This window comes from Tursiops truncatus, chromosome 21 (assembly GCF_011762595.2).
Source record: "Tursiops truncatus isolate mTurTru1 chromosome 21, mTurTru1.mat.Y, whole genome shotgun sequence".
Taxonomy (NCBI): domain Eukaryota; kingdom Metazoa; phylum Chordata; class Mammalia; order Artiodactyla; family Delphinidae; genus Tursiops; species Tursiops truncatus.
In genome coordinates, this window is record NC_047054.1 from 25,347,068 (window position 1) to 25,419,156 (window position 72,089).

At 39.4% G+C, this 72,089-nt stretch overlaps 2 pseudogenes; both read left to right on the forward strand.

Moving 5' to 3' along the window:
• Positions 1–40,275: 40,275 nt before the first annotated feature.
• Positions 40,276–40,928, forward strand: LOC117310063 (GTP-binding nuclear protein Ran-like; annotated as a pseudogene).
• Positions 40,929–71,089: 30,161 nt separating this feature from the next.
• LOC101331940 (calpain small subunit 1 pseudogene) overlaps positions 71,090–72,089 on the forward strand; it is an 11,888-nt pseudogene continuing 10,888 nt past the window's right edge.

A 72,089-nucleotide genomic window follows, 5' to 3' on the forward strand; every position in this document is an offset into this window, starting at 1 on the left:
TATTCTCCCTTTCTTTGTGTTCAACTTAGGGTTTTCCGGAGAGGGATGAGGTATAGACACATAAGTGAATAACTATCAGTTAGTAAAAGTCTTCCCATCTATATTTTAGCCCATATAACATAGAATAGATCAGAATATTCTGAGGAGCATAAATTGCCCATGTCCTCATGTCTTCATAATCCATCATCCAACATGATGGTAAACAATTGCTGACAGCAGTTAAGTAGGGTCAGGAGACCTGGTGTTGTATGTAGGTGATCAAACCTTTCTTCTGAGGCTAAGTACCTTTCATATTTTCTTCAAAGACCAAACGACTGTTTCTGAGTCCATAGTTCTAGCAGGGGCACACTCAACGAGTTTAATCACCCCTCTAGAAAGAAGCTGTATTAAAAGAATAAAATGTTTCTGCCAATGTTACAATGTCACAAAATCCCAGAAGTCGTCAAAGTTCAGGAAGGGTCACATTCTGGTCACACAGGATAAATATGAAATTGGCTTCATTTCGTATCATTAAAACCTATGATAAGAAACTCAAAGATGAAATGTATGAAGCATATTTGACAAAAGAAAGTTTTATATTTCCAGTACCTTCAATATTTTTTGTCATTATTGAACTTAACACCATATGTGATATCTGAAATGGGAAATTGAGCCAATTCGGTACTGTCATTTTTATTTTATAATTAGGAATGGCGTATAATATATGGGCATTTGTGCCTTTTTTTTTTTAAAGAGCCTGTAATTTTGAGCCAAACATAACCCCTAATTAGTACAGATTTGAGTTAACTCAGCAGCTTGTGAGTTAAGGAGGAAAAACTCAATGTCAAATGCCATTTCTTAATTTAACAAACGTGAAATGTTTCTCCCCTCCGGTGGTGATCTCTGGGATTTCCTGGTACTTACATTTCACCTCAAAGAATTCCCACACCCCACACAAAAATCAGCATTACCTTTAATATTTCCAATATTATAAACCTTCTCTCGGGGAAATCTAGTTAGCTTTAGAAATCTAAATGTCTTCCAATATATTCATCTTTGAAGTAATGGGGAAAGACTTGTAAATCACTTAGCAACAAACACTATTTTTCATTTGCAATAAGTTTATGAGAGCAAATATTGTAGGCAAACTCTTTAAAATAACTCTTAAAAAAATAAGTTTGCTACCATACATTTTTTAAGTTTAGAAAAGACGATACCGTTCAAAATCCTTTTATTCTCCTTTATGTAGCTACATAGCCTCACTGTATATATTCATCTTAAAGATGCCTTTTGTTCTTTTTCTTTCCTTCCTTCTTAAACGCTTATCCTGGGTAGCAGTGGAGATGCTTTTATTTCCACCTACTCCTCCCACTGAGACACTTACTCTCCTCGTCCTAAGGAAATAAGAGAAATTTCATTCACTGGAGATTGATCTCCAGCAAGGAGGGAGATTAAACTGTGGGTTATCATTCAATAATGGAAGATTCCTTTATAGATCATCAGAAGACAAAATAAAACAATGCTGAGTGAGCCAATCTAAGCTCCACAAACTTAGAAAGTTTTTGTTTTGTTTTGTTTTAAAAAGCCCCAGCCTCTCCAATCTGCTCACCCTCCAAGCATCCCATTCTCACTCTGAAAGCACCTACTGCCCTATGCTCTTTCTTAAGCCTTGATAAAAACCTAAAATTGTATTTTGGGGTGTAAATGATAACAACACAAAGCATTTATTGTCTGAAAGGCCATTGGTATGTAATGGGTGGCGGGGGGAGCGTTACAGAATATCTGAGAATATCTAGTACAGCCACAGGTGGGGTGATTGGCCAGAGAACTGAGCCTTTTCATGCCTCTCTCCTCCAACCATAAAAGCTACCTATGCATGAGGCCAGCCCAGAATTGGATTTCTTTTCACCACAAGAGACAAGGTTCAAGGTCTGATCACTTATTTACTATAATGTATTGATTTCATCTGAGTAGGAGGGAGGGGGAAGTTGAAAAAAATGAGAGATTTGAGCGACAGGGAGAAGATCCCTTGGTACAGCAGCATTCAAAGACCCTTCCAGCCAGTACAATAAAGACACCTAGTTTAGGTGGCGAACTACCATTCTGTGGAGCATCTTCTGAACTCCTGGTGTGTGATCGTGTCACGGTCTGTAAAGCTATCCCAAAGTTAATTTGGGGAGAAAGAGAACAACCTCTCAATCATCTGCTTCTCATATTCTTGTTTCACTTAGAGCTGGAAGCCCGTGAGTGATCGATCAGTCTGGAATATGAGGATTCATATTAACAATTTCATGGGGTTATAGCAACTGTTACTTTCTGTCCTCTTTGCCATGTACAATCTCCTAATGGTTTTAGTGATTGAGGAACTTAATATGCATGGCCAACAAGTGACAAAGAATGGAAACTTGTTGTGTTTTCTAGAAAGGTAGAGCAGGAAAATCCTTTGATTCTTTGATGGTTCCTGAAGGAAATTCTTTTCCCTACCTCAACCAGTTGTCAAGTTCCAAGCAAATGTAAAGATAAGGTCCTTTAGCCCTGTCCTGGTCTCAGCTAACTGGATGTGCTCTGTGGTTGCTGATGTGTAACTGGTCTGAGGTTTAGAGATAGAGCTGTCCCTGAAACCCTGATCACAGAAGCAGATGACCAATATGCTGACCTTTGTGTCTACATGTCAGGAGGAGACCTGTACTCCAGAGGTCAGGCCAAGGATGGTTGGTCACTTGGAGTAAGTAAGTGGAAAGAAGGAATGCTTATCATTTTATCCCTCCTGGAGAGGAAGCCAAGGACACATGCTTTCTATGACTAAGAGAACTAGGTCCAGGAAAAGAGCAGGTTGCTTCGGAGTTGTTAATCTCAGGGAGCAAGAAAATTCTGGAACATTCCAAGAAAAGAAGATGAACGCGGTGCACTGGAGCTTCCTAACAGGACTGAGGTGTCTTTCGATTTCAGAGGCAGTCCTAAAACCCCCCGGCACTACTTCCTAATTTGACCTTTCATGATTTGAGGCCTTAAGGCCACAAAGCTAAACTAAAATCCCTAAATACTTTGGCACAAGAGGATTTTTATCCTAAAGTCCACAGTTTTCTGGTTTTTGTTGGCTTAGCCTTACGCATAAAATATCTGGAACACATTTTTGATCATTTATAATTTACTCTAAAGGTCCAGGGCTAAAGCAACAGCAATTGCTCTTTGGGGGATTATTTTATGCATTGGAGCCTGGAAAATTAAGAACCTCTTTAAATTGAATTTAGTAAAATAAAGTGTCCAAAAGCAGTGGCTTTTAGGATCTTCTATGGTCTTATCATTTATAGGCTGATACAAAATCCAAATTACTATTACATATATAAAGCACAAGCATGAATTTATGAATAAATTTTAGCCCAATTTTTCAAAGAATTATCAGAAGTCCATCTATGTTTTCTTCAAGCTGCAGCTTGGTCATCTAGTCCAGAAAAGTTTATAATTCTTGTCCTCACTGTTTGTTTTCCTCTGTGTACTCCTGCATCACTCACTGGTGTATGAATATTTGGGGCTGGAAATGGGAATCATGCCAGCTATTTTAAGTATTGTAGAAAGGGGTTTAATACAGAGTTTGGGGGTGCTCACAGAACTGTTGTAAGAGTTCGCAGAATGGGCTTTAGGCCGAGGATCTAGGACTCCCTCCAACAAGAATTCCTAACTGGTCCATCAGAGGGAAAATCTACCACCATAACATTCACTGCACGGGACACCAGGGCAATTGCTGGGCTCAATACCTATCTGTAGAGCTGGCATTCAGACCTTTGGAAAGCATTACTAGCACCCCTTCAAATGCCCTGTCCATACCCACAAAGTTGGTGAGCAGACACTGCCACGTGGCTGTAGAAAAACCCATTTTCACAACCTGGCTTGAAGCAAAAGTAAGTGTAGCAGCAATAGGAAGGCTCCTTTCCCACTTCTTCTTTCCAAATCTCATGGAATGCCTCAATCTGGAAAAATCTAACTTACATCCAGAACTCTAGTTTTCGAAGAGGCTGGGAGAAGGTGTTTTTCACCTTCTCCACGTTATAGCACAGAAAAGCACACTAGCAGTAATTTAGAAGACGTGACGAGTGTCCGCTCACCACAGCAACCATAAACACACATGTTACTATTAACTGCTGTTTTGTTTCCTACTCTCACGTTTGTTTAATTTTTCTTTTTTTCTTTTTTTTTTTTTGCGGACAAGAGCATGTATCAAACTCCTAAATGCCTTATAATACATAGAGAAATTCATGCTCAATAAATATGTGTGAACTGATTGCTTCACCAAATAATCTTTTTTCTTTTCTTAAAAACGTGTCTTTGAATGTGTTTGTTAAGAAACTGGAATAACTTTCCCCCCTTAATAAGTAGTATATTTTTAGCACAGTTTATTTGACTTTTTTTCTTGATGCCTGAAGATTTGCAGTAACTTGAAGGCATCGTTCTGAACATTTATAATCATTGTGCAGAAAGAATGACAGAGGACACAGCTGAAGGAAGACGACATCCAGGCTAATGTGCACTGACTTCAAGCCGTGGCTATTTCAAGAAAAGGGCATTGATCCAAATCATCTTGCCATATTTCATCTTTCTACTAAAAGCTGAATGCTGAACAAATCTGGGTATTTTATATAAATGAGTATAATTCCAGCTAATTTAAACTTAAGTTTAACACCCGAGTACCAACATATTAAACTTCTATTCCAGTATCGATTGTCTGTCTAGCAAAAATTTTCCCCAAACCTTGTCTCGCATAAGTGAGTAGGTTGTCTATGGTGGCCACTGGAAGAAGTCCATGAACCAAAAAGTCTGAGCGCTATAAAAAAGAATCACACTATCAAAGATTTTTAAATTGGAAAGGATTCTTGGAGATTATTCTAACATGAATCCCAGAAAGATACTGTGACTTGCCCTGGGTCACACACCTGGTAAGTGAAAAAACCAGATCATAAAGCCATGACTTCCAATTAGCTCAATGCTCTTTCCACCACACAATGGATTACGCATCTGTTCTTTTTTAATAGAATTGAGTTTTCACTCCTGGAAAAAGAAAATGGTTAAAGTCTACATTCATATTACTAACCTTTGGAGGATTCAAGAATTGTCAAACCCATTAACGTATATTTTTTCTTGGGATATTCCACAAAACACACACACACACACACACACACACACACACACACATTCACACTATCATCTGGCTGAAGCGGTGATTTCAATGCAGACATTAATGAAGGTGATAAAGTTGACAGAAGGAAAACTCTCAAACTCCCTCCAGCTATGAGTTTCTATGAATTATAGTCTATTCCTATAATGATACACACAACAAACTAGTTCTCATATTCACATACTGTAGTGGATTTCTAACATTCGCTTTGACTTAAAAATTGGGATCGTTTTGGTGAATTCAGGGCAGCGTACAGTGATATGAGCTCTCTGGAAAGGTTATCAGCTCTGTCCACACTGATGAGGGAATTGGGGAAATGAGCGTCTTGAACATCATGCATTGGTAGTAAATATTATGCTGGCACAGCAAATTGCTTCCAGGAATTGAAATATCATAGACTCAGTTCTTCTGGGAAGAAAGGCCACACAGTAGCCTTGGGGAGGGGGATGGATGAAGAAGCCGAAAAGTCAGTTCATGGGAAAATTCCCACGACGAGCAAAATGAGATCTTCTAGTATCATCTTTCTAGTTTTTGGTGGGGTTTTTAATCTTATTTTCATTGAATTTTGTAATTGTTCATATCTGCAAAGTTAGAGTCCATACTGATCAATGAAACAGAAAACAATAATCAGATGATCCAATGACCTATAGAAAAGCAACTCCTCCCAAACGCCTTCTTTGCTCTCTCTCAGCATAATATCTAAAATAATAAATGTTAGCAGCAAAATAAGGTCCTTCCTTCTCTCTCAGGAGAAAATCTGATAGCAAATATGTATCCTACGGCATTGTGCTTACTAAACAGCATAAGGAAAAGTCACTAAGAAAATGCCAATAACACCATACACAAAAATAAACTCAAAATGGATTTAAGACCTAAATGTAAGGCCAGATACTATAAATCTCTTAGAGGAAAACATAGGCAGAACACTCTTTGACATTAATCACAGCAAGATCCTTTTTGACCCACCTCCTAGAGAAATGGAAATAAAAACAAAAATAAACAAATGGGACCTAATGAAACTTCAAAGCTTTTGCACAGCAAAGGAAACCATGAACAAGACCAAAAGACAACCCTCAGAATGGGAGAAAATATTCGCAAATGAAGCAACTGACAAAGGATTAATCTCCAAAATATACAGGCAGCTCATGCAATCAATATCACAAAAACAAACAACCCAGTCCAAAAATGGGCAGACCTAAATAGACATTTCTCCAAAGAAGACATACAGATGGCCAAGAAGCACATGAAAAGCTGCTCAACTTCACTAATTATTAGAGAAATGCAAATCAAAGCTAAAATGAGGTATCACCTCACACCAGTTAGAATGGCCATCATCAGAAAATCTACAAACAACAAATGCTGGAGAGGGTGTGGAGAAAAGGGAACTCTCTTGCACTGTTGGTGGGAATGTAAATTGATACAGCCACTATGGAGAAAAGTCTGGAGGTTCCTTAAAATACTAAAAATAGAAGTACCATACAACCCAGCAATCCCACTATTGGGCATATACCCTGAGAAACCATAATTCAAAGAGAGTCATGTACCACAATGTTCATTGCAGCTCTATTTACAATAGCCAGGACATGGAAGCAACCTAAGTGTCCATCAACAGATGAATGGATAAAGAAGACGTGGCACATATATACAATGGAATATTACTCAGCCATAAAAAGAAACAAAATTGAGTTATTTGTAGTGAGGTGGATGGACCTACAGACTGTCATACTTAAGTGAAGTCAGAAAGAGAAAGACAAATACCATATGCTAACACATATATATGGAATCTAAGAAAAAAAATGGTTCTGAAGAACCTAGGGGCAGGATAGGAATAAAGATGCAGATGTAGAGAATGGACTTGAGGACACGGGGAGGGGGAAGGGTAAGCTGGGATGAAGTGAGAGAGTGGCATGGACATATATACACTACCAAATGTAAAATAGATAGCTAGTGGGAAGCAGCCGCATAGCACAGGGAGATCAGCTCAGTGCTTTGTGACCACCTGGAGGGGTGGGATAGGGAGGGTGGGAGGGAGGGAGATGCAGGAGGGAGGAGATATGGGAACATATGACACGTATAACTGATTCACTCTGGTATAAAGCAGAAACTAACACACCATTGTAAAGCCATTATACTCCAATAAAGATGTAAAAAAAAAAAAAAAGTTATGATGGTTTCTCTTTCCTCTCAAAGAGTCCATCAACTTTGGCAAGCTAAATTTTCTACTCATACCCAGATATGGCAAACTCAAATCCCCTCCATTGGACACTGGAGAATAGCTGTCAATCTCTGCTCACCAAGGAAGAGCTTTTTCCCTCTGGAACTTAGTTCTTTTGACATGTGTGCATCCACAACCCTCCAAATTATCCAGTTTTTTCTAGTTGTTTTCATGGGAGCAATGTTTTGTCAGAAACTTCTACATTCTAACTGGAAATGGAACTTCTTTTTTCTTTAATATGGGGAGCTTTCAGAAGCATAGTTGAAAAGTCAATGCCAGATAGTTCTGGAGCAGACACTAGGCTTTGAGTATGCTCCTGTCTGCAAATATTGGAAGAAACACATTCAAGACTGATAAACATGGCTGTGCTATCTCTGCTAATGTGTCCTTTAGACCTTGTGACATGTAACTACAGTGGCAGAAAACAAAGTGGTCTATTGTAACAGCTTCTAACAAAGGCTGAATTTTGTTATAATTGAAAAGTAGGTACAGCACAGATCATCCTGCTATCTTCTAATGGTCTGTATGTCCTTATTTAAGTCTGTGTGAACTCAGCTGAAGCAAGTCTCAGGATATTATTATTATTCATTTTTTGGTGTCAATTCTTTTTTCTAAATATTGCACTTGAATAATAAAACCTGCAAGGCTTTGCTTACTAATATTTTATAAATCTCCATGTAAAATGATTCCTAGATATATGTTTCACTCATTCAACTTAAACGTTTTCATTAGGGTAGCGCTTCAAAAGAATGCTGCACGGAATGCTGATTCCCGCTGATGACCTATGGAAAAAGGTTCCTTAGATAAATGTGTCTAAGAAATACTACATAGTGAATCCCCTTTTTTGATATTTTCAATGAACACTTGTATATTAAGGGATCTAAAGAGTTATGCAATAACCCTTTTTACTTTGTTTAATTTGGCATTTCCACACTCTATTACAAAATCTCTTTTTTTCAAGTAATATCTATTAATATTCCTTGAATCTGGTGTTCTGTGGAATACGCTCTGGAAAATGTTTTTCTAAGACAGTAATGAAGTTAATAAAGATTATGTCTACAAATTCTTTAACTTAATTAAGGGACAGGCAGTTCTGTTGTTTTACATATAATACAGACTAGAAATCTCTATGACTTTTGCAGAGAGTTGAGATAAGGTCCACAGAATTTGGACTTTTCTTCTGTAAATATTGTAGTGTTTCTGAATGCTATGAAACTCGTTAACAAGGCATAATTACCAGGCTTTATTAGAATAAGAAGTAAAACAAATATTTAATGTTATGGACTCCGAGCATTTTTTAAATAGATTTCAAATGGCAAAGTGGTCCTTTTAAGAAGCATATCAGTCTGCATATCTTCCCTTACATCTGAAATCATCTGTAGTTATTAATTCTGTATTTCCTGAGATTTTCTGATCCTCTTGGCAAGATCTTTATGTCTGACAATATAATCTTAAATAGAAGCTGGGGCTTTAATTTCTGTGAAATTAGGCGGACAAGTCTTACTAGCTAGAGTTTATTTTTAGCTATTATAAATGTCAAACTTTATCCAGTCAAGAGAATTACTGGAGTGTTTCATTGTGGATTCCATGTACAATGATGATCCAACTCTGTGATGTCATCCAGGAAATTTCCAGTTTTTAGAAACACAGTACAACAATGCTCTCACCTGATGGTTGATTCTGTTGGTGAAACTTGAACCTCTGAGCACTACTGGATGGTGCAGACGTTTCTTCTGCCTGGAACTTTTCCCTTGAATATTCCTCTTGGTTAAACCCTGCTCATCCTTGAGGTTTCCATTTAAATGCTTCTTTTTCAGAAAGAACTTATATGACCTCCCTCCCTTAAGTGATTCAGATCAGAGACTACATCTGCTCTCTCTCACAGCAATCTATTCTTTTATAATTCTATATTTATTTGGGGTTGAAATATCTAATATCCTTCTTTCCCACTAGACTCTACAAGGACTCTATGAGGGCAGAGATTTTGTCTGCTTTTGTTTTTGTTTTTTTCACCACAGTATAAACAACGCTAAGAACAGTTCTGACACATAATACTCAGTAAGTATTTGTTGGTTGAAAGAATGAAGTGTGCATTCAAGCATCCTTCAGTTTCATCATATATTTTAATCCCCACAGAAACACATTTGAACTGCCAGACCTATTCAAGAATATAGCACAGTTCTGTTCAGAGTCATCCTTTGCTTCAAGATAAAATGCAAGCTATTGGATTGACGGTTTGTGATTCCCAACAAGCAAGTTTATTGTCATAAAAACTTTCCACAAAGTAGTCGTTTTAAATACAAAGATTGACCTTCATGTTAAGGTGGTCACATTCAATTGCATACCCCAAAGATTAAGAAATTTGGATTTCTCTTGTGCAAGTTTCTTATAACCAGATCCTTCCTGTGTCATTGAAAAGTATGTTGGTTAACAAGAAAAAGGTCATGGTGAGAGAGACACAATTTGTATTACCTCTGTGCCCTTAATTAGATTGATTGTCACAGGGTGGTCCTTATATATTTAGATAAAACCGTGAGAGCCTTTCCCCATAGGAAAGGATTATGCAGATTTTCAATCAAGGTCATCTTTCCATTTGCCTTCTAAGAGTCTGTAAATGATAGACTGAGTGCTGGTGGCTGTTCAGTGCGGCATGGCTGCAGTGATACCAGATGCTAAAACTTGCCTGGAGTGCTGTAAAAAATAGCATTACTAATCAGAAGAAATGGTAACACAGTTAATTTGTTCCAGCAAGGTAATGGAAAAACAAAGAAAGGGAATGACTGCTGAAGAAACGTTTTCCCTAATGTTTTTCCTCCTACTTCTTTCAGATGTCCAAGGTGGGAAGTCGTTTTTTTCACTGATGCTGAAGATTGGGGAGGTAGGCAGGACAAAGCCAGTATGCCACTGAAGAAATGCTGAAAATAGTGCTAGAAGGTTGGAAAAGAGATTCTCTATTCCTTCCTCCTCCCCTTAATAGAACATACTAGATGGAAATACTCAGGACTGGGAAAAATTCAGCCCAAAGATAAGGGAAGGGGTCTGTTCTTGTCTACAAAAAGGGCTATCATGAAAGAAGAAAAAGTTTGATGTCTGTCACTGCCAGCAGAAGGAAGATGGCGCTAAGTAACGGTGGAAAAGAAGATTCTGAGCCTTCTCTCTTCTGTTTTCTTCCTCTTCCCTCTCTCCACACTTCATAACCACAGTTCATATCGGGGAAGCTATCAACTGTTCTATAAATTTGAAAATTATCTCCAGGATAAGTTATCCTTATTAAATTATTATTATTATTATTTTGTAGTGCAGCAGGTGTAAAGGCAAGATAAAATGCAAAACAAATTTTTTTCTTCGTGGCTTAGGTCCACCAGGCTTGAACTGACATAAGCTGATTCGTGTGAGATAAATTTAAAGGGCAGACCTCTATAATGAATAATTAGCTAATCAGAATTTTTACAGCTGCAGGTTATCTAATCCAATGCCTTCATTTTACAGATGAGGATCAAGTCCTTGGCTCTACTCAAAGAACAGCAATAAAAGTTCTTGGCTGCTTTAAGAGACAACTCAAATGGCCTCTCATTACCTCTTGCATTAAATGCAAGCCAATGTTAGTACTGGATAGAGATTTAATGGAAGCCAGAAGTGTTTCTAAAGTGACTTCTTGGACGCTGGTGTGCTTATCTCAGAGGCCGCAGTTCTTACTTCCTGAGTTGGCATTTTCTAAGGATTATTTTATCTGGTATTTGCATTTGAGATCAAAGGAGGATAGTGATAAAACGCATTTAGAGCATCCTTATAAATACCTTACCCTGTAGCCCCTTTGAGTCCTAAGATAATCCTCATTAATTTTTCTTCATTTTGAATATTTTATTAGGAAGGTTCTTTTTGAAAAGCAGAGGGTAATAGAGAGAAAAAGGAATGCTGAATTGTAAAAAAGGAAATCCATCAACATCTATTTAACACAAATATTCTCTAAAACACTTTAGGGCACCCTTTTGTATGTACTAAGTTAACTCATTTGGTTCTTTCAACAACTCCATGATGTAGGTGATATTCCATTTACAGATGAATTAAACTAAGACTAAGTGATGAAATAATAAGCAGTGACCAAGTGGTTGATAAATTCAGATCTTTTTTCAATTCTCCTTTTACTACATCATCGTTGAAGCTTGGAATATACTGAGTAAAAAAAAAGATGTGAAAATAGGAGATGTTACAGACAGAGACAAAAAGAAACATCCTGAGTAACTGCCTGTGGAAGGGTAAGGACGGAACTTAGAGCAAAATAATAGGACCATGTCGCCTGAATGATGTGCATGTTTCTTTGTTTATATGCTCAGAAAATTCTCCATCCAGTTGGAGAAACAACTGTTTTTTACTGTGTGTGTGGCTAGAGTTTGAGAGTTAACATCCACATTTAAGTAGGAGCTCACTAATTAAACCTATTAACTACTGAAGAGCCCAATTACAGCTCTGGGAGAGGAGCTGATCCTTTGTTAATTAGTCCTCAAATAAAATGTTTCCTCAGTGGCTGAATATTATATAACCTTATAACATCACAAGAAATGCACAATGGACTATTTTCCTCCACCCAGGAAAAATATATCCATCAAATATATTAGTTCTTGAATGGTTATTTAGAACGATAGGCATCCAACTAAAATTTAGCAGGCATGTTTAGTTAGGATTATGTTAGTTAAGTATATTATTAGAATTAAGTATAATGTTAGAATTACGTCAAGAGTAGCCATACAAGAGAGAAATGTATTTCTCTCATTTAAAAAGAACTAAATAAAGTAACAGGGACCAGATTTACCTTCCCATCTGAAACAACTAAACAATTAGACATCATGTATTTGAAACAATAGTTTTCAGACATTGACATCGGGCAACACAGGACAGTAAGCCCTAAGGGAGGGGAAACAAACAAGATGTCTCAGTTTACTGACTGGATCGAGTTTCCAGGCTGCAGTGCAGGAGGGAAAACCAGGTGGAGCCCAGAAGTCTGGCCAAATTAAGAAGACAGAGTTAGGCTAAACCGGTGAGAATTCATAGAGCCAAATATCAGAGAGGAGAGAGGTACACAGAGGAAGAGCTCTGAAGATCTGCAGAGGATCCCCCTCAGACCTTCTGCTGAGCACTGCTCACTGCATGTGTGTGAGGGGGAAGAAAGAACCACCTGAAAAGAGAAGAGGGAACAACCTCTGGAACTTACACAGGGCCAGGAATAGTTTGTGTTCCTTCCAGAAAAAAAGGAAAAGTTGCAAATTCATGGGGCATTGAGTAAAGTACTCAGAAGGGCATTATCTCGGCTAGACTATAGGCTGCTCTGGTCCCACTTCACAAATATTAAAAGCAAGCCTCGTGACTTCCCTGGCAGTCCAGCGGTTAAGACTCCACGCTTCCACTGTAGGGGGCAAGGGTTCGATCCCTGGTTGGGGAACTAAGATGCTGCACACCGTGCAGCATGGCCAAAAAAATAGTAATGATAATAAAAATAAATAAATAAATAAATGTCTCAAAAGGGTCAAACGATTTCCAAGCAACTTACCTACACTTACGGGAAAAAAGCTCAAAAATATTTATAAGAATACAAAAGTATCCAGCACAATGTAAAATTCACAATGTCTGGTATCAAACAAAAAATTACAAGGCATACAAAAAGCAGAACAACATAACCTGTAATAAGGAGAAACAGCAATAGAAACAGATTCATAATTACATAGGTGATAAATCAGCAGATGAGAAGATAAAAATGGATATCGTAACTATATTCTATGTGTCAAGAAAGTAGTGTAATGCTTGAACATATTAAGTAGAGACATGGAAAATATAAAAAAGACCTAAAAAAAACTTCTAGAGGTGAAACATACAATATCTAAAATAAAAAAAAATACTCTGCATGGAATTAACAGTGGATTTCACACTGAAAAAGTGAAGATTAATAGGCAAAAAGACGTGCAATAAAAACCATTAAAAATGATAGAAAAAAGACTGAAAAAATAGACAGCTCTTCAATGACCTGTGTTACAATTTCAAACAGTCTAATATATATGTTACTCTGACTGAGTTTTCTCTGAATTAATTAAATTTTCCACTGCTGGGAAGAATGTGAAAGCTAGACATAAATTAAATTATAGAAAAATAAATAATAGGATATCCCTGGGGAGAAAAATTGTAGGCAGTCATCAGGGCTGATATGCTATTCCTTAGTGACAGGAATTCAGCCTCTTTTTATCTTGTATTTTGGCCATGCATGACTTCCGGTCCCCAAGGTCACCTCAAAGTCCAAGATGCCTGCTGGAACTCTAACAATTACTTCCACATTCCAGAAATTGGGAAAGAGGATACTTCCTGGAACTTGCACAAACTTCTGTTTATAACCAATTGTTAAGAACCAAGCCAAACTTCAGAATGTAGCTACAAGGGATGCTGGGAAATGAAACGTTTATTTTGGTTGGTCACATACATAGTAAATATCAAGGGTTCTGTTACTATGGTTCAAGTGGACAATGGACTTTGGAGGAACAATAAACACTGTCTCCCATACAGTGAAATGGAAAGAAAAATATCAAGCAAAAACTAGCAGGATTGAGATGGAGATGAATGGATAAGAAATATAAGAGGGAGAGTTTAGTAGATAAATATATGGGAATAACACGTACAGCTCATACAGTATAACAACTCATGCATTAGATTCTTCACAAAAGCAAGCAATATTATTTTTACTGTAAATATCAGGAATACTTTATTAGTGTCTAAACGGATTCTAAAAAAGACTGCTATGTGCTGAGGAAAAGTGAAACTATAAATAATTCCTTCCCATATAGAATTTGTAATTTGGTTTTCCTGTAATAGTCAAGGTAATGCCATTCTCTCACAGTTATTTAGTCAATCATTCATGTCAGCATGGACTCATGGATATTTATTTTATACTTTGGATTATAATCCAATATTTTGTACTTTGGATTATAATCCAATTTATCTTGTTCAAATTGTTCCAGCTTTGGCCATTGGGAGCTCTTTCAATTAGTTCCCATGTCCTTTAGACATATTCCCATCATTGTGGCTTGTTTCTTCTTAAACACTTTATTAATTTTCCACACTACAGTCAATTACTTTTTAATACCAGATATAGGTTTTTGCACTTAACGCCTGTTAAATTCTGTTCTCTTGGCATTAGTCTACAATTCTCACATGCTGAAATAATTTGGCTTTTTCTTCTTTCAATTTTCATTTTAATTATCTCTCCACATGTTGGTTCATCAGCAAATTTGATGTCTTTTCTGTGTTCATTTAAACACTCAAGACAAGACTAAGGACAGAACCCTGTGGCCTCCTACTAAAGACTACTCTCTCTCTCTCTCTCTCTCTCTCTCTCTCTCTCTCTCTCTCTATATATATATATATATATATACACACACACACACACATACATATATATATTCTATTTTTTCCCTCCAGCTTTCCCCTGAAGCCTTAATTAGAACTCTTTGGGTGCCTTATTCATTCAGATAAAAATGGACTTTATAATACTATCTTCCACCTCAATTTCATCCTCTTATTTACAAGAACAAATAAAAGAACAGGAAGTCTAAGGGGAGAGTTTCATGTGAAGAATAATAATTATGAGATGGTTCACAGGTCAGAAGGAAAAGGAGAGATTCAGTAGGAGGAGAGACTCTGGAATTTTATCTCTCCTAGGAAGGAAACAGTTATCAAGTTTGGAGGACAAAAAGCAAGGAATGAAAGATAAATTGGAGTCACCTCCACTTCTTCACAGAGACGGTGTGACATCGAACCAGAAGAGAAATGGTATAAAAATGTTTCAAGGTCACATTCGTTTCTATGATGGTAAGGAGTAGAGAAGAAAGGGGTCATGCTAGGAATCAGCAGATAACAAGAAAAGCAACCACAGTAGAGATAAGCATGTATGTGTAGTTTAAAAATAAATGAATATTGCAAGCCTTTAGCATCAAAAAACCTCCAGTTACTTCAATTTCAGCTTCCACTACTATGTTGCTTGCTTTCTGATGCTTCTGAACTAGTTACTGCCTGAAGAGAAAACAGCACTTCTTAAAAGGAAAGCTGTAGTCCTGGATTATAGAATCCAGTGAGAACACTATCAAGGAAAAAAAAAAAGGCAGAGGAGAGGAAGATGGGGGGAAGAGAGAAGTAGGTGGGGGAGATTAAGAGGTACAAAATCTCCACTTACAAAATAAATGAGTCACAGGGATGAAATGTGCATTGCAGGGAATACAGTCGATAGTTATGTAGTATCTTTATATGGTAACTAGTCTTATGGTGGGGATCATTTTGAAACGTACAGAAATACCAAATCACTGTGCTGTGTACCAGGAACTGACAAACACAGTGTTGAAGGTCAATCATACTTCAAAAACAAACCAACTCATAGAAAAAGAGATCGGATTTGTGGTTACCAGGGGGTGGGGAGAGGGGGAACTGGACAAAGGCAATCAAAAGGTACAAACTTCCAGTTATAAGATAAATAAGTACTAGGGATATAATGCACAATGTGATAAATATAATGAACACTGCTGTGTGTTTTACATGAAAGTTAAGTAAATCCAGAGTTCTCATCACAAGGAAAAAATATTTTTTTTAATTTCTTTCATTTGTACCTTTATGACATGATGGAGGTTCACTACACTTACTGTGGTCATCATCTCATGATGTACGTACGTCAAATCACTATGCTGTACACCTTAAACTTATCCAGTGCTGTGTGCCAATTATATTTCCATAAAACTAGAAAAAACTGGGATTGCAAGGACTTCTGAGGTCTTAGAAATGCTTCTCAAAGTGAAGCCAGCAAATCCAATGTAGGACCTGAGACATTCCCCAGAATAAATGTTGAAGTTTAATCACTGTTCAAGTGTGTTCGTTCAATGTGCTTAGGGGGTGATAGGTACCACCCACAGAACGCCTCCTACTACACGCAAACTCTTATGTTTTCTCTAATTCTCGTAACAGCCCTCCAGGAAAGGTGTATTCTTTCCACTGACAGGTTTGGAACTGAGTGTCAGAATGTTTAAGGAGCTTGTGCATGATGGTAAGTGACAGCAGCAAGAACAATACCCAGGTCAATCTGGAAGCAGAGCCCTGTCTGAATCCCCTACATTGCACAGTTTTAATCCCAACCCAGCAACCCTCCAGGGACCTCAAAGATACTGAACGACTGTTAACACAGGACAGGAAACTTTGTGTCAGAAATTGACGTGTTTACCCCTCTGAATGCCATGGGATATAAAAATGAGATTCTGAGCCTTATAGCTCAGTGTCCAAATTCAGATACAGTAGGTTTTGACAACGTGGCTTTTTGCTCTTACTGCTACATGTGAGCTTGACGTCGTCATATGTGTTTATGCAGCTCAGAACTTTTGGAGTCATAGCTGGATAAATATGTATTGAGAATCACAATCTTTTATCTGACCTCTCAAAAAAAAGTTTAGGTCAAAAGAAGTGACTTAAGAGAAGACTGATGCAAAGTCATAGAAGCTGAGACTTAAAATTAACTTTTTGGCCAACAGCAAGGAACATTTATATAATTTTGCAGCAGGTCAGAAAACCTCAAGTTCATTCTCAGGGCGGCAATTTTTTTCCCTTTTTGCCCATGGCTCCTCTGCAAGCTATACTTGTATCTTCAAAGGTCTAGGTGATATTTCAATCTTTCATTGATCCCAAGCTAATTTATCGCTAATAAAAAAATTAAGAGCCAGCATATAACATCAGATCTCACTCCTTCTAAATTTGCTGAAGGGGGATTTTGTGTGTTTCTCTTCCTTGCACCTGCTAGAGAATATTTACCTGACCGGTAAGACTTTGAAATCCTGGCTGATTAACATTCTAGAAGAAACTTGACAGAACTGCTGTTCCTGAAAATTTTCACTAGCACATTCTTCTTAGAAGATAGCATTCTTCAGTCTGCAGTCTGAGTTTTCTCCAGTCTCAGCAGTCTCTTGGCTTGGGGCCACTGTAAACTGGGAGGTCTTTTGTTTTCTCAACCTCAGTTAAAGTTGATGGGTTTAATTGTTATTGTTTCACTCAGAGCACAACTGTCTTTATTACCATTTGATGCAAGCTGTGTATCTTGCCACTCAGGGTTCCAAGGCAGTGATCTCAGGAAATTTCTTTGACTCTGTGCTGGACTGTTCGCTTCATGCTCTTGAATTCTAAGTGATGACATCTCAACTCACCTTGCAAAGCAAGAGTAGGAAGGTATGCAAAGGAGACACTAGGGGGCCTTGGAAATCCCTTGGTTCAAATTAGATTCTCAAAGTATGAGAACAGGTCTCCAGAGCCATTTCAGTTACATGTATGTCCCAGAATCTGAACTCCACTTAGAAATATATAGAGAGAGAAGAGATGCAATCATTGAAGCATCAGACGGAGTCATGCCTGATGTGTAAAGCTGACCTCTTGGAAATTCCTTTCCTTGTCCCTGGGCAGATGAAATCTCTTCTCCCTCACAGGCGGTTCCCTTATGACTCACCCACCCCCATCTTCAGAGGACCAACTGGAGGCAGTGACAGCACCACTGGTGATCACCAGCATCCTTTCTGGATCAGTGAACCCAGCGTTGTTTGGTGCCTGTCCTTTGTCATCATCATATTGCAACGTGGCAGCTCAGCTGTTGGTGTTTCCGTGCCATGCCCTGGCAATCAGATTCAGCGATATGCTATTCAAACTCAAAGAATTCAAAACCAAATTCTAGAATCTGGCAATATCAATCCTGGTTTATTTTTTTCTGTGATTCATAATAGTCCCCCTTTTAAAATTTGCTCCATTGTCCACAGCCCTAGGAGACTGATATCTTCTCTTTGTTAAGGTCTTTATCAGAACTATCTTCTGCTCATCGTTGCTCAAAATTGCACTCTGTGATATCTAACTATTGGGAAGAAATCTAGGATTTTTTCATCCATTTGGAAAAGAATTGGGATTCCTGTCCCATGGTGAAGGGCATGGCTGGATGGGGACCAGTGTGGGGCTTCTGATGGGAGGGGCCCAGGGCAGGGCTCTTCTTGCCCAGATTGCAGGAAGGAAGATTGTATCTTATCTGGAGGTTAGAGAAAACACTAGCCCTCTGCTGTATCCTCATTAACTATGATATATTTAACTGAGATTTATATAAAACTACTTTGGTATCTCTTCCGCAATCCCTGGATCTGTTTGTGTTCCAAGCTGAGTAATTACCATGAACATAAATATTTCTGTCTGCTTTGGTAAGCTCTTACAAGTAGAAAGGAAGGCTTGAGTTCTATTAACCTGTAAGTCTGCAGTTGCACTGGCTAAGAAATATGTTTGAACAGATGCCATGGGGAAGTCTGACCCCCAGTGGCTGTTATCAGCTGCTGCATATCTTCAGAAAGTCAATGTGACAAGAGTTCAAAGCCAACAACAGAATAGTGTCTTGAAGCTGTACAGCAATATATGTTGTTGCTTGGTCTTTTGGAACATGTTTCATTAGGAAAAATTGACATGTAACCATTAGAAGAAAGTGTCAATAGACACAGTGAATCAGGTTTTTTAGCTTCCAGAAACACAAAAATAGATTGTTCATACAAAAGAATCAGTTTACGTTTGGGAATAATTTCTATTTCTATAGCCACCGTCTACCCACATGTTGTCACTCTGGCTTTCTTATCTCCACAAAATAAAGTTGGTCAGCTTTTTCACACAGTGTTTCAAGGGTGGCCCCGTTTTCATGTTATCCTCCATTTTTTCAACTTTTTATTTTAAAAAGGATTAGAGGTTCACAGAAAGTCGCAAAAATATTAGAGAGGTCCCATGTACTTTCCACTCAATTTCTCCCTATGGTAACATCTTCCATGAACTATAGTACAATATCAAAACTAGGAAATTGATATTGTTACAATTCACATACCTTATTCAGATCTCACCAGTTTTACCTGTGTGTGTGTGTGTAGTTCTATGCAATTTTACCACAGTCAAGACAGAGAACTGTCCCATCACTACAAAAGATCTCCCTCGTGTTACCGTTTTAAAATCACAATCACTCTCCTCCACCAAACCCCATCCCTAACCCCTGGCAATCACTGATGTGTTCTCAATCTCTGTAATTCTGTCATTTTGAGAATATTATACAAATGGAATCATACATTATGTGAGCTTTCGAGATTGTGATTTTTTTCACTTAGCACAATTCCCTTGAAATCTAGCGGAGCTGTGGTATATGTTAATTGTTTGTTCCTTTTTATTGCTGAGTAGTGTTCCAAGGTATGGATGTGCCATGGTTTGTTCAAACCACTCACCCATTGAAGGATGTCTGGACTGTACCCGGTTTTTGCCTATTACCAATAAGGCTGCTATGAACATTCGTATGTAGGTCTTTGCGTAGATGTAAGTTTTCATTTCTTTGAGATAAAGACCCAGGAGTGATTGCTAAAATACCCAGGAGTGTGATTGCTAAATCATTGGGTTCGTGTACGTTTAATTTTTTAAGAAACTGCTAAACTACTTTCCCGAGTGGCTTTACAATTTTACACTCCCACCAGGAATATACAGGATCTATTTCCTTTACATCCTTGCCAGCATTTGGTATTGTCACTATGTTTCATTTCATTTTAGCTGCTCTAATAGATGTGTAGTTATCCCCATTTTAAAACAAAATAAGGTATCATTTGGTTCTTGCCATCAAAACAGCTGCCCCAAGAGAAAAGCACAGGTCAATCTATGAACAATACACATTCAGTTGTCTGGATCATGTCCGTGTTTCCTTGTGATTCAACAACTTCGCTAAATCCTATGACGATAAAAGTTTGAGGATGAGATGGACTTTCAAAACACAACAACTTTTGAGTAGACTGGTTGGGTTCCTTTTTAAAACCATTTTTCTCTGGCAAAGTCAGAAAACATGACAATTACTCAATTAATTGTGTTGAGTTAGGCAGTGACTATACTGAAAAATGTTTCTGGCAGCGATCTAGAAATTAAACATGCTATCCTCTTACTTCTGTGTTTGCTTCTTGGGTGTATTAATGTTTCATGAGTCCAACCTATCTTTTTTTCAGTATGTTTGACCACTAAGTATAGAAGGGAGAGTTCTGTCGACTTTCCCCATGGGGACTTAGTTATGCAGACTTCCTATTGGTGCGTATTACCTCATTACTACTCAATGAGTAATTATTACTTGAAGTAATTATTACTTCACTTCCTGGGTCCGGGGCTCAGTGAAGTTTATAAGCCTGGATCCCAACCTCTGTCTTCCCCCAGAATGGAGCTCAGTGGGTCAGCTCCCCTGGTTGTCTAGTGTTGGAGGTGAGAAGCATTATTGCTCTGGGATCTGTTTTTCTGAGAATATGATTTCACATTCTGAGAATATGATCAGCTTTGCATTCTGTGCTCAAAAATTCCCTTCAAATATATGGGGTCCAATGGAAATCCTCTGAGCCACATTTTAGCTTTTATGTATTTCAATTATGAGGAAGAGTGATCTGGGTAACATGAATGCAACCCAATCCAGCCAGTTGGAATAAAGCAGCACCATAAATTTACTAAGACACAGAGAAACAGCCTGCTGGGAAGAGAAAAAGGAATACAGACCTCAATCAATTTAAACTATCACCATTAGAAAGGTCTTCAAATCAAAGAGGACCCTAAATCATAAATGCCTACATTTATAGACTCTCATTTGCAAGAAGGAAGAAAAAAGGCATAGAGTGGAAAAAACAGTTGAAAACAAAACTCCTCCATAATCTCCCTAATTTGTCACATGTTTACTTTCAGGCTACTGAAAAGGCACTATCTTTTGAGGAGGAACATACAGAAATGTGCTTTTTTCCAGAAACTGTTTTGGTGGAAATGTGTTGATGGACACCAATCCTGGGAGATGTTTCCTTCTGCCCTGCCAGCCTGATGGGGATGGTAAACAGGAGTTTTTTTTTTTTTTAATTCTTTGAATCTAAAAAGCTTGCAGTTTATTGATGCCTCTTAGTAGATATTGATGACTAACCACGGAAATATTTTGCCTCCTGGTCAGTTTGAACACTTGTCTTCCTTTTTTTGGCACGGGGCGGGAAGTTTTCCCCAGGACTATCACGAGTCTCAAATCTCAGGTCCACAGTTGTCTGTGGCATGTGTTTTTTGCCCAACTTTTATCAAAGAACAAAGTTCAAAGGACATCGGAATCTACAATTCAAACAGTCTCAGAGGAAGACAAAACAGGGCCAGTTTTAATGAGAGAGAACAATGGGGAAAAAATTCCAATGAACAGTGCTCTGTCTTTTTTCTAAGACTCCTTGTGAAATAATGTGAGCATTCTCAGAACGCGTTTTTTTCTCTTCTCTCGAGTTATGATCGAGACTTCATTTTGTGTTGCTGTAGGATGTGAAGGTCTCTGCTGTTTTCCCCCATCTTATTGTCACTTCATCTGTTAAGAAAGGTTCACAGTTTTTTTCCTAGGCTCTTACAGAAATCTAGAGTAAACAAGTTTTGTCTTGCGGTCTGTTGATGCCTTGTTTATCATTCGTCTCATTCTGGGGCTTCTATTCTTTAAAATCTTATATGCAGATGACTTAAGATCATTCCAATAACTTAATGATAATATAGCCAGGATCCCTAAATTCAATTAACCACATCCTTTCTTTAGAGAAAAGCATTATTCATACCTCTACTTCCAGAGGAGGGATTATCTTAAAATCATACTACTACTACTAATACCCACTAAAATTGAAGATCCCAATTACTTTCTCAGGTGCTAAAAGTTCTTAATTACAAGAAACCTCAGAGTGATACATGAGGAGTAAGAAAAGTCATAACACATTTTTTTTTAATTGAGAATTTTCCCCCACTATCTATGCCTTCTGCTCCTCCATACTTTAAGCACTGCTGTAATTACCAATTCTCTATAAACTCTATTTTCTATTTCTTTTATAGTTTTGGTCTAAAATGTTTTAAAAATCATTTTCAGGGGCATGCTACTGAAGGAGTGGATTTAGGTCATCAGAAAGTTGAAAGGGAATGCTACTTCCTTCATTGCTTCCGGATCAATCAATTACCGTCTTCCTCTTTCTGCATGTGTTCACCACGCCTCGGCTACTCTATTTTCTATCAGTCTTTTTAATCACCTCACGTTCTTCATTTTCTCATTTCAGCCTGGACTCTGTAGGCCAGCCCTTCAACCTTTTTCCATTATCCTTCCTCTGAACCTGCCCAGTAAAACTCCAACTCTAGTCAATTCAACCATCTGCCTTCACTACTTCTACCCAGTTGGTGCAAAATCCCAAAAACAACGGGATCAGAGCAGAACTTTCTGAACTCTGGCTGTACATTACAATCACCTAGGAAGCTTTTGAAAAATACTCTGCCCAAAACAATTAAATCAGCATCTCTTGGGTTGGAAACTGGGAATAAGTATTTTTTAAAGTTCTCCAGGTAATTCTATTAGAAGACAGTTGAGAATATGAAATTACACATCTAGGCGGTTGCCAGTCTTGGCTGGACCTTCTTTTTTTTTTTTTTTTAAATACATTTTTTAAAATAAATTTATTTTATTTATTTATTTTGGCTGCTTTGGTCTTCGTTCCTGCGCTCGGGCTTTTCTCTGGTTGCAGCGAGTGGGGGCTACTCTTCGTTGTGGTGCGCAGGCTTCTCATTGAGGTGGCTTCTCTTGTCGCAGAGCATGGGCTCTAGGTGTGTGGGCTTCAGTAGTTGTCGTACGTGGGCTCAGTAGTTGTGGTGCACGGGCTTAGTTGCTCCGCGGCATGTGGGATCCTCCCGGACCAGGGCTCGAACCCGTGTCCCCTGCATTGGCAGGCGGATTCTTAACCACTGCATCACCACGGAAGACCCTTGGCTGGATCTTCATCTTCATTTTCCTTCTCCTCTGCCCTAGTCCCTTTTATCTTTTGATCTCAACTTTCTCCCTTCACTTCCTTAAAATAACTGATATTAGAAATAGATGCCTTTGATTTTTTACGGAAAAAATCACCTTAAAATTTGTATGGAGACACAAAAGATCCCGAATAGCCAAACAGTCTTGAGGGGAAAAAACGGAGCTGGAGGAATCAGACTCCCTGACCTTAGACTATACTACAAAGCTACAGTAATCAAGACAATATGGTACTGGCACAAAAACAGAAACATAGATCAATGGAACAAGATAGAAAGCCCAGAGAGAAACCCACGCACCTATGGTCAACTAATCTATGACAAAGGAGGCAAAGATACACAATGGAGAAAAGACAGTCTCTTCAATAAGTGGTGCTGGGAAAACTGGACAGCTACATGTAGAAGAATGAAATTAGAACACTCCCTAACACCATACACAAAAATAAACTCAAAATGGATTCGAGACCTAAATGTAAGACTGGACACTATAAAACTCTTAGAGGAAAACATAGAAAGAACACTCTTTGACATAAATCACAGCAAGATCTATTTTGATCCACCTGCTAGAGTAATGGAAATAAAAACAAAATAAACAAATGGAACCTAATGAAACTTCAAAGCTTCTGCACAGCAAAGGAAACCATAAACAAGACCAAAAGACAACCCTCAGAATGGGAGAAAATATTTGCAAACGAATCAACGGACAAAGGATTAATCTCCAAAATATATAAACAGCTTATGCAGCTCAATATTAAAGAAACAAACAACCCAATCCAAAAATGGTCAGAAGACCTAAATAGACATTTCTCCAAAGAAGACATACAGATGGCCAAGAAGCACATGAAAAGCTGCTCAACATCACTAATTATTAGAGAAATGCAAATCAAAACTACAATGAGGTATCACCTCACACCAGTTAGAATGGGCATCATCAGAAAATCTACAAACAACAAATGCTGGAGAGGGTGTGGAGAAAAGGGAACTATCTTGCACTATTACTTTATCTTGCACTATTACTTTAAAATGTATATCTCAGAAATAACTCAATTTCCTTGTCAATTGCATTATTATGAATTTTCATCAAATCTTTAACTGTGGTCATCTTTAAGTCTTTTGTTATTTACAGACAGTTCTGGGTGTACTCTGATGCTTTTGCAAAAATGTTCCTGCAAAAGGGTTTCATCTTCAAGGAATTCATGGTAAAGACTCTGACAAGTACAGGTTTCTGGTAACTGACTATACTGCTGAACTGAATGCATAAGCATTTTCAGAACTCTAATGGAAAACTGATGAATTCATAAAAGTGCTAACAAAAGATCAAGATTAAAAAAAATTAACGCCATGGGACTGAGTGAACTGATGAGGATGATTATAATTTTTGTGACTTTCTGTTTGAATAATAATAAAAAAAATCCCACAAGGACGCAGAGGCAAAAAATATACACATCAATTTTCACTGCAAAGTAAAGGAGCTGTTACAGTGGAGGATTACTGGACTGAATGTCAATATTATGACATAGTATGAGTGTGTTTCGTGTTTGGTAATTGCAATCATTGTTGCTTCTGTTGTGGTCATCCATTTACAATGCTTGGTGTCAGTTTATTTATCTCTTGTAAAAATAAAATACAGTGTGTGTGTGTGTGTGTGTGTGTGTGTGTGTAAAAATAAATTAATTTATTAACTTTAAAAAAGGGGCTCCCCTGGTGGCGCAGTGGTTGAGAGTGCACCTGCCGATGCAGGGGACACGGGTTCGTGCCCTGGTCTGGGAAGATCCCACATGCCGCGGAGCGGCTGGGCCCATGAGCCATAGCCGCTGAGCCTGCGCGTCTGGAGCCTGTGCTCCACAACAGGAGAGGCCACAACAGTGAGAGGCCCGCGTACCGCAAAAAAAAAATAATAATTTTATATATATATATATATATATATATATATATAAAAGATACAGGAAGGGCCACACTCCTTCCAAAGCTCTACAAGAAAATCCTTCTTTGCCTCTTCCAATTTTTGGTAGCTCTTGGAGTTCCCTGGCATGTTGTAGCATAAAAATAACCTCTGCCTCCACCTTCACAATACCTTCTTTTTAATGTGCCTCTTTGTCTTCTTTCATGTCTCTTAAAGGATACTTGTTATTGGAGTTAGGGCCTGATCTAAATCCAGGATCGTGTCATCTTGAGATCTTTTACTTAATTACATTGGCAAAGACCCTATTTCCAAACAAGTTCACATTCACAGGTACTGGGGGTTAGGACTTGGACCTATCTTTTTGGGGCCACTATTCAACACACTACAGATGAATATATAAAATCCTTTGCTATCTTTTTACTTTCTTTTGAGTTTCTTAACTCCATCGTTTCCTGACATGAAGGGGGGCTGTTTAAAAGCTTGATGACAATTTCATTTTCTTTTCTTTGTGAGTTGATCTTTTTGCCTAGATGCCTAAATGATTCGTTTTCCTTTAAAATACAAATATTTTAGTAAAATATATCTCAGTGTTGAATGTTTTGTATCAGTTTCCCCATATATGTAGAATGCCGTTTCAATATGTAGTTTCAAAACTTTAATTAAAGCAGTTTTTCTTGAATTAAAAATTGTATTAATTAAAAAAGAAAAAAGAAAGAAATAGATGCCTTTGGGAGGAAATTCCAGCTATTCCCTGCTCCCAATCCAGACCCTACCAGCCTACTTGCCTACATCTGTTTTCATCCCTAATCCTTACCTTTCAAATCAAAGCAACAGGGAATATTTTTTTTAATTGAAGTATAGTTGATTAACAACATTGTGCCTATCTCTGCCGTATGGCAAAGTGACTCAGTTGTACACCTAAATACATTCTTTTTTTTAATATTCTTTCCCATTATGGTTTATCACAGGATATTGAATATAGTTCCCTGTGCTATATATTAGGACCTTGCTGATCCTAAATGTAATAGTTTGCATCTACCAACCCCAAACTCCCAGTCCATCCCTTTCCCTCCCCCTCTCCCCCTCCCTTGGCAACACAAGTCTGTTCTCTATGTCTGTGAGACTGTTTCTGCTTTGTAGATAGGCTCATTTGTGCCATATTTTAGATTCCACATATAAGTGATACCATATGGTATTTGTCTTTCTCTTTCTGACTTACTTCAGTTAGTATGATAATCTCTAGTTGTACCCATGTTGCTCCAAATGGCATTATTTCATTCTTTTTTATGGCTGAGTAGTATTCCACTGTGTATCTATACCACATCTTCTTTGTCCATTCATCTGTTGATGGACATTTAGGTTGTTTCCATGTTTTTTCTATTGTGAATAGTGCTGCTATGACCATAGGGGTGCATGTATCTTTTTGAATTATAGTTTTGTCTGGGTATATGCACAATAGTGGGATTGCTGGATCATATGGTAGTTCTATTTTTAGTTTTCTTAGGACCCTCCATACTGTCTTCCATAGTGGCTGCACCAACTTACATTCCCACCAACAATGTAGAAGGGTTCAACAGGAAGATCTTTTTCAGTCTCAAATAATCTCACTGCCTGTGCTCTGGCTCCCATCCCCACCTACCTCTCAGCATCCTTACTCCATCTATTTCTTCCATATTATTCTAAATGTTCCATTTCTCCTTATCTTCGAGTTTTTTCCCATCAACATCTAAACATACTCAAATTATCACCTTTAAAATACTGCCTCATCCATGCATTGTCCTCTTCCTGTCCTCTTTTCCTTTTCAGCTGAGCTTACTGAATGACAATTTCTAAGTTTTCTCCATTTTATCATGCTCTATTCACTTCTCAAGCTATTGTAAACTTAGTTTCCAGCCTTAAATATGATTACATATTCTCTCTGAGGCAATAATTAACTCTTCATTGTTAAATCCGAAAGACATTTTCTATCCGTATCTTTCCTGACCTCTCAGCATTGTTTCAGCTCATTACTTAATTTTTTGATGCTTTCTTTGCCCTTGGCTTCTGCACATTTCCTTAATGGCGTCCTGTTTTGGCCTTTGGTTTCTCCTTTTCTCTCTCAACACGTTTTCCTTTTGTAGGTTAATTAAACCCCCTGGCTGCAGTTACTGTTTACATGCCGATGACTCCCAAGTCACCTACGCATCCCACAACTCTCTCCTGAACTCCGGAAAAGCTCTATTTGGAGACCTCAAAAGGGCTTCCAATTCTTAGCGAAAGTAGATTCTCTCCTCTTTACCAAAGTCTACTCTTTCACTGTTACCAATCTTAGTGAACAGATGGCCACTACCCAGCTGCAAAAGCCAGAAACAGTCTTACAATTCCACTTCCTAGAATCTAATCTTAGTGCTTTATGTCCCCGTGCCATCGTGTAGGCTCTTCTCATTTCTTAGATTACAGGAAGACCATCATGGTGGGCTTCCTACTTCTGGGCTGGCTCCTATCTAATTGTTTTTCCATACTCCTCATTTCCTGTTCCTCTTCTTCTGGACGTGAAGATGTTCATTTGGGTTTTACTGGGAAGAAAAAAAAGGGGTGAAAAACTAAAGGACACAGAAAGAGAGAGTTTGAAGTGATGATCCACAGGCCTTATCTAAATTGCAAAAGAAACAGAAACAAAAGGTCATAGACAGATTAGAAGCACAGGAAGGTCATTGTACTAGAGATTCTGAAGTTGAAGAACTAGTGAAAGAGTGAATGAGCTGGTCAGGAGAGGAATTAAATGAAGTGCTTTCTTTTCACTTTTTAGATAGACTTAATTCCTACTTTCACTAAAGCATCCCTAGGTGGAGTCTGAAACATTTCAACACAAACCTGCAAAGGAAGTAGATAATGAAGTCTGTGAAGAATGGTCTTGATAGTAATTGGGTCAACGCTTATGGTATGAGAACCAGGGCCAATGGGAGGAAACTGGATCCTTTCTTACTACTCTATGTCAAGCACAGATTAAACACAAAAAGAACACCACATTGTTTTCCAAAATATAGTCCTCATGTGAATATATTTATAGAGAGACAATCCTTAAACTTCTGGAGAGCATTTGCCTTTCAAAAAATCTTAGGTAGATTAAAAAAAAGTGATTGGAGTCTTTAATCTTTGTAACTGTGAGTGAAGTGGTAAAAACCCATGACCACTTGAGAAAAAGTTGAAAATCCAAGCATATCTGCAAAATTTCTCCAATTTGAGGCTGGCCTACCTTTCCAGCTTCAACTCTCACCCCAGCTCCCTTTACTGCTGACAGCCCAGTGAGACTGAATTACTTTTAATTCCCCAAACACTATATTGTTTTCTCATTCATTTTGGTGCCTTTGACTTTGCTTTAACTTCCTTCCACCTCAACCCTCTGTTGAGCTTGCTGTGCCAGGAAAATGTAAGGAACAGAGGAAACTCTGATTGAATGCTTTGGAAATAAAAGACAAGGACTGGGGTAGAAACACTGCATGTAGGAAGGCACCACTTGTAATCAGTGTTGTGATTTCTTTTGTTTTATCAGAGAACAGATTGAGTTTTAATTAAAATGAAAGAGTGAGACTACCCAGAGGCATTTCCGTAGCCTTGGATTTACAGGTGTTAATCTGTTTCTGGGAGAGTCCAGAGCTATGACTGTGTGGACCCTGGCGTGAGTGGGATGCTGTGCTTCTGTGGTGGTTAGGGCCAGCCTGCCAGGCCACACAGTGCTGGCGTGGGGCCGCAGTTCTCCCTTCATACTACCTACCCTTGGTTCACCCTCCTTGATTCCCAGCTCTGTGCAGGATCCCAGGTTCCATCACAGGTTAATGCCCATCAGTCCCACCATCTAAACAGAGATTGGACTGCTTCTTATATGCTGACCTTGCTATTGAATTTCCCACCTTCCCTGAAAATTGCAGATACACATGGAAAATCCCAGATGTACTGTCCTAGGTAAAGAGATGTGGAATTGCCAGGTCGTTGGTTTTATAGATAAGTCTGAACAGTTTTTTTTCAAGTTGTACCAACTTACATTGCTACCTGCAGCTTCTGGGTTTCAACTACGTCTTCAACACCTGTTACACCTGCCTGAAAAATAACCTTTGGTATTTCCACGAGTGCTCATCTGCTAGTCATGGATTACCTTGTTTTTGTTTGCTAAAAACTATTCTTATTTTCCTTTAAAAATTTTTTATGAAGGTAAACTTACATACAGATTTTAAAATACACAAGTCTTTAGTGAACAGTTTGAGAAGTTTTCACAAGCATGTACACCCATGTAACCAGCACCCCAATTAAGGTCTACAGCATTGACCTCACACTACAAGTGTCTTCAAGCCTCTTTCCAGTCTACCTTCCCCACCTCCATAACCCAAATGAACTACCATTTGGATTTCAATAACCACAGATACCACTGAAAAAAACGGAATAACAGCACACACCCTTCAGCGTCTGGCTTCTCTTGCTCAGCATGCTATTTCTGAGACTTGTCTATAATGTCACGTGTATCCGTAATCTGTTCCTTTTTATCGCTGAATACCAGTCCACTGTGTGAATATACCACAATGTATTTATTCATTCTCCTCTTGATGGACATTTGGCTTACTCCCAATTTTTGCTATTATGAATAAAAATGCAATACATATCTTTGCGCCAGTCTTTGGATGGACACGTGCTTTCACTGCTTTGGGGTAAATCACTAGAAGTGAAACTGCTGCCATAAGATAAATGTATGTTTAATTCTATAAAAGCAAATGCTAATAACTTTCTCAAGTTGTACTGTTTTATATTCCCGCCATACTGTATGAGAGCACCAGTTGCTTTGCGTTCTTTTCAACAATTGAAATTTGTAGTCAATTTAAATTCAGAAATTCTAATCAGTATGTACTGGTAATCACTGTAGTTTTAATTTGCATTTCCATAATGACTAAAGATGTTGAGTATGTTTTACGTGTTCACTGACCATTTGTACGTCCTTTTTTTTTTGAAGGATCTATTTTCATATTTTTCTTACTTTTAATGAGTTGCTTGCTTTTTGTTATTTATTTGTAAAAGTTTTGATTTGTACAATCTCGATATGAGTTCCTTCTGTCATATGTCTATTTTGAATATTTTCTCCCCATCTGTGCCTTGCCTTTTCATTTTCTTAACAATATCTTTTGATGAACAAATGTTTATTAATTTTGATGAAATCCGATCTCTCAAGTGTTTCATTTATTGTTAGTGATGTCTATATTCTAAGCAATCTGTCTACTTCAATGTAGCAAAGATAATCTCCAGGAAGCAAAGAGCTTTATATTTTAAGCTTTTATATTTAGGTCTATAATCCATCTTCAGTTGAGATTTCTGTATACTGTGAAATACAGGTCAAGGTTCACTTTTTTTCTGTAAAGATATCCACTTAAACAATAAGATTGATAATAAGATTTTTCTTTCCACACTAGAGAACAATAGCAACTTTGTCAAAAAATTATGTGTGGATCTATTACTTGACTTTCCATTAGGTTCCTTTGGTCTACTTACCTATCCTTAAACCAGTACCATACTACCTTGATTATAGTACCTTTATATTAAATCACAAAGTAAGGTAATGTGAGTATTCAAACATTGTTTCTGTTTTTCAAGATGCTTTGACTCTCCTAGGACCTTTAAATGTCCATATAAATGGTATTATCAAGAAGTCATATACTGCAGTTAGTTGCATTTATAGTTTCTAAATTTCACATTTAGGTCTATGGTTGCTTTTGAATTAACTTTATGTATGGATCAAAGTTTCTTTTTTCCTTTTGGGTGATTAATTGTTGCTGCACCTTATGTTGAAAAGACTACGGTTTCTCCATTAAATTGCCTTCACATCTTGGTAAAAAATTAATTAATCAAGTGACATTAGCCACGTGATGTACTAGTAAACTACAGGCCCTCCTTCCCCCACAGAGACAAAAAGTTAACAACAATATATGAATCACAATACCTCTCTGAGAACTCTAGAGACCAGTTGAGAAGTTACAGCATCCAGGACACTGTAAACCAAGAATGGATTCCAACACAAGGAGTAGGAAACCTTGTGGCATTTGGCATGGTCATTCGTTCCCCTCTCCCTTATGCAAAATTGCATGAGCAAGTGGGAGGAAACCTTCTGCACCAGGGCTCCTCCTTCAGGATGAGAACAGACGAGTGGATCATCAGTCTAACATTCTGGCTTCTCTGGGGGCTTCCCAAGTGACTAGTTTCTGTCTTGTCCGACTCATAGTGCTGAAGGGACCACTGCTAGAGTTTGGGAGCTGCTGAAAACAGATATGAGCAAGACACTGAAGTTGAGGGAGATGCCAGGGTGAGTACGATAAAGTTTGAGAGGTCCTAGAACCTCCAACTGGGGTGATGGTGAAGATCTTTCCCTGTATGAAACCACTGAGCAAAGACTTGGAGAGGTGATTGTTTTTTCAAATGCCCCAAACCCAGAAAAAACTTAAGAGGCATACAAATAGGGAAACATTGGGTCAGTCAAGGAACATAATAAAATTCCAAAAACTGACTCTAAAGATACACAGATCTGTGAGCTGCCTGACAAAGGTTTAAAATAACTGTAAAGAGGGAAGATGTCACATGCCACAGAGCAACTAAGTCCATGTGCCACAACTACTGGGCCTGCGCTCTAGAGGCCATGAGCCACAACTACTGAGCCCGCATGCCACAACTACTGAAGCCTGCACACCTTGAGCCCATGCTCCGCAGCAAGAGAAGCCACTGCAATGAGAAGCCCATGCACTGCAAGGAAGAGTAGCCCCCACTCACAGCAACTAGAGAAAGCCTGTGCACAGCAACAAAGACCCAATGCAGCCAAAAATAAATAAATAAATAAATTTATTTAAAAAAAGAAATAACTGTAAAGAACATAAAGTTGCTCAATGAAAACTATAAAACATTCCTGAAAGAAATTTAAAAAGACAAATAAATGGAAAGACATTCCATGTTTATGGACTGGAAGATTTAATATTGTTAAAAATGTCCCTACTACCCAAAGCAATCTATAGAGTCAATTCAATTCCTATCAAAATCCCAATGGCATTTTTTACAGAAATAAATTTATGCAAAAACTAATATTAAATCTCAAAGGACTCCAAATAGCCAAAACAATTTTGAAAAAGAAGAACAATGTTGGAGGAGTCACACTTGCTCATTTCAAAACATATGACAAAGCTACAGTAATCAAAACAGTCCGATACTGGCATAAAGATAGACAAATAGACCTGTGAAATAGAATAAAGAGTTCAGAAATATACCCTCATGTATACGGACAAATGATCTTTCATAAGGGTGCCAAGACCACTCAGTGGGGAAAAGACAGTCTCTTCAACAAATGGTGCTGGAAAAACTAGGCATCCACATGCAAAAGTATGAAGATGGACTCTTACATTATACCACATAGAAAAATTAACTCAAATACATTAAAGAACTGAACATAAGATGTAAAACTATAAAACCCATCAAATAAAACATAAGGGAAAAGCATGACATTGGACTTGGCAATGATTTCTTAGATATGACACCAAAAGCACAGGTAAAACAATCAAAAATAGACAAATGAGACTACATCAAACTTTAAAACTTTTATGGAAAGGTCAGAGTTTGTTTTTTGTTGTTTTGTGTGTGGTGTTTGACTATAATAGAGTGGTTTTTTCCTAAAAGTTTTCTCTCTTGTTAGGCTGCCCCTTTTCTGGTCCTTTGGTTTTTACTGTCATTGGTTTCTGTGCTTCCCACTTCCCCCGTGACTGTGGCATTTATTGGTTGCCAGTTTCTTCATCTTCAAGTATGGAGTATATAAGGCAAAAAGAAAAGCAATAAAACTCACTACCATTAATTCCTCATGTTCCAAAATCCTTAGCCAGTGTCTTCTCTCCACCTTTGAGTCATTATATGTTTGTTTCATATATAATGTGCAATTTTAAGCTGTACTTAGTCAGAGGAATAGGAAAAAGTATATCTACTCCGTCTTCACAGAAGTGGAAATACTTATGTTTTGGTCTTACAAAATTTTTTAGTTATTCTTGATCCTTTGAATTTTCATGAAAACTATAGAATCACCTTGTCAACTTCTAGGAAAAAAAAATTCTGGGCTTTGATTGGCTTTACTCTGAATCTATAGATGAATTTGGGGACAACTGCCCTCTTAACAATATTAAGATTTGTTACCCCTGATCACCAATAGAGCTCTCTTCATATTTATGTCATTAGTTTTTCTCACCAATGTTTTGCAGCTTTCAGCATACAAATCTTACAATATTTTGTTAGATTTATACCTAAGTATTCCCTGTTTTATTGATATTTTAAATAGTGCAGTTTTTTTAATTCCAGTTTTTGACTTTGTATATGTCCATTGTATCTTTCAAGTTGCTAAGTTCACTTATTAGTTTTCACATCTTTTATTTTGATTCCTTAGGTGTTCCACATAGATGATCCTGTTGTCTGTGAATCAAGACAGTTTTATTTTTTCTTTTCCAATCAGGATGTCTTTACTTTTTTCTTGCCTAACTGCACTGTTTACAACCTGCAGTACAATGTTGAGTAGAAGATGTAAGAGTGAATATCTATGCCTTGCACCCAACAGTATAGATCAGGCATTCAGTTTTTTACCTTTATGTATGTTATGTAAGATTTTTGTATGTGCTTATCTGTTTGAGGATACTCTCTTCTATTCTTCCCTTGTTGAGGATTTTTATCAACACGTTACACTACAATAGATGCTAAATGAAATTCTTCAGGCTTATGAAGAATTATATTAGTTAGAAATTTGGATCCATAAAAAGAATCAATGGGTTTAGGAAATGGTAAATATTTACATTGGGTTTTTTTTCCTCTTTCTAAATTATTTGAAACAAAAATTGATTCTTAAAGAAAAATAATATTGTGGCATGTATAAATATGTAGTAGGAAAGTACATGACAACAATAGCACAAAGGATTGGAGGGATGAAATAGGAAGAATGCTATCATACATTTCCTACATTAAAATGAGCTGATACAGTATCAATCTATATAACATCAACATATGGCAAGCTGTAATAAACTAATAATAATAAATTAATACACTCTGCTTAATTAATATTAACTCATACACGGCCTTAACTAATAAATAATTTTTTTCCTTTAACTAATTCATTTCCGTAGGCTCAACTTTTTGTCTCTCAAACACACAAACAGCCTTGGTACTTTCTGCCTAGAACATCATTCCTTTCAATCTTGGAGCGTCAGGCTCCTTCTTGTCATTTAGGTCTCAGCAATAAGTTACTCCTCAGTGATGACTTTTTTCACAATTAAGCTACAAAGCTCTCCTTATGTATATTTTATATGTAAGATTATTTTTTTTAATGTTTATTTTCTCCCTGGCACCACATTTGTTTAATACCTCCTCACTACTATTCATTGCTCTTTGCACCTCTGGCTCCTGGCACAATGCTTATACAGTTGTCTCCCCTTATGGGGCATACATTCCAAGACCCCCTGCGGATGCCTGCAACCACTGATAGTATCAAACCCTATATATACTATGTTTTTTTCCTGTACATACATATGTATGATCACGTTTGTTATAAATTAAGCACAGTAAGAGATTAAAACTGATAACAAAATAGAACAATTATAACAATATACTGTAATAAAAGTTATGTGAATGTGATCTCTCTCTCTCAAAATATCTGATTGTACAAACTTGATGCCTTTTACATCTTAACTATGCACTTACCACGCATTGTAACCATAACTTGTGTAGTTTGAGGGGAAACAAAACTAGCACAAATTTCTTTTTCCTTCTTCACAATCTCATGGATAAAAGAATTGTTCTCACTGTAGATCTTGGCAACCTCAGCATACAACTTTTTTCTGTCCTTATTAAACCAAGAACTTTCACCTTTTCACTTAAAAGGAGCACTTTTCAGATTCTCTTTGGCATATCTGAATTGCCAGCCTCACTACTCTTGTGCTTTAGGGCTGTTGAGTAAAACAGGGGTTACCTGAACACAAGCACTGTGATAGCGACAGTCCACAGTCAATCTGATAACTGAGAAGGCTAAAGAGATTGATGCGGTACGCTGGACAAAGGGATGACTCACATCCTGGGGGAATGGATCTGGACGTCAGGAGACTTCATCACACTGCTCAGAATGGCATCCAATTTAAAAGTTACGAATTGTTTATTTCTGGAATTTTTCATTTAACATTGTTGGACCATGGTTGACCACAGGTAAATGAAACCGAGGAAAGGGAAACCATGGATAAGGGGAGACAACTGTTCTTTATAAGCCCCAGAAGTCTTCATTTCATGAAATTGGGCACATGCACCTGGGGCAGAACCAAGCTACAGGCATAGTCTCTAAGGACATCACTGGAATCTAGGCTCACACTGATGGGGAAGCCGCAGTGACTGTTTTCTCCTCGGCAGCCATTACACTCACCTGGCAAATCAAGACTAGTTGACTTTTCATCTCTTCTCCATTAAGTACTTTTGGTGAAAATTAACAAGTAGTCACATGATCAAACTCTGTGCATCTACAAATGCAAAGAGAAGAAGAAAGAACCACATTAATTTATGAAACTTTAAGTAATTTACAGTTGGCTCTAGCTCAAAATTATAGCCTAAGGAAAGATGTTAATTTCTCATAGCTTTTAGCAGAAGAATTTTCTCTTTTGTAAATTTAATTCACACTTTTCGTGTAGAGATGGCCTTTCCTGGACTTCCTACGGCAATCCCAATAGCGGTCATCTCTCCCACTCTCAAGCTATGTGTGCTAATTTATTTTTTCAGATAATATGGCCACCATACCTTTTGGCATTTTTCCATAATATTTCTTATATCTAAATTGCTTCCTGCTACTGTCCACCAAATAAATTACCCCTTCTTTTCACTTTCTTTCAGACTCTGATTACTGTATTTCTAGATAACTTTAACTGAGATTTATTGCGCACTTAATCTGTACCAGGCTTCATATTTAGCTTGTACACACTTCAGGTCATTGAAAAGTTTCATGAACAACTATGAGATCGGTTTGTTCATCTCTTACTTTAACGAATGAAAAACTTGGGTGAAAGGGTCTTAAGTAATATTCCTAAGGCTACATATCTAATGAACGACCAAGCTGGGACCCAAAGTCAGGTCAGTCTGTCTTTAGAATTTGCGATTGTAATCACTAAGTGATGCTATCTCATTCATCTGTACTCAATTTATCTTTTATTTAGCCTTACTCATTTCCCACCCCAAGTCCTATTTGAACTACATTCTCTGTGTCTTTTACTCTAAATATTTCCATTGCACGGAGATTTCATATTTCGTTTTCAAAATTCTTTATAGATTCTCCTCCCTTTTTTATTTCTTATATTGCTTAGCTCTTTTTTAAAAAAGAGACTGTGCCTACACTTTTCTCTTTGCCATGTGCTATTTTAAAATAAGGCTCAGAACTCCAGGAAGTTCTGTGGGAGTTCAGCTGGAAATCAGAGTTTCCACAACACTGCAGATATTCTTTGCAAACCCCAGAATTCTCCAGAATGGTAGCCTTTCTTAGGTGTTCCTCCAGAAAAGATGTCCAGGTTACCTCAGTAAGAAATGAAGCCTTCAGACAAAGCTGTTTGGAATGTGGTAGCAGGCCTTGGTATATCCACAGATTTCTCTAGAATCTTGAGGAAACTTACTCCCCTCACATTCATCTCTTGTTAGCAAAAGATACTCAGTGAATTCGTACTTGAGGACATAAATGGCCTGAGGACAATCTGTTCAAAACTTTTCTGGACTGCTTGTCAACTTGTGTGCAATCCAGTGCAAGAGCCATGTCTACCAAAGGTGAATCATTAAGCCTGGGATGGCCAGCAGGAGATCTGAATTCTTGTCTTGGCTACTGTTAAAAATAGCTGACTATACCACAGGCAATTCCCTTCAGCAGCCTGGGATTCAGAACCCTATTTTCCAAAAGTAGATAAACGCTAGCAATTAAATGTTTTCACATTATAATGCAATCCAAAGTCTAGTAGAGACAAGTATTCTGGTGTGTCTGTGATGGTGACTCTAAACCTGTTATCTTTTTAAAAACGTTTCCATATAATTGGCCCAATAATCTGCTAATCGTGACACCTGTGACTCATGGAGAAGCTGCTATGTAGGCGGGTTTAGGCCACCTACAGTTCGAGCCACAGGGCAGCTTTGATTTGTTTCGCTGCAGACGAATTCCTACAGCCAGCTTTGACATTGGCCAAGGAGGCACAGTCTGCTGCCTGCTGCACACACAAAATTCTTGATTTTTTGATGAGAAAGGGAGTATTCTTTATCTTGTTCTCTCCACTGTAGTACTGACAGGGGTTAGAGGGGACAGACAGACAGCTTGTGGGCTGAGCGCTGCAGATGGCTGTCCTCCAACGCAAACTCCTTCCCTTTCTCTGCCAAGCGGACCTCCGTAGGGACGCTGCTAGGCCATCCAAGGTTTAGCTCTACTGACATGGGACTGGAAACTGGACAAGAAATGGAAATGCACTGTGACTTCCTCTGTCCTCTTCTGCTCCTTGAGCCAAATAGCAAATCAAGCTTTGGTTTCAAGGGGAAAAAATATGAGACTGAAGGAAAGAGAAGGTGTTAGTTTCTTCACCCCATTTCCCCACGCCTGCTCACTTGCGGTCACTACCTTAGTTACATGAAACATCTGTTTCCAGGTAACCTGACAGATCTTGAGAATAGCACCTTGGAATTCTGTCTCTTTTGGGTCCTTCTGAAATGTTCTCACAGAGTAATGTGGTTGCTTTTTTTTTTTTTTCAACAAAATGTTTCTCCTTTCTAATTCAATTCTCTCTTTAGTTTGCTATTGGAACCAGAGACAACAATAATTTCGTTGGAAATTGAATCAATTGAGAAGCACTGGGAATGACTATGGTTTTAACCTCAGGTTGGGTTTCTTGGAATTCTGGGCCAAGTCCCTTTCCCAGTTGCTCAGAGGAAGTTTCAACGGATGTCATTGGAAATTCTATGTGTGTACGTCTGTGTGTAATTTAGGTCACAGTGGGGCCTTAAGGATCCAGAAAAAACTCTTGTTTCTTCTAGCGACTACCTCACTCTTCATGCCCAGCTAATATTTGGATCCATGTGGTGCTGATGAACCAGGAAACCATTCCTATCTTTCTCAGCTTGAGATCACAAAGCTGTTCCCCTTATGGGGGAAATCAGAGAGATTTTTGTTCACACATCAATGTTTTACAGGCATAGACCTTTCCAAAATACTCTTTCACACATTCAGGATGCATATTTAGATAATCAGCTGATATAATTCAGAAGAAAGTATTTATTCACGCTTTATGATTTTTTACTTCAAATTTTAAGGGAAAATGATTGGAGTTACCCTCATCTAAAAGGGCAAAAAACTCTTAGTATACAACACAAACCACACTTTAATCCATTTCCTTTCATTTAACCAAATTCACAATTTATCTTGCTTCATTCCAACTAAACTCTAGTATCTAATGACGGGAGAATAGATGAAGCTCCGTATTTTCCTAACTTCTCCCAAGCCCATTTTATAACCTGTCCTTTTGTCTTCTTTCAACACAACCGTGGTAAATTGTGCAAGTAATATCTTCAAGGATGTGATGAGAAACTAATTTCTCAAGGAGTACAAGTTAATACGTTCTACCTCTATCCTCTACCCTAGTTCTTTTTCTCTTCCTCTTATTTGTCTCTCTTCCTTGGACACATTCAATCTATTTTCTTTTCTTCTAGGCTCTCCTTTGAGTTCTCATACAATGTTGGCAGCTCCCTAATGGCTTTCCTAGTCCCATGTAGACAAGATACAGAATAATTCCAAAGCTGTGGCTCTAGTCTCTTCCTCCTCCTTGAAGTGCAGCATGAAGCACAGGATGGACCTGGTAAATTTAATAACTGCTCTTGTTGGATTAAAAGATCCAACCTGACAGTACTGGGTCCGTAGTTTTCCATAAATCTTCCTCACTCCCAGTGACCCTTTTTAAATTTCTGAAATATTGATTACTATTTATACTCATCCAGCCCCAAAATAAAAGCAAAATTCAAAAATCCTGAGCAACTTCATGGTTCTAAAGCAGCCATAAAACCCATCATTCTGACTCTTCTGTTTCTTTTCAGGCATTATTTGGCTCTTGTTCTAATTTAAAACTCTGGTTTGCATCCAAATCTTAGTGAAAATTAAGCCTTGTTTTTTTGTTTGTTTGTTTGTTTTTGCGGTATGCAGGCCTCTCACTGTTGTGGCCTCTCCCGTTGCAGAGCACAGGCTCCGGACGCGCAGGCTCAGCGGCCATGGCTCACGGGCCCAGCCGCTCCACGGCACGTGGGATCCTCCCAGACCGGGGCACGAACCCGTGTCCCCTGCCTCGGCAGGCGGACTCTCAACCACTGCGCCACCAGGGAAGCCCAAGCCTTGTTTTTTTCTTTCTTCCATGTTAGGTTTTTTTGCAGAGTATATCTTATTCAGTCTGGCAGGTTTTTTTGTTTTGTTTTGTTTTTGAAAAATAATTTCCCTGCTCCTCTGGCCCACAAGCTCCCCTGCTCCCAACACACACAAAATGTAGAATTTGTTCACTGGACCCTGTCTCAGCAGAATCTGTCCTCTGGGTTCCCTGTCTCATTTTAGTAGCTCTTGATGCCTCCTCTGTTGTCTTGTGACTGCTCACTCTAGGTAAGTGGAGGGGAACCCAGAGTGGGAATGTACGGAATATCCAGTGTCTAGTCAAGATTCCTTCTCCAGAAATAGTGACCTTCTAGGTATTACCAACTTCATCTCAGAAGGCAGTGGTTCATCGACTCTGGCTGCTGAAAAAGATACACTCCCTGAATGCAGGAATTCCTACCTGCTTTGTTCACAGCACTTGGAACAGCACCTGGCACACTAGATTTTCAGTAAGTATTCTGTGAATGAATGAACTAGATATCCATGAATGAGGCATCCATTTATGAATTGAATTTTGTTTTTAATTCAAAGGAAAGTTCAGCAATTTTAGGTCAAAAGGCATTTTCATGCTGCAATATTTAACATTTTAAGTGTTCTCATTTTCATCACTAACAGAGATTATATAAGAACCAACCAACAATCAAGTAAAAAATTGATTGGGCTTAGCCAGCTGAGGAACAGAGAGAGACACTTCTGGAAGAACCATCATGATGGCTGCCCCAAAAGAATCCCAAGTTCTATTTAAATATGAATTGGTTGGTGATGACAATACTGGTAAACTATATTTTCAAAGTGTCATTTGACTCATGAGTTTGAGATGTAGTCACTTTGATTGTTGAAGTCTATCGCCCCATGTTTCATACCAACAATAGACTTTTTAAATTCAATGAATTAGACATACATTTGGTAGCCTGAGAAATGGCTATCTGATCCAAGCCCAGCAAGCCATTGTAATGTTTGATGTGACATCAAGAGTTACAAGTGTGCACCTAAGCGGCACAGAGATCTGGTAGGAATATATGAAAACATCCTCGCCTTATTGCATGGCAACATAGTGCGTATTAAGGACTGAGAAATTAAGGAAAAATCCATTGTCTTCTAATGAAAGAAGAATCTCCAGTAATATGAGATTTCTGCCAGAAGTAACTACAACTTTGAGAAGCCTGTCCATTGGCTTGCTAGGAAACTAGCTGGCGATCCTGACTTGGAGTCTGTTGGCACGGGTGCTCTCACCCCACCAATCATAGTCATGGACTCAGTTTTGGAAGTTCAGTATGAGCACGGCTTAGAGGCTGCTCAGACTACTATTCTCCCAGAGAGAATGATACCCTGGGAGAAAAGGAAGCTGAAGTCCGAGGTCTAGTTTTATAGGCAACTGTCTTGTGATGTCCAGTAAGCAGTGTGTTTGTGACTTTATTACACAGCTAACCAGATATATCCTTCATCCTTACGATGCTAAATGAATGGGATTTGAAATGAATGTGGCAGTTTAAAAAAATACCTTTATATTTTACTTCCATACTTGGCTGTTTGGACTCCAGTTGTTTCTTTCCTGAGTTTCAAATATAAGACTGCTGTGGTCACAGCACACACAGAAACACACAAAAAAATCAGTGGGTTTGGACTTTTCTTCTGGAATTGGACCATATATAGGTAAATAAAATATCACTGGGGAAAACCCCTAAATGTCCACTAGGTTAATAAATTAGTAAACCATGTAACAACTGATTTAATATTTTACAGTACTCAAAATAGTGATTATTAAAAATTTTAAACAGCATGAGAAAATGCTTATGCTAAGTTGTTAAGTCAGACACAAATTGAATATACATATAGTCACAACTGTAGTTCAAAAATAAATAAGCCTAATGGGAAATACATTTTAAAAAGTTAACATGATGAGATTATGGTTAGCTGTTTTTCTTTTTCTTTTTCAATATATTTTTAAATTTTGATTAAATTTTGATTTTTAAATTTTAAATTAATATATGTAATTATAATGAAGGAGAAAACCTTTTATTTCAATTGACAAAAAAATAAATCATCAAGTGTGTAAAAATACTTTGAAAATTAAAAAAAAGAACAATGCAAAATAGCACCTCATCATCAGATTGCTGGGAAATATTTGCAAATGTAAAAAGTTGATTATAATTTATCTACATCATGAAAAGCAATTAACAATTAGATGACAAATGCATTGTTTTGTAATGATTCAACAGCAAAACGAATTCAAAATATACTTTTCAGTAATCAAATCAGCACAATTGTGAAAAAGTGTTCATGTCCTTTTTTGGTTTGTTTCCCTCATATAAGCCTATATTCCTGTGCTTTTTGGCCATAGCTGCATAAACTAATTAATATTTCAGTGGGTCTATGTACTACCCTAACCACACACCTCCCCCACCCCCAATAGTTCCCTGGTCTGAATTAAAGTAATTATTCTATTGGAAAAATAGTTCCAATAGCTTAGCTCACTGGCCCTGGCCTGATTATTGTGATTATAAGCTATTAACTGAAATCAATGCTATTGGCCACATGCTGGCTTAGTTACACAGTATCCAAATTTTTTGCCTTCTATTTGCATCTATTTTTGCAAGGGAAAAGAAAAGAATAAATGATCCTAGTCTATATTTTTAAACTAACCAAATGTATTATTTTCCACAAAGTTTCCTTCATTACACAATATTTTAAAAATCTCTATCCTTGTTTCCTGTTCTTTATTGTTCCTTCCATTCACTCATTTACCCTGCAGGCATTTTTTAAAGTAAATTTTTTTGTTTTAGAATAGATTTAGATTTACAGAAAAAAAAAAAAGAAACCTGGGAAGATAATGCAAAGTTCCCACATATATCACAGCCTGTTTTCTTTATTATTTAATACTATTTCTCTATTCTTTAGTATGGTGCATTAGTTACAATTAATGAACTAATACAGATACATTATTATTAACTAGAGTCCATACTTCATTCGCATTTCCTCAGTTTTCACCTAATGCCCTTTCCTGCTCCAGGATCTCATCCAAGATACTACATTACATTTAATTGTAATGTCTCCTTAGATCCCTCTCAGCTATGACAGTTTCTCAGACTTTTCTTGGTTTTGATGACCTTGAGAGTTTTGAGGAGTACTAACTAATCACGTATTTTGTAGAATTTTCCTCAATTGAGATTTGTCTGGTGTTTTTCTTACAATCAGACTGGAGTTATGTGTTTTAGGAGGAAGATCACAGAGGTGAAGGGCTATTCTCATCACATCATATCAAGGGCACATATTAACCCCATGACTTATCACCGCTGATTTTGATCACTGTTGATTTTGATCACTGTTGATCACTGAGGTAGCCTTGTAGGGGCTCTCCTCTGTAAAGTTGCTTTACCCCCCTCCCATTCCATACTGTCCTCTTTGGAAAGAAACCGCTATCCACAGGCCATCCTTAAGGAATGGAGAGTTATGCCCCACTTAGTAGAGGGCAGAGCATCTACATAAATTATTATGAATGCTTTGGCATGGGAGATTTGTTGAGTCTCCCTATTAATTGATTCAATACTTTAGTTATATCAATATGGACTCTTGGATATTTATTTTATACTTTGAGTTACAATCTACTACTACTTAATTTTGTTGTTGAAATTGTTTCAGTTTGGGCCATTGGGAGATCTTTCCATTGGCTCTGGTGTCCCTTTGATATACCCTCATCCTTGTAGAGTTTTGGTTTTTGGGGGGATTGGGGTTTTCTTTTTTTGTTTGTTTTTTGTACTTCCTTACTTTTTGATACTAAAAGATGCCCCAGGTTCTTCATCATAGATATTTTCTGCCCCAGTCTTAGAATTAGCCATTTCTCTAAGGAGCCCTGTTTCTGTCTATTGTAGAGTGGTACTAAAAACCAAATCTGGGTGCTAGGTGTGCTCATTGCTCCTAGGGTGTTGTTGCCCCCAGACCCTCCCAGCTGACAGAGCAAGGAAATATGTGTGTTATACCAACCGGTGTGTGTGTGTGTGTATCACACCTCTATGTATTTCTATTTGCAACTATCTTCATCTATATTAAGCTAAACACGAGTTTATACCTGTGATTTCAATTCTAATCCATTACCATATGAATCATTCTAGCCTCCTCTCCTTGATTAGCTCAAACTCCCACCCCAATAGTAAGAAACCTGGATCTTCCCATCACCATCTGTTTACTTAATTGTTCAATTTCAGCATACATGCACAGTGGTGTCAGAATTGTTACACCATACCCAGGCACTTATTTTTAAGTGGAGTTTTCGGGGTTGCATGAATTTGAGCTGAATATTTTTTAAAATAATCTTCATTACTTAAATTTCATTATATTTACCTCATAACTTAAATGTCCCTATTAGCATAAGCCTATGATCAAGGATGATATTAGCAATGGAAAACATCATAAATAATTTTAGTTCACTCATCCCCCCCCAATTTGACTGAGATATAAAACTGAGTCTGGAGAGATGCATACTCAAGTTCACAAAGATAAGAAACAGTTATAAGTTAGTATTTGGTACAAAGATGTATGTGTTAAAATTGATGCTTGATACACTATCTTTAAATTTCTTTTGAAAGTTCATAAAGATACATGAAAAGGCAAGAAATTGCAACTCTGCTGGAAAGTAATAATAAGAGAAGAAAGAATACTAGTAGAAACTTCAATAATTGTAGCCCCATGGAATTGGACAGAGAAAAATCCTAGAGTTTTCTTTACTTATGCACAGAACAAATGCAGATGGACCAGAAGATGATAGGAAAATATTTTGGTTCATCTTCTCTGATCATTCTAATTCTATAATAAAGGAGCATCAATGTCTGGAAATATGTCTCCTGCACATATCATTCTGATTATTGGAAATTATTTTTTAAGATATTTGTCTGGCAATAAAATCATCAATAAAAATATTGGGAGCAATAAAAAACAAACAAAAGCATAAGTAAGGAGATGCTTTCCTGGATGCAGAGCAAAAGAAGAGGTGATAATTATGAGAAAGAAGTTGTTGACATGGAAACAGAGAATGGATATTTTGCCTATATTGGAAATCAGAAAATCATCTGTTTTTCAAAGTCTGGGCAGTCTAAGTCATAACTGAAGTAAAAATATAATTACTGGGATTATTGTTTACATATAAAATCATTGGCCACCTGGAAATTCAAAATAATCAACTAATAAGCTCCTAGAATTAATAAGAAAGAGCAGTAAGGTGACAGGATACAGAAAAACTACAAAGAAATTATGATCTTTGTTTATTACATAATGAAACATAATGTAAAAGTATCTCAGTGCCAGTGGTGTTAGGGAACTGCTCACATAGTAAAGGGGAAAGCACAAACTTGAAAGCGAAATGGGCAATAAGCAGGCTTCAGGATCAAAAGGTTAGAAGACGCTGCTTTCAACGAGGAACAGATTTTGACCATGTTGCACTGCCTTTTGTTTTCTGTGCTACCTTGAGGAAAGGAGGGACTAACTGTATTAATGGCTAACATTTATATGGTGCTTATGAGACAGATACTGTTATAAATGCTATATACATATTAACACACTTAATCCTACTGTAGACTTAAATCTACAGGGTCAAGAAGCTGGGAGAACTCAGCCATAAAAAAGAATGAAATATTGTCATTTGCAGCAACATGGATGGATCTAGAGATTCTCATACTAAGTGAAGTAAGTCAGAGAAAGACAAATATCATATGATATCCATTATAGTGGCATCTAAAAAATGATACAAATGGACTTATTTACAAAAAAGAAACAGACCCACAGACATAGAAAACAAGTTTATGGTTACCAAGGGGGAAGGGGGTGAGGGATAAATTAGGATTAACAGATACAAACTACTATATATAAAATAGATAAACAACAAGGATTTAAGGATTTACTGTATAGTACAGGGAATGATATTTGACATCTTATATATATATCATATATATATATGAAACTAAATCACTTTTCTATACACCTGAAACTAACAGGTGTACATTGTAAATCAACTATAGTTCAATTATTTTTAAAAGTTGGGAGAACTCCAACAGGATAAACCAAAAAATCCATACCAAGACACATCATAAACAAACTTCTGAAAACTAAAGACAAAAAAAAAAAAAAATCTGGACAACAACCAGAGAAAATGGACACCTTATTTATAGGGGGGAAATTTTTTAGAATGACAGCAGGTTTCTCTTCAGGTAGTACTCATTTCTCTCCATTTTATAGGTAAACAAACAGAGGCGCTGAAACATTCAGGAACTTTCTCCTGGTCTCCGAGCTAGAAAGTGGAGACGCCAGGTTCTGTGTTCTTACCCTGTGCTTAGCCACAACTAGGCTTCCACTATTTTAAAGGTTCACATACATTCAAGCCCAAATCATCAGAACACCAATTTATATGGGGTTGTGGAGTCAAAGCCCCAGTTAGTAATAAAATGTAATTCTATCTGGAATGTTTTTCATACATACATGTGTTTCTTGGGACTCTCCTTGTAGTTTCAGAGAAACTGTGAACTGGTAGAGGGCTCAAGTGTTCTAGATCCCACAGAGACTCAACTTAGAAATAGTAACAATATACATATACGATTTATAAACTTAACAAGACCATGTGGCACCTATAAAATAAAAATAAAACACCAACAAACCAACCAAAAGAAATAAAAGAAGATTTAAGGAATTCCACTTCAGAGAACAGGAAGTAGGTGTACTTCTTCCTGTTCCTCCCTCTAATTACAACTAAAAATCCTAGACATTATGTACAAAGCAAACAGAGGGAGACTCTGAAAGGTAGAAAGAAGATCTCAGAACCTGAGAAATGATAGCGTGGTGAGTTACATTAATGGGCTTTTTGAGTTTGTTTGTTTGTTTGTTGCCTCTTAATCCCACTATGGAGCTAAAGAAGCCAGCAGTCTGGGACTGCCAAGTACACAGACAAAAAAATCCATCCCCAACAAAAGCCTGTTATCTGTAGGTAAAGGAAGAAGATAGAGACAGCCTAGAAAGAGAGAATGTTGAGATCATCTACTCCAGCCAAACACAAAACCAACAGTAAAGTGGCCCTACCCATGTCATTAAAGATTGAGAGCAAAGTCTAGACTTCCATCCCAAGAGTTTGCAACAAGGTTTTCCAACACCCCTGCAGAAGTAGTATCTGAAAAGGGAGCTGTGCCTTTTGTTTCCCAAAGAGAGGTAAAGGGGCCTTACCAGCAGGGCGAGGGAAGACCACAAGAGGAACCTGGACTTCAACACCTGCCCAGCATTAGTGAGTCATCTCTTCTTCTCCTTAACTGGTGGTGTCAGAAGAAGCCTAGTGGAGAGTCAGGACTTTTATTTTAATTGAAATATCATTTACTTACAATATGATATTAGTTTCAGATGTACAACATAGTGATTTGATATTTTTATAGATAATACACCTCATAAAGTTACTATAAAATATGAGCTCTATTCCCTGCACAGTACATTACATCTTTGCATCTTATTTATTTTATACCTATTAATCCCCTATCTTGCCCCTCCCCATAGCCCTCTCCCCACTGGTAACCACTAATTTGCTTTCTGTATTTGTGGGTCTGTTTTGTTATATTCGGTCATTTGTTTTATTTTTCAGATTCCACGTATAAGTGAAAACATACACATTTGTCCTTCTCTGTCTGACTTATTTCACTAAGCATAATACCCTCCAGGTCCATCCATGTTGTTGCAAATGGTCTTATTTTTATTATTTAATCTTATTCTTTTTATGGCTGAGTAATAGTCTACTGTGTATATATATATGTAACCACATCTTCATTATCCATTCGTCTGTTGATGGACACTTAGCTTGCTTCCATATATTGGCTATTGTAAATAATGCCGCCATGAACACCGGGGTGCATATATTTTTTCAAATTACTGGGGGTTTTTTTCTTTGGATATATACCCAGGAGTGGGATTGCTGGATCATATGGTAGTTCTATTTTTAATTTTTTGAGGAACCTCCATACTGTTCTCCATAGTGGCTGTATCAATTTACATCCCCACCAACAGTGCAGGAGGGTTCACTTTTCTCCACATCCTCGCCAAGACTTGTCATTTGTTGTCTTTTTGATAGTAGCCGTTATGATAAGTGTGAGGTAATATCTCATTATGATTTTGATTTGCATTTCCCTGCTGGTTAGTGATGTTGAGCATCTCTTCATGTGCCTTTTGACCAGCTGTACGTCTTCCTCAAAAAAAGTCCTGTTCAGGTCCTCCACCAATTTTTTAATCAGGTTGTTTTTCTGATGTTAAGTTGTATGAGTTCTTTGTATATTTTGGATATTAACCCCTTATTACATATATAGTTTGTAAATATCTTCTATCTTCTCCCATTCAGTAGGTTACATTTTTTTTTACTGATGGTTTCCTTTGCTATGCAAAAGCTTTTAAGTTTGATTAGGTCCCATTTTGTTTATCTTTGCTTCTGTTTCCCTTGCCTGAGAAGACACATTCCCAAAAGACATCGCTAAGACCAATGTCAAAGAGTGTACTGCCTATGCTCTCTTCTAGGAGTTTTATGGTGTCAGACCTAAAGACATTTAGGTCTTTAATCCATTTTATTTTTGTGTATGGTGTTAGGGAGTGCTCTAATTGCATTCTTTTACAAGTAGCTGTCCAGTTTACCCAGCACCACTTTTGGAAGAGCCTGTCTTTTCCCCATTGTATATCCTTGCCTCCTCTGTTGCAGCTTAATTGGAAAGTCAGGATGTTTACTATCACCCTTCAGCAATGAAACCACCCCCACCATGGCGTCAGCGGAGGCGATGTGAAGAGGAGGATCTGAAGCCTGCCCAGCAGTGACAAGAACTCCCCAAGCCCAACTCCGCCCACTCAGGTGCAAACAAAGCTGAATGGAGACCTCCACCTGGTAGTAGCACCTTCTGCTGCCACAGCAGCATTTGACAAAGCAGCTAAAACACAAGGGTCAGATAAAAACCAGTCTCATGATACGAATGTCCAAGATTCAATCAAAAGTTACTTGTCATGCTATGAATGGGGAAGATCTCAAGCTGAATGAAAATAGACAGTCAATAGACTCCAACACCGAGATGACAGAAATGGCACAATTATCTGACAAAGATTTTAAAGTAGACATGGTAAAAATCCTTCAACAAGCAATTACAAGCATGCTTGACACAAATGCAGTAACTGAAATGCAAAGCTCAGTGGATGGGCTCAGCAGCAGAACATAAGAGACAGAGGGAAGAGTCAGAGTACAGGACAACAGAGCAACAGAGATTATCCAGTCTGAACAACAGATGGCAAATAGACTGGAAAAAACGAACTTGCTTCTTACGTATGAGAAGTTTAGTTCTCATACTTGTGGAACTATAACCAAAAATCTAACATTCATGTTGTCAGATAGCAATTATAAATGAGCGTGCAGCAAACAGAAGAGTTGGAAAATATGTGAAGCAAAACTGATAGATCTGGAAGGAGACACAGACAAATCCAAAATCCACTCACTCTAGGTGGAGACTTCATCACCCCTCACTCAGCAAGTGACAGAACAACTGGACAGAAAAACCAGTAAGAATATGGAAGACCTCAACAACAACATGAGATAATAGGATCTGATTGCTATTTACAGAACATTCCACCCAACGGCAGCAGAATACATGTTCTTTTCAAGTACTCACAGAACATATAGCAAAATAGACCCTTGGCTATAAAAACAAACCTCAACAAATTTAAAAGAACTGAAATGCTTCAGAACATATTCTCCAACCACTAAAGAACCAAACTAGAAATCAGTAGAGAAGGCTTATAGGAACATTTCTAAACACTTGGAAACTGAACTATAGGTATTTATATAACCCGTGTGTCAAAGAAGAAGTCTCAAAAGAAATATCAAAAGCACATTAAACTGAGTGAAAGTGAAAACAAAACATATCAAAATTTGAAGGAGACATGTAAAGCAGAAGCAACAGGGAAATTTATAGCACTAAGTGCATACACTAGAAAAGAGGAAGGTCTCATGTTAATAATCTAAACTCCTGCCTCGAGAACCAAAAAGAAGGGGAACTAAAACCAAAGCAAGAAAATAAGTAAAGATAAGAGCAGAAATCAATGAAATTGAAAACAGAAAAATAACAGAGGATGAAACAAAGAATTGGTTCTTTGAAAAAAGTCAATAAATTGATAAACCTCAAACAAGATGTTCAAAGAAAAAAAAGAAAGACACAACTTACCAATACCAGAAATGAAATATCACTACTAATAATGCAGACACCAAAAGGATAATAAGAGAAGAACTCTACACACATGAATCTGACAATTTAGACAATAAAACCCCCACAAATTACTGTATCTCACCCAATATAAATTAAATAATTTGAATAGCCTTATAAGTAATTTTAAAAATTGAATTCATTATTTAAAAATTCTTAAAAAGAAAATCTCCAAACCCAAAGAGTTTTCCTGAGAATTCTACTAAATATGAGAAAATAGGGGAAAAAAACACTTTTCAATTCATTTTATTACCCTGATACCAAAATTTATATTATAAATTGATAAAATGTCAACCTCTAAATATTAAAAAATAAAGAAAAAAGATAGATAAAAAGTACTTAAATAATTGGGATAAATAACAAGCACAAAAAAAGAAAACTAGAGACCAATATCTCTCATGAATATAGACACAAAAATCTTTAGTGACACATTAGCATATAGAATTCAGCAATATATAAGAATTATATACCATATCCAAGTGAGACTTATCTGAGGACCCAAGACTGGTTCAATATTCAAAAATGAATCAAGGTAATCTGCAATTTTAACAGCTAAAGAAGAAATATCCCATGATCACCTTAATCAATGTAGAAAAACGATTTGACTAAATTCAACACTCGCTCATGAGAAAAATGCTCAGAAAAACAGAAATAGAGGCAAACTTCCTCAACTTGATAAAGAACACCTACAAAAAACTTACAGTTAACATTATCCTTAATGGTGAAGGAATGAAGTCTTTCCTCCTGAGCTCAGGGAAAAGGCAAATATCAGCTTTCACCACTTTTATTCAGCATAGCGCTAAAATTTCTATCCAGTGCAATAAGGCAAGAAAGGGCAATAATGACATACAGGTAAGAAAGGAAAACGCATGATTGTCTACCCAGAAAATTGAAAAAGAAAAAACTATTAACACACAGAAGAATTTTAACAAATCTTTAGAAAATTATGCTGCATGAAAAAAGTCAATCCCAAAAGGTACATACTATGTAGTCCCATTGATACAACATTCTTGAAGTGGCAGAATGGTAGAAATGAATAACAGCTTAGTGGCTGTTGTGGATTAGGGAGCAGGTATGACGGATTGTGGCTATGAAAGGGCAACCCGAGGGATCTTTGTGGTGATGAAAACGTTCTGTATTCTGAGTGTATCAATGTTGCTATCTTGTCTGTGATACTGATTATAGTTTTACTAGATATTACCAGTGGCAAAAACTGGGTAAATGGTACACAAGATCTCTCTGTATTATTTGTTACAACTGAATGTGCATCTACAATTATCTCAAAATAAAAATGTTTATTTCAAAAAAAAAAAAAAGAAAGAAAGAAATGTAGCTACATAGCACAAGCCTAAATAAAAGACCAAATTTTGCCTAAGGAACATTTTTGTCCTAATTAATGTGCAGACTTTGTACAAGTCACAATCCCTTATAATTTACATTATAAATTGATAAAATGTAAAACCTTTCTATATTAAAAAATATATAAAATTAAGAAATAAGCAAAAATTATAAAACATGCATTCAAATAAATAAGAAACACCCTAAACACCCCAATATAGCAACAGGCAAGAATATGGACAGTTTACAAAAGGGAAATGCACGTGGTCTATAAATAAACATTATGAGATACTGAATATCCTTAGTTATCAAAGAAACATGAAATAAGACAATATTTCACATACCTTAAGGGTCTAGCAGAGCCCTGACCAAACTGTGAACCTTCCTACTCCACCTGGAATCCAATTTGCTAGATCATTTTTCCTCAGTAATCTACATGAATTCCTAACTACTCTCTGAATACATCCATTAGAATAATTTACAAGACAGTGTACTTCCCTTGACTTCTTGGCCTAGAACTTCCTAATTTGTCTTCCTTAGAATAACACTAGCATATTAGTTGGATATTTTCTAGTTCCCAAGTCACTCCACCTGGGCAGAGCAATGGAGTCTAGGAAAAGGGCTATAACACAAACCTCAGCGAGGTTGCAGGTGTTTAGAAGAAATAATACCTCCATGGGCCACATCCCACACCCCTCCCAGCACTGGGTATGACACTCTCAGGAGCCTTCTGATGGCTGGTACTCTCCAGCTACAGGTCGGTATGTGCAAAGACTGGGTACCTCCAAAGCAGGTACCTCCAAAGCACATCCAAATTTTGAATGTGCTTCATGGTTTTATTTTTTCCTAAGCTGTATCTCCATTTGTCTTGGTCAGTTTAGGCTCCTGTAACAGAGCACCACAGAGCGGGAGGCTTAGACAACAAACATTTATCTCTCACAGTTCTGGAGGCTGGCAAGTACAAGATCAAGGTGCAAGCCAATTCAGTGTCTGGTGAGGGTCCACTTCCTGGTTCGCACCTTCTTGCTGTATCCTCACATTGCTGCTTATAAGGGCAGCAATTCCATTCAGGAGAGCTCCACCCTCATGACCTAACTGCCTTCCAAAGATCCCACCTCTGAATACCACCCCACTGGGAAACAGGAATTCAACAAATATTCAGTCCGTAGCACCATTAGAGGGAGTTGCTACCAGACCACATGGAGTTTCTTCTCTTAGTCCATGACAAATACGGAGAAAATGTTTAAAAAACTATTAGACATTTTTGCCTGAGGCTGGGAACTAAACAGCCTGGCCCTGACATTTGCAGGATGCAGGACAAGAGTACAGATGGAGACACTTATACACCATGAGCTTCTAGGCACTCAATCCAAGCCAAGCAGCCCTGACCCACAAGGAATCCCCTATCTCCCACCTCTACTGCCATCACACTTCCATCACACTTTCTGATCTTCAAGGTTAGAAGATCAGAATCAGATGTAGAATGTTCCCAGATTCCTTAGAATTCTAAGCCAGACTATGGCAGCATTGAGAGGGCCAGTCTCCTTCTGCCCAGGCTCTGGACTGCAGCCTGCATCTCTCCCTCCTCTTCTCATGCTGGTTCCATCCTGTGCTGCAAGGGAACTTATGAACGTGCATGTGGACATGCGAGCCATCCAGCTTTGTACCCATCCCAGAAGTAGTCAATCTTTGGTCATAGTTCTTTGGGTGTAGGGATAGGCATGTCAACTTTGCCATCTGCTCTTTGGAATTAGAATGTGGTAAAGAGCCTGCACGGGCCCAGGAAGTGTTTGGGCAATGAACTGAGGTTCCAGTGCCCAGAGATGTTCTCTGCATGAACAAGTCTTTTTAGCCCCAAGACTCTGCCCTGTCAGGAGGAGTTCGACTAGAAAGCAGAGTGGGGCTCTCAGGGGCACAGGGCCCAGTGCAGGGATGCTTCTTGCCAGATCGAGGGGTAATTTTGTAACTCAGGCTGTTGACTAATGATTCAACAATGTCCAAGCAATCCGATTGGTTTCATTCCCATCCAACCACCCAAAATGCTCTCAATGAATCATTGTGCATATTCAGTCTTTATCTTCTCAGTATCTTCTGCATTCACTGGGGAAAGTGAGAGAGACCTGGAAGGTTTGGTGAGTGCTCCTTTTCTTTCTTTTATGTTTGGAAGGAGGGTGGGGTAGGGGAGGAGATACGGAGGTCAGAGGTTCAAATGTGGAATATGGCCCTGTTTTGCTTTCTGTTGCAACATGATGGAATGTAAAGCACTGCTAAGATAGTAATGAAGGTGTTTCTCGTTCATTTATGCTTCATTGCTATCTTAAAAGTATGAGACTGCATTATGGTTCAATTCATTACAATTCACTTTGCCCTTCTTAGCTTTGGCATCATACAGTCTTTCACACATGGCATTTTCATTTCAGTATGATAGGTGACATTCAAGAGTAACTCTGATTTCTAATACTTGGTTCAATAATAACTTCACATGTTCACTGAATAAATAGATATTGAATACTTTTTATGTATCAGGTACCGTGTTACAGGCTGGGAATAGTGAACAAGATAGATTGATACTGTCCTAATTAAATTTACAGTCTAGTGGGGAAAACAGACCAAGGAAAAAGGGGGAAAATTATCCATTTTAATAAGTAGCCTTGAGGAGGGAAATAACACAAAAGACTGCAACGCAGAATAAATAGTGGGACCTGCTGGATCTACTTCAGGTCTTTGCTCAAACTAAGATCCCTTTTTTAAAGAGGCCTTTTCTGACCTCTCTAGTAAAAACAGCAATCATTCTATTCCAGCACTTCCTATTTCCTTCTCACCCTTTATTTTCTCACACATACATGCACTCACACATGTAATCTGCGTACTTATTTTGTTTCTCTCTCTGCTTATATGTAAGTTCTATGAGGTCAGGGACTGTTGCCTTTCTATTAAAATGGTTGTTTTTATTTTTTCTTCTGGGACTAGAATCGTGCCTGGCACAGAGTAAGTATTCTATAAATACTTGTTATACTTGTTGAATGAATGAGGCAGTCAGGAAACAACTTTCTGAGAAAGAAACATTTAAACTGAGACCTAAACATGGGTCCCGTCATACAGACGGAGGGAGGGGAGACCTTTCCAAAGAGGAGGAGACCTTTCCAAGTACAGGAAAACAGCAGATGCAAAGACCCTGAGGCAGGAATGAGGTTAGCATATCAGGGACTTAAGGAAGCCCATGTGTTGGAAGCATGTGTTATGCAGTGGACAGAGCAGAGGTTGGAGACACGGGCAGGGCAAGGTTGTGCTGTGTTTACAGACAAAGGTAAAGGTTGGGTTTCGTTGTAAATACATTAGGAAGAGACAGAAGCAAGATGTTAACATAATAATCTGATTTGGGTTTAAACATGATGGTAAACACTCTTGGTTCTGTGTAAAACAACTACTGGAGGAAGACAAAAGTGTACCCAGAGAGACAAGCTATGAGGCTATGGCAACGACAGTGATAATACAGGCCAATATTTACTAAGCACTTACTCTTTTCTGGCACGGGTCTAAGGGTTTTACATATTATTACATACTGTATAGGTAAAATTTTAGCTTAATTAATTCATTGGTTCTATTTTTCCAATGATTTTTCTTAAGCTCTGCCTTTCCATATTATAACCTACTTTAGTATAAAATCAGATATAGCAAAATTTTTCATTCTTTTAAGGTTACTACGTTAGCATTTAATGGGGTTCCAAAGAGTACACCATGATTTTAACATATTCTTCACCATAAAAAATTTGAGAAATGTTCCCATAGATATTTAAGAACTACAATTGATTCTTAAACATTTGAAACTGGTGCTTGGAGGAGAATAATCATCTGGCCACATGTGGGAAAATCTGGATTAGGGGATATTCTACAGTGGGTATTCAGCTGGGAAATGAGGAGGGTAATCTAGCTATGAGGATGAGGAAGCCTAGATTATAGCATGACGGCAGTGGGAAATACGCATAAGAAGATAAGGTCAAGAAAAACTGCAAAAAAGAAAAGAATTTGACTGAATATGGGGAAAGTAGGAGAGAGTGAACTTAATTTTTAATTTTATTTATTTTTGGCCGTGTTGGGTCTCCCATGCTGCACTCAGGCGTTCTCTAGCTGTGGCGAGCAGGGGCTGCTCTTCGCTGCAGTGCGCGGGCTTCTCATTGCGGTGGTTTCTGTTGCTGCGGAGCACGGGCTCTAGGTGCACGGACTTCAGTAGTTGCAGCCCGTGGGCTCAGCAGTTGCGCCACGTGGGCTTCAGTAGTTGTGGCTCGCGGGCTCTAGAGCACAGGCTCAGTAGTTGTGGTGCACGGGCTTAGGTGCTCCGCGTCATGGGGGATCTTCCCGGACCAGGGCTCAAACCCGTGTCCCCTGCACTGGCAGGCGGATTCTTAACCACTGCGTCACCAGGGAAATCAAGAGAGAGTGAATTTAAAGATGTCTTCGAAGCTTTGGGAAATACACATTTCATGATATAGAGGGATGTGGTGGACACCGTTAATCCCTGCCCAGATCCCCTTTATGTGCAATTGCATCTATTCCCCAACTGCTGTGGGTGTGACCCTTTAAGGCTCACAGTTTTCCTCTTGTCTGGAGAAACGCCCTCAAGGATTGTCTGCAGCAGAGAGGCTGAAGCTGCCCTGCCCCCAACTCCAGGGATGTTACATCCTCCCTCCCAGGGCAGCTGACAGTAATGACTGACCAATATGGGACCTCAAGGTGGGACAACTCAGAGGAGTCATTCAGGCTTCAGAGCTCCCTGAAGAATCCGGCTGAGGCTGGACGTCAGCTGAAAACACATCTTTGCTTAGCTTCTGCCCCTGCTTTATCTGTTTCCCTCACTTCCTTACAGATTTCTCCTGGGAGCATTTCCTCAATAAATCACTAACACAAGAATCCCCATCTTAGGCTCTGCTTCTATGCTAACTGACCCCTGAGAGAGGAGTGGCGAAATACTGGTGCAATGGACACAAAAGGGAATGTAAGAGCAGAGTGTGAATTTGGACTTGATAGATCCTATCGATCTTTTCCCAGGACAGTCTGTCCTGTTGGAGTACCCTTCACACCAGATGGGCAAAATAACAGCTGGAGGGGAACACTGAGAGATACTGAAGAAGGCAGGTGTGTTTCAAGTACATTTGATCAAAATTGACCTTCTGATATCAATTCTTTAACTAGAGAGCCAGATATCCATTGAACCAGTCCTAAGTGCGTTTTCTTGAGTGACCCAAAATTTAAAATCTAAGGACTTTTCAAACAGAGAATGGAGAGCCCGTGAGCACCTGAGGGATCAGCAAAACCTCCCCAACAATTTTTCAAGTGTTTTATTTTTAGCACAACTGGATTTAAGTCATTTTGCAAGCGCTCTTCCCTTCAGTGCTTAAGCCCTTGGGTATTTCAAAGGAAATTTAATCCATATGTTTCTGATTCATTTACATTTTAAGTCATAAAAATGTTATTTTTATAAGAGCTGTTTGATATCCAAGAAACTTTCTGAGCCTTTTTTTGTTTCAGTCTCTTTAAAGTCTTGTTGGTTGGAGCCAGGGAGCAGACATGGTGTGTGATGCATCACCCGAAAATGTGATCCAGACAGACGCAACCATAAGCTGACCTCAGAGCAACGCCTGCCCCATCAGCCAAAAAATAATGGCAACGGGACGATCAACAAAACTGGTCTGGACACCAGAGAATCCTTGAGAAGCACACGGGAAGCCAATGGCAAATGATAATAAAGATTAAAGTGGAATTCATTAGTGTGTCACTGATGTGTTTGGTCATAAAATGACCAGACTATCAGACATTACAGCAAGCTATCATTCCTGGCAGCTTCCAGGAAGATCTGCAGACTTACTGGACCAAGTCCCATATCACCACCCAAATACTTTCTGCGAAGAAAATCATGCCTTTTCTCAGCATTGCATATAATAACCAAACATCAAAATAACAACATCCAAAGGGCTTTAGGTCATTTATTGCACATTTTTACTACAGAGTACCAGGCAGAGATGAAAAGGAGGACACAAATACACATTTCACGATATAGAACGGTGTTCGTGTTACGTTGTTAAAAAAGAGAAGTATGGCGACAAACCTGTACATGGTCATTAGGACCACATGTTTTATGAAGAAAAGAGAGACATCAAAAATATGTTTATATATACATACATTAAAATATTTGACGGTAATTATGTCTGGTTGGTAGAATTGGGATGTCTTCCTTTTGTTTGCTTGGTTTTTCTTTTAAACTTTTCTACAATTTGCACTGTGTGACTTAAAACAACAACTTTTGTCTGCACTTTAAAAATTGTATGGAATAGTATTCCTATAATATTGTAAGAGCGCAATGCCCTCTTTTTCTCCTCATTTCTGTTCCTTGGGAACAACAGTGCGTGGGATCCAAGCTGGACCAGGTGCTAAGGCAAATCACTGGATGATCGAATCATCTCAGAGTTGATGGAATGCAATTCTTCATCTGGAATGGCTGAATCTACGGTGACCACGCTTTCTGGACCCAAAAGTGGTCACACCGTCTAACGTGTAGGGGGTATATGACAGGATAGATGATTTTAAATCACAACAGTTCTCAAAATCCTAGGACAGATGGTTGTTCTGGCTATAGGGCACGTTGCTTCAGAAAGGAAGAAAAATTCTAAAAGGTAACGTAAGGCACGCTCTGAAGGAAAACATAATGGCTGGTAATTTGTAAAACTGTAGCCGCTGGCCCTCAATGTCCACCAAGAAGGACTCTTTTGATTCTCCCTCATGTAAATGTAGACAGCATTTTAAATCCAAAGGACTATACCTTTCACATCTGTTGGCATCCAGTCAGGTGCTGTTTAAAGCACTCCCTGCACAAAATGTGCATGGCTGCCAATATTAATCATATAAATTCTCCCGAAACCTGTAAAATGAATGCCTTCTCCTGAAAAGCCAGTCTCTCTAATATGATCAGCACCCCATTTTCTCTCTTCTTTACTACCATCCCCACCAACCTCAGGGCTGGTTCGGAATCACAAGTCATTTTCTCTTCTGTTTAGCTGAGCTCATAAGAGCCTCTTTGATCATAAAGACAGGATAAAGCAAAGCAGACCCATCCTTTTCTGAGGCCCTGTTAGTAGAGAAAAGTTAGATAAATAGTCCTTAATGCTTTCATTTTTTAAAAAAAAAAAACATGAATCCATAGCCTTCCACTCAAAGGGAATAGGGTAAGTGGAGAATTCAATTAATTATCATAGAAAATCAAGTTATTTCAAAACCCTGGAAAGACTTTCTGCTTTAACATTCTGTGATGATTCTATTTAAATATATTGTATTCTCACCTTCTGGAATGGCTGAATTCATTTTAAACAGGCATTAACTTTGAAGCTCGAAAATGATGTAAAGTTTAACCGATTGGCCTGTCATGGTTAACTATACTCTCCTACCAATCTGCTCAACTCACAGGAATATGAGCTCTCAGTTCCAGGTCCCAGGCGACAGTTCTCTAAGGCTGGCAAATCTCTCCTCCAAAAGACAGCATTTTCTTTAAAAGTCCACTAGGGCCCTGGTTATAGATGGATGTCATGTATGTAGAGATAATGTCCACTCCAAATGAGACCGACATAAATTAACCTCAAAAGTCCCTCATCCTAAAGCAAAGCAATAGGATGCTTTCTTGATCCCCTGACCTGAGAAAAGGGGTGTGGGGGGAGAGATGGAGGGAGGGAGAGAGGAAGGGAGGGAAGGAGAAAGAAATTGATTTGGTCTTTGAGGTTCGTGCCCAGTGCTCTACTACTGTCATTATGCCATGGGTTTTGGATTCAAATGTCACCAAATCAGTGGCAACCAGCATTAGATTTGATGTGAAATATTGTTACAGGTTGTAGGTGCCTAATAAATATCTCGCCATATTAACTAATGATTCACTCATTCATTCAACAGCTAACTCAAGAACCCACTAAAATGGCAGCCATTAGGCACTGAGAACAGAGATGAGAGACACAAAATCCCTGACCTCCGAGGATAAATGCACTAGCAGTTGGACAAACAAGCCAATTAAAAGAAAAACTCAGGTGGGTCGTATAAAACAACGAAAACTGTATTTGGTACTGTGAGAGGAAAGGTAACTTTCCCAGAAAAGCTGGTACTTGAGATGAGTTTTGGGGGGTTTGGGGAGGTTTTTTGTTTGTTTGTTTCTGGCCACACCACGCGGCTTGCAGGATCTCAGTGTTCTCTGACCAGGGATCAAACCCAGGCCGTGGCAGTGAAAGCCCGGAATCCTAACCACTAGGCTACCAGGGAACTCCTGAGATGAGTTTTAGAGAAGGATTAGGAGTTAGTCAAGCCAAGGGTGGGCGGCAAAAGAGGAGTCTGTGTAAACACTGGAAATTAATGGGTGAATGGATTTTTGGTGTTTTTTGGTCGGTGGGTATTATATACCTACCAGTTAGAGCTGGTGGGCTTACAGATCCCTCCCCCACCAAAAAAAAATAAAAATAAAACATAAATAAGAACTAAACTGTGATCACACTTGTATTTCAAAATGATTAATTAGAAAAATATGTTTTGGTTTATTTACAGAACCAGTGCCCCTAATTCTAAGAAAATAATTTTTTTTTCATCATAAGTCCAAAGATGTTTTATTCTATGGCTGCTATGAAATCATCTACAACCAAGCTCAGACTTTACTGGAAAGCAAATGAGAACGTGCGCCACGTTTGAGGGCACTATACTATTTCTTAACATAGAATAGTATGTGTTTGAAAAAGCACAGACTTAGCTTTAAAACCCAGCTTAACCGCGTAACAGCTGTGTGACTGAGCAAAGTAGCCTTTCTGAGACTTGGTTTCCTCATCCGGTTTATGAGTAGCAAAAATTCCTTTCCGTTAATAAAGCTGTCGGGAGAATTACATTCAACCGTGTATATGAAGGTCCTAGTACCTGCCACTTAGTGCATGTTAATTGTTTCCTTCCCCTTTTCTTGGGGACAGGGGGTCTGAACAGGGGCAACGAGATAACCCTAGCTCACGATCTTCAAAGCAATGCTCATGTGCAGGCAACACTGATATTTGCTTAGCTGGCCTCATGTAAGTCAGCCAAGCCAGACTCAGTCTGATCATGTTCCTTTTTACCAGCTGCAGAAAAAGTAATATTTAGTTATGGATCTTGGATGCCAGGAGAGAGCTGGCGCTCACCATTTCATTTACACGGTGGAGAGACACCTGCAGCATAGCTTGTAGAAAACAATAGAATTGTTATAAAAAATATCTCCCCTGGCAGCAAAGACACTTACAGTTAATGAGCTAATAAATATTGTCAAGTGACCTTTCCCTTGCCAAGTATTAAGTCGTAAAGAGAGGGGGAAGGGAAGGATTAGAACTGCGTGTTTGCTACAGAGTTCAGATGCGGCTTCTTCTGGCCAACTTCTATTACTATCGACCATATTTTAGGCGTGTCAGTCCACTCATTCTGACTGTCGGTCCACTCATACTGCCTGACACTGCAAGTTCTCTAGGGCAGAGACCTCCTTCTTCTAGGCTGGCGTCTGTGGAGAGCACAGTGTTCTTCTCCATCTCGTAATGGACCTTTGCAGGATTACTTCTCCTTACGCTGCCAGTGGAGGATGGGGTTAGGTCCTTGCTGCAAAATCAGCCATTTTCAGTTTCATATCCAAGTCTCATTTTTCTCCAGGGACTGATATGAACACTTGTTCTTAATATTTGCTAAAAAATACAAGAATTTCCAACTTCCAATCCTGACACTTCATTCTAGATACGTGGACTAGTCCAGGTCCCTTTATTTATTCATTCATTCATTCATTCGTTTATCCGTTCATTCATTTATTTGCTTGTTTGTTGTAGCACAACGATTCAGATCGTATCTTCCGATCATTTTGATTATCCTGAGAACAAGATCCGAACTTCTCACCTTGGCTTTAGGAAGCCCTCCCCGATCTGCCTTCTGACCTACACACTCCCTCCCATTCACTCCTTCCAAGCAGGCCACCTCCCTTCTGTTCCTCAAACATACCAGGCAGCTTCTGGCTCAGGGCCTCCGTGCTTGCTGTGCTCTGCGCTTGAATTCTCTCCTTCCTGACCTTTGCACGTCAGGTCCCTTCCCGACTTTCAATCCTCAGCCTTCGTACAACTTCCTCAGTCTGGTCATGCTAACCCGCTCTCCAAGGCGGCCGTTCAGCCTCTTACCACAATTTCAATTTTTTCGTCTAGCTCCATCAGAAGTCTCTCGATCATTTCTTTACTTGCTTATTTTTTTTGGAATTTGTGTCTTTTTTAACTTTTATATCCCCTTCCCTGGAGCAGTTCCTGGCTGCTCAGTTAATATTCATGAAATCAGTGAATGAACAATGGCCTGCCTTCCTGATGTGGGGCTCACCAATGTTCCCCTATCCTCCCCACTGTCAGTTGTTTGGTGAAATTCTGTGATAGTCTGACAGTCAGCAGTTTGGAAAGGAGCAGCGGTTTCTGTCTGAATGTGGGCCTGGCTATGCCCTGAGAACAATATAGGGTCTCGTTTCCTGGAGGGCCTGGTGACAGAGCTGATCCAGGAGGCTGCCATATGGTACATTGATATGCACCTGCCGTGAGAACACAGTCTAGAGCACACACTAGAATAAACAGGAAAATTATGGAAAATGACTGGCAGCAGAGAACCTGACATTCTGCCTTGAATCTCTGAGGGGAAAAAAAGCCTAAACTGTTGGAAAAGTCTACATATTAACTGGCACGTCAAATACCTCCCCCAAGCAACACTCATTTGAGAAGAAGGAAAAAATCTTCCAACATTTTTTAGAGCTGAATACCAAGTACTTTTGCTTTATTACATACAGCGGGCCAAATTCTCACTCTGTGTACACATCCAAAATGCATGTGTGTGATGCACCGTACCTGGAGGGGTAAGCTAATAGTCACAGCAGAAAAGATAAACAAACGCATCTCTTAGTTATGGTTATGTTTACACTTCTAGCTTCCAGGCAACTTAATTATTTGATTTTAATGCATATGTCCTTGTCAGAAGCTATCAGCACCTGGCAAAACGGACTCAGCCCAATGTCTTGATTTTAAAGTACAGCATGTCAAGCAAAAGAAATGATAGAAATATTTTTGTCGGGCTTCCCTGGTGGCGCAGTGGTTGAGAGTCCGCCTGCCGATGCAGGGGACACGGGTTCATGCCCCAGTCCAGGAAGATCCCACATGCCGCGGAGCGGCTGGGCCCGTGAGCCATGGCCGCTGAGCCTGCGCGTCCGGAGCCTGTGCTCCGCAACGGGAGAAGCCACAACAGTGAGAGGCCCGCGTACCGCAAAAAATATATATATATATTTTTGTCCTCTTTTTTTTTTTTAACACATGAGAACAAGATTCCAGACAGGTTACATGGAAGCTCTTTGGGAGAGAAGTAACCTTCTCCCCCAAAGTTCTAGAAGTCCAGAGCTGAGACAAAGTAGAATACATGTTATAGAAATGTAAATGCATATTAATTTACTCATTAACATATTAAAAGTGAAACTCCAAATTCAAGCCATAAGTTTGAAATAGAAACATGCAATTCAGTTAATGGAGGGATTTTACCTACCTCATGTATTAGTTTATTCTATGACACAGAATTTGGACTTAAACTCATATATACATAAATCACATATATATATTGTATTCTGCCTTTATTCCCTAACTTGATTTTAAACTTGATAGTTACCAAGTTGCAACGCTAGTCAAGCCATTGCTTTCTTCTATGACTTGGTTTTCAATCTGAGTATTAATGAGTGGCTGTAAAGCACTTAACAGTCATAAGAGCCACACACAGTGTTATCTTAATGTAAAGATTTTCAAAGGATGAGTTGAAAGTTACAAAAAGAAAAATGCTGAAGTGGCATATACCTCCCACCCACTTTTCTTGTAGCTCAGTTTTCTAAGAACACTGACATTATTTACAAAAACTATGAATTATCAAGAAGATATAAAAAATGCCAAGTTGCTCAAGCAGAGGCATTTTAACTACACAGATGGCTGGAAAGATCAAAGGCCACATATGAAGTCATTTTTGAGTACCACTAATACATTAGAGAACTTTAATCACTTAGTCTAATTTTAAAAGTTTTAAATGCTCAATAATAGCTGCTTTGACCATAAGAAAAGAGAAGGAGGGGAGAGGAAGAAGAAAGTAAAAGAAAAAAGTCGAAAACAGATTGAGTAGCCCTCTTTGCAAACCAAGGCAATTAAAGAGACATCTGAGGATGAAAAATGAAGGAAAGAGATGAGCTCTTGAAGCTGAAGTAAGTGACTGTGATGTCTGCCTTCTAGAAGCTGGACTCTGATATCACCCACTACTGGTGGCAACACCAGAATTTCTATAGGGAAGTGACTTAGGAACAACCATCCTGCTGGAAGCAGCAGCTAGGAGCTCGTCTGGGCGCTGCATTCACACAGAAAGCACATTCCTTTTACTGTAAATTATATCTTTATTTGGGTGGCCTTAGGGCATTGATAAAAACTGGAGGGTCAAAAGCACCTTCACATACATACAACTCGCACTTTAGATCTGCCACTGCAGTTTGAATATACACGTACCGCCTTATATACTGTATATAGTGGAGAAAAAACAGTTAGTGCAGGAATTTGTGAAATGAAGAAAAACTCCTATCTTATTAGAGCTGGAAGGGACTCAGACATCCTCAGGTCTGTGATCTGAAGGTCACAGGAGGAAGTGAACAAAATGCTGATAGTTACTGAATCTGGGTGACAGGAACATGGGGGTTTTGTTACAGTATCTTCACTAATTTACGCATATTTTTAAATGTTATAATAAAAGTGAATGAAAGAAAGAAGGATGGGGAGAGAAGGAGGGAGGAAGGGAAAGAAGGGAGGGAGGGAAGGGAGGAAGAAGGGAGGAGAAGGAGAGAGAAAAAGAAAAAAGGAAGAAAAAGAAAGGAAGAGAGAGGGAAAGAAAGAAAAGAAAGAAGAAAAGACAGAAGAAAAAGAAAGAAAGGAAGAGAGGGACAGAAAGAAAGAATAGAAAGAAAGAAAGGAAGGAAGGAAGGCAGGCCTCAAGTCTTATGGAAAAGAAACACTGGTAGCTCCCCCCTAAACCAAGGATGAAGAGTGACCACAGCAAAGGACTCCACACTCCACACTCTGCACTTACACGTCTATGTAAACCAGGACCCACCCTCTGACCCTACGTTTAACATGGATGGGTCTTTCACTTTCGCAGAAACTGTCACACCAACTGCCTCAGCTCTTGGGAAGAAGTGACCCCTTTTGAGCGGTTCAGCAATGAGGGTCTGGATCTATCCAAAGGTAGAAAATCAGACAAATCAAATTGCCCCACGTGTTCAGTCCTCTGTCCATCTTTTCTGTGCCACTCGAAAGGCAAACACATCTGCCGCCCAGCTGCACAGCTTCATCACGGACAACCAGATGGGCTCTTATTTCATGGATTCTAGTTGCAATCCTTGTACAGACTCTTTTATTTTTTGAAAACCCTTCACTACTCAGCAGTCCCAGAAATGCATGTCAGCTCTTCATATGCCAAATTACTCACCTGCCATTTCAGAGGCCAAGTTCAGAAAGTGTTTAGACGAGAACTTAGAGGAACTTGACTCAATGAGGAGCGGGAACTGGCTCTTCGTGGCAAACTGAAACGAGCAGACAGACCTCCTCGTATTCCACGCCAGGTGTGGTTTTTCTCTGCTGCTGAGTACTTATCTGGCCCTACATAGGCTAAAAAACCTCTGGGAATGTTGGTGAGGCCCCTTGGAAGTAATTTTATACAAGGTCCAATCAATTCACTGGAAGGTTACTAAGAGCCTGCTAGGTGCCAAGTACTGTGCTATGAGCTGGAAATATAGTACAAATGACCTCAAGAAGGTCAACGTCAAGTGGGTAAGATTAAGAAAGAGGTCAGCAATGATAATCCACTGTGGCATGTATTACAAGGTGTTTACACAAGCGCAATCACAGGAAGACAGAAAGAAAAGGCTACAAAGAGGACATGGCATTTGAGTTGCGTCTTGAGGGGTGACAAGGCGGGCGCCTACTGACGGTATGGGAAGGAGAGCAGGAAGCACTGCACGAGGAAGGGACAGCAAGAAGCGAGGCCCTGGCCCACACACGGGTGTGAAATGCACACACCCCATCCATTGGGTGGATCAATCTTCGGGCAAACATTACTATGTGTCTTCAATGTTCCTAAGCTGGGTGGGGATGACGCAGACAGGACTCAGAAGTGGTCCCTACACAGAAGGGCTCATTGTAAAGTCTGCTCAGAATTGCTGGTAAGCGTCTCAGCTCGACTCAGACTGGAGGTCAGAAAGGTCTCCGCTCCTGCCCTGGGCAAGAGCATCTCACACAGAAGGAACTCAAGCCCCCCAGGACCAAGGAGCTGAAGGAACAGCAGGGCCAGGCAAGCCTTAGGGACAGTTTCTGAGTCAGCACAGTACGGCCCTGTCGGCGCATCCTCACCCCTTTCACTGGATTCTCCCAGATCCTTTCCTTTCTAAAATCTGCTTCTTGACCACCCTCCCCCTGCAAACACACACACTCACCAAAGACCCCACAGCGGACTTTCCCCTGGACTGCCTTTCCCAGCAATGCCTCTGACTCAAAACTGTGTCCCTCCCCCAGAAAGTCCTCCATCCCTTCCACCATGAAGACCTCAGCCCAACGTTAAGAGGAAGATGAGCAAAGTGAGTAGGAAGATGGAATGATTACAATTCTCTCAATCTCCCTGAGGCCTATTTGTTTTTTGTTTTTTGTTTTTTTGCAGTACGCGGGCCTCTCACTGCTGTGGCCTCTCCCGTTGCGGAGCACAGGCTCCGGACGCGCAGGCTCAGTGGCCATGGCTCATGGGCCCAGCCGCTCCGCGGCATGTGGGATCTTCCCGGACTGGGGCACAAACCCGCGTCCCCTGCATCGGCAGGCGTACTCCCAACCACTGCACCACCAGGGAAGCCCTGATTTTTTTTTTTTTTAATAGCATCATTTAACTCAAATTATAGGTAGCATTTCAGGCAGTCTGGAAGGGATGTTTTAGGGTGGGGACTTGTTTCAACGGTCCTTAGATTCCACAACCACACAGGCTCCCACACCCATGAATAAACTTGGCCCTGGGAACGAAAAGAAGAAACAGTTCTCCCACCTGAGAGGAGACAGCCTCTGCTGTTCTCTGTTTGGGATCCACCAGTTTATGGGGAGCCCTGGGCTGGCCTGGGCAAATCTGCATCTCTTCCTGAAGGGCTGGAAGGCCGGTTGGAAGGGGGCGGTGGCAGTCAGCTGCCCGCAGCATGGTAAGCACAGCTCTGGACCCGCGTCTGCCCCAACCAGTTCCCAGCCTCGGAGCCCAGCCTGTCCAGCCAGGGGCTCAGAGAAGCCTGGGGCCCTCAGCCGGAGCACCCTCCTGTCCCCCTTTATTCCCACTCCCAACCTCACTCTATCCTCTTGTTCCTTCCCCAGGGGCCCGGCACTCTGTGGATGTTCAGGGAAACCTGGTCCAGACTCTAGCAACCCCTCTGCCGCCCACCAGGCGCAGCTCCTGCCCTTTCTCAGGTTCTCACAGGAATCCGATCAGGACTTCCTAGCAGGCCTCCGAATCCCAGGCTCTTATCAGTGGTGAGCCAAATCCCATATCTCCTTCTGGGACACAGCTCTAGCAGAGCCATCTCTGGCCCAAAGCCCACCCCAGCTGGGCCTCCCCTGAGTAGAGGATTTATCTTTGGGGAGCTGAAGCGCCAGGCCCTCCTCAAAGCCTCAGGTTGAATACCCACTGATAAGGCTCGGCCACATCCTAAGGGGCGTCTCCTTGTGCGCGGGTGAGTGGTCCCGGAGGCCCGTCCTCCAGCAGCTGGGTGTGGCATCGCCTCACCATCCCTCAGAAAAGGCAGCTGCGAAGGAGATGGTGACACAATCCTCCCGAACCGGAGGATCGGGAGTCTGGAACGCCTTCACCTCTTTGTTTCTCCAGTTTCGGGAAAACAGACAAAAGTCATCTCGAGGGGTGAAGGAAAACCGATCAGCTGACGAGAACTCAAGGAGACCTCGGCCGTTTCGCAGGCTCATTCGTTTATTTTCTGTCCAGTCACCCTGACAGCCCCTACTGGGCTCGCTTCCCTTCCCTGTAAACAAGCGGCTCTAATTAAACTCGTTCTGTTGGATAAAGGTATATAACCTTGAAGGGCCCATAAAAAATGGCTTCCCTCTGAAGACTTCCAAAAGCGCGTGGTCCCTTTGTCAGGCCCTGGACAAGGTTAATTTATGTCATCACTATCTTACTCTGAAGAACTCGAGTTACTGCACATCTGCTCTCTGCCTAATCTTTGCAGGAACATTGTGGTGGTCTTGTCAGCTCAAAACACCTAGTGGTCTCTTAACTGTTTCCTGCCCCAGATGTCCAGGCTTTCGGATTTGATTCTCTCTCCGCCTGTGCCCCCGGAGAAGCTTTCCACTGCCTTTCAGGCAGTGTCCTGGCTGTTCCGCGTCCCCGGACTCCAGCTCGGGGGGACTCCCGCTCCCAGACATGCTGACTTCAGGTAGAGACTGGGAAGCCCGGCAGGAGAAGAAAGCAATTATCCCTTCATGTTCAAAATGGAGGGAAAAGATGATATGAGAGGGGAAATTATGCAAGAAAATATGGATGCCAGACAACACTGTTCTTCAGTCTGTGGTTGCAATTAGAATTTTTTTAATTGAATAGAATAAAAATATCAGCATATATTACATTAGTAAAGGCATTCTTTTGTAGAACCTTTGCTTTAACTGTATGTGTGTGCGCGCGTGTGCGTGTGTGTGTGTGTATTTTCTGGGTTATACTTAAAAATTCCTTCCTGTGAGTTGCAAAGTAGTTTGAAATCCTGGTGTAGTGCATCTGGAGCTGTCTCAGTTCTACGGCTTTAACATTTCCCATCAATGTGACTGTGACCGAGTCCATTATGGTCTCCGAGTCTATTTTCTCAACTACAAATTGGGAGTGGTAACAATATGCACCATATTAGGGTGACTGAGAGGCCCCAATAAGATAAAGTGTGTGTGTGCTTTACTGCAAGGTTCTATGCCAATCGAAATCCACCTCACACCCCAGGAAGGGCTTCACGGAGGACGCCCAAGTTTGGTACCCGATGAGAGAAAGGGAATCACGGAGGAAGCCTCAGGCTCAGGTGTGGCTTCAAGGAGGAAGCCTCAGGCTCAGGTGTGGCTTCAGGACCTCACACGCTGCTTCATTTATTTAACAACATTTACTGAATGCCTTCTATGCATCAGTGACTATTTGAGTGACTGTGGATAAACAGACAAATGCTCTGACTCCGTGGAGCTGATGTTCCAGTGGGGGGCAGCCAAATTAAAAGAAAAAAATGATAGTGTGTGACATGACGTTGAATTCTCTGCGGAAAATGGCCTACAAGTAGACCAGTGCATTTGTTAGCAATTTTATCTAAGATCCCACGTGATTTTTTAGCAAGTTTTGGTGGCTGAAAATGTTGGGAAACCACTGTATAACTTTGCTACTTTGGGGTGATGTGGTATGTAAGATACCCAAAGACCCTTTTTGCAAAGGACACCCTTGGAATGTGTTCCCTTTAAGAGCTCTCTGGGATAATCCACCTTGGGCATCTTTTGATGACATCACCATCAGTTTTAATAAAAAGCAGCTTTAAATCAACAAGAAGGGCTTCTTGTCTAGAAGACAAGTAAACACATGGAATTTGTTACCTGAACTAGTTGTAGAGCCAAAACATAGACAGGTTCAAGACAGGCTTAGATAAATACATGGATAATAAATGTTTAATGGCATTTCAAATTTTTAAAAGAGATCACACGAACTATATGGCATCCTGAGAGCTCGTGAGTAATCTTGGCTTCTTTGTACCAAGCCAGTGGCTTACGCACCATCCCCATCATCAACAGTATATAACTGCTGTGTGGTGACTTAAGTCCCGGGTCTCCAGCTCTTGTGATAATTTTTCGCAGCCAAGTTCAAAGGCTGGGAAACCAAACCTAAGGTTGGGAATCCTGGATACTCAGCCTCGCTTCCAGTTTTCATTTCTAAGTCAGTTCACATTTCTAAGACCCACACTCTCCTTTACAAAACTAGTCTCATTGACCTTTGAGGCCCCACTGAGTGAAGGAAAAACAAAAAGAGAAAACCGCTGATATAAAATTGTATCATGAGAGGGACTTCCCAGGTGGTCCAGTGGTTAAGACTCCGCACTTCCACTGCAGGGGGGCACAGGTTCGATCCCTGGTCACGGAACTAAGATCCCACATGCTGCGTGTTGTGGCCAAAAGAAAAAAATAAAATAAATAAAATTGTATCATGAGATCCTATCCATCTGGGAGGAGAAATCAGCACACTGTTGCCATGACGCTTTATGAGGTAACAACAAGCGTGTGAATTAACCGTGCTGGAAGATCTGACCCTAGGTCTTACACACTCAGAATCTTGAATTTGTCAGCACATAGAAGGTGGAACTGTTTCTCAAAGGCAGTGCTCATTAACCAAACTGAGAGTTACACATAAAAGCGAAATTCAAATTTTTACTAAAAAGGCAAAAATATATATATATATTGCCCTATGGTCTAAAACAGGGTCAGCAAACAATGGCTTGTGGGCCAGCTCCGCCTGACACCTGTTTTTGTAAAGTAAGTTGCGCTGGAGCACATCCAGGCCCTAGGCTTACGTATCGTCTGGGGCTGCTTTCCCCCCAGGTGCGGCAGAGCTGCGTTATGGCCACAGAGCTGCTGTGGCCTGCAAAGCTGAAAATATCTGCAATCTTGCCCTTTACAAAAAAGTCTGCCGAACTCTGGATGTGAATATTTTTGTTAATACAATTAACACATTCTCTCCTTGAAGTAGTATAAACTAAAGTGGGAAGTTTGTTTAATGAGCATAGGAACAGAACAGGTGGGCTTCCTTGGGTGATATGAAGGACTAATTCTCAGCTGAGAAAGTATAAGACAGAGTTGTCTATTACAGAGGAACCATAATATTAGAATCCACCAGACAAGCTTCTTTGTCCTTTGGGCTGTGTTTGAATGGACCCTGCCACACTTTTCTTCTCTCTGTCTTTTGTTATTGTGCCTCCATTGCTAAAGAATCCCCATCAGATTTATGTAGCAGGCTAACCCTCAGGCTTCATGTAGCATGAACAAAACTGGTCCTGTTTCCTCCCTCCACAGAGCCAGCTCATCACAGTGACACAGCTGAACGGAACACAGAAGTGACTCCAAAGCCATGACGTGAAACATAGCTATGGACTCGGTGCTCTCAATGGTGGTAAAGGATGGCTACTCCTGGCAACACAGCCAACTTCTGAAAATCATCGTTAGCTCCCTCACGCATGTTACACTGCTAAATCTTCTTTCTCCTTTTTCAAAATTCCATTATGCTGTATATGAGATGTCTTCATCACACAGGCAGACCACCTTTCTCATTTCGAGTTGTATTTCTCTAGGTATCACCATGCCTTTTCTTATGTACACCAACTTAGTGTCTCCTAGTTCTGTTCTTCACTCCTCACCAAGATGCTATGGCTAGGGAAACAAGAAAAGAAAGAAAGAGAAGGGGGGGAGAAAGAGAGAGAGAAAGAAAGGAAGGAAAGAGGAAGGAAGGAAGGAAGGAAGGCAGGCAGGCAGGCAGGCAGGCAGGAAGGAAGGAAGGAAGGCAAGAAAAAAGGAGAACAGAAACAGAGAAGAAAGCTCCTAATTTGTAAATCTTATTCCTGCCATATTTCAATAAAGTTGTTGCATGTTGACTCGTGTCCTCCCCCTCCAAAAAAAGATGTTGACGTCCCAACTGCCAGTACCTCAAAATGTGACTTGTCCATTGTTGCAGATGTAATAGTTAGGGTCAGGTCATACTGAAGTAGGGTGGGCCCCTGATCCAATATGATTGGTGTCCTCATAAGAAGGCAGCCATGTGAAGAAAGAGACACACAGAGAACACCATGCAACAACGGACACGGAACTGGGGTGATGCAAACCAAGAAACCAAGCAATTGCAGGTAAACACCAGAAGCTAGGAAGAGCCAAGGAAGGAGGCCCCTCTACATTTCAGAGACAGCATGGCCCTGCTGCCATCCTGACTTCAGACTTCTGCCTTCTCGTACTGTGAGGCAATACATGTCTGTTGTTTTAAGTCACCCAGTTGGGGTGTTTCATTACAGCAGCCATGGCAAACTGATACATAAATACATTGAACCAAGTCTTGTAGCTCAGTGCCAGACTGTGTGCCAGACTATTTCAGGGCATTGGTTTGATAGCTGAACCCATTCTCTTTTTCCAATTTTTGGGGGGCTCCTCATGTTCGGCCCCACTTACTTTCTGCATGTAAGATGGAAGACATTTTGCTATAAGAATTATTTCCCATCTACCTCGATAAATCCTTTTTAGAAACATTCTGCACTAAGCACTGTGTCTAGTACAAGAACACTTTCCTAAAACAATGTGTGGAAGTACCTCTTCTTAGACATTTCTAACACATGTCAAGTTCTCTCTTCCGTGGGTGTGCAGTGGGTTAAGAAACTAAAACACTCGTCCACCCACTCCAAGGCCTTTCTTTTCTGTGACTGTGATTTACCACACTGCCCATTAACCTCAGCATCTGGAACCAGGCCACACTCCTCCCCCAAATCAGACACATCCTTTACGAATGGACCAACATCCTTTAAGAAACATCGAGACTCATGCAGATTCTGGCTCAGTCACTGGTAAATAACAGTGATGATGATGACAGGAGTCTTTGGCTTTTTAAGCCATAAACTTAGCTCCAGAGTTTTGATTCATAGCTGGATACGAAACACTGTGGGAACTTTGATTAGCAGGTGGTCCCATCAGGTGGATGAATTGTTTCTACTTTCTCCATAGTTATTCACAGTTCATTTTCCCTTCAGGATTTTTTAGGTAAGGGCTTGGAACTCTAACATGTTTGGGTTTTAAATTCTGGAA